The 64,279-nt window shown below is 38.6% G+C and overlaps 5 protein-coding genes, 1 long non-coding RNA gene and 1 pseudogene across 10 annotated transcripts; 4 read left to right on the forward strand and 3 right to left on the reverse strand.

Moving 5' to 3' along the window:
* The first annotated feature begins 5,979 nt into the window (after positions 1-5,979).
* Positions 5,980-9,339, forward strand: LOC106367558 (annotated as a pseudogene).
* A 2,110-nt stretch (positions 9,340-11,449) lies between these two features.
* LOC106367557 (protein ASPARTIC PROTEASE IN GUARD CELL 1) lies at positions 11,450-13,257 on the reverse strand. Its single transcript, XM_013807345.3, has one exon. It carries the CDS (start codon positions 12,981-12,983, stop codon positions 11,526-11,528), a length of 1,458 nt encoding a protein of 485 aa, XP_013662799.1. The 5' UTR covers positions 12,984-13,257; the 3' UTR covers positions 11,450-11,525.
* Positions 13,258-27,445: 14,188 nt separating this feature from the next.
* LOC111205215 lies at positions 27,446-29,829 on the reverse strand. 4 transcript variants are annotated; one of them, XR_002657662.2, is made up of 7 exons: positions 29,619-29,829; positions 29,498-29,536; positions 29,341-29,407; positions 29,032-29,195; positions 28,667-28,951; positions 27,802-28,006; positions 27,446-27,622 (listed from the first exon to the last, which is right to left on the reverse strand). It is a non-coding gene; the product is annotated as an uncharacterized LOC111205215 (long non-coding RNA). The 4 variants fall into 4 exon arrangements; XR_002657660.2 differs by lacking the exons at positions 27,446-27,622; positions 27,802-28,006 and adding an exon at positions 28,251-28,591 and having other exon boundaries at positions 28,667-28,764; positions 28,850-28,951; positions 29,619-29,828; XR_002657661.2 differs by lacking the exon at positions 27,446-27,622 and having other exon boundaries at positions 27,684-28,006; positions 29,619-29,828.
* A 6,728-nt stretch (positions 29,830-36,557) lies between these two features.
* Positions 36,558-37,855, forward strand: LOC111205671 (chaperonin 60 subunit beta 4, chloroplastic-like). The gene is made up of 2 exons (XM_048763550.1): positions 36,558-37,286; positions 37,396-37,855. The coding sequence occupies exons 1-2, from the start codon at positions 37,172-37,174 to the stop codon at positions 37,560-37,562; spliced, it is 282 nt and encodes a 93-aa protein (XP_048619507.1). The 5' UTR covers positions 36,558-37,171; the 3' UTR covers positions 37,563-37,855.
* Positions 37,856-48,793: 10,938 nt separating this feature from the next.
* LOC106443694 (GDT1-like protein 4) lies at positions 48,794-51,232 on the forward strand. Of its 2 annotated transcripts, none has more exons than XM_013885251.3 (13): positions 48,794-48,954; positions 49,046-49,114; positions 49,310-49,369; positions 49,444-49,491; positions 49,602-49,696; positions 49,766-49,802; positions 49,885-49,926; positions 50,011-50,079; positions 50,168-50,212; positions 50,288-50,349; positions 50,453-50,525; positions 50,606-50,701; positions 50,935-51,232. In XM_013885251.3, exons 1-12 carry the CDS (start codon positions 48,937-48,939, stop codon positions 50,675-50,677), a joined length of 690 nt encoding a protein of 229 aa, XP_013740705.1. In that variant the 5' UTR covers positions 48,794-48,936; the 3' UTR covers positions 50,678-50,701; positions 50,935-51,232. The 2 variants fall into 2 exon arrangements, with proteins under 2 accessions (XP_013740705.1, XP_013740696.1); XM_013885242.3 differs by having other exon boundaries at positions 50,998-51,232.
* Positions 51,233-52,964: 1,732 nt separating this feature from the next.
* LOC106360099 (uncharacterized protein At3g60930, chloroplastic-like) lies at positions 52,965-55,690 on the forward strand. The gene is made up of 5 exons (XM_048764084.1): positions 52,965-53,661; positions 53,741-53,914; positions 53,990-54,561; positions 54,638-55,277; positions 55,359-55,690. The coding sequence occupies exons 1-5, from the start codon at positions 52,965-52,967 to the stop codon at positions 55,454-55,456; spliced, it is 2,181 nt and encodes a 726-aa protein (XP_048620041.1). The 3' UTR covers positions 55,457-55,690.
* Positions 55,691-55,722: 32 nt separating this feature from the next.
* On the reverse strand, positions 55,723-60,084 carry LOC125590223. Its single transcript, XM_048763551.1, has one exon. It carries the CDS (start codon positions 60,082-60,084, stop codon positions 56,404-56,406), a length of 3,681 nt encoding a protein of 1,226 aa, XP_048619508.1. The 3' UTR covers positions 55,723-56,403.
* Between the last annotated feature and the right edge of the window lie 4,195 nt (positions 60,085-64,279).

Raw genomic sequence — 64,279 nt, forward strand, 5'->3', positions numbered from 1 at the left:
TTCTTTTTTTGCGGTTGATGTTATGTATTTGTTGTATTGGCAGAGTAGTTTACATGGTGTGATTTATTTGATGTGGTATTTTTTTCACATAATGATTATGCGGTTGATGGTGTCATCTTCTCTTAGTTTGGTATCTTCATTTATCATCATTTGTTTTGTTTCAAATGTGGTGCATTTGTGGTATTTTGTTGCGTACAATGAGTTTTGTCCTCCTTTAGTAACTGGTGTTCAGTGTTCTTGCATTCAAAGTTACTTGTATACAAGCTTTCGTAGTGCTTATTGATTGGTGCTCTCTAGCTTCATGAATAGCAAGCAACCTTTGTCCCCAAATGTAACATCTCAAATTAGCAAGAGACCATAAAATTCATCTTGTTTTGAATATTCTTCTTCTTCTTTTTTTTTTTTGTAACATCTTGTTATGAATATTCATCTTCTCAAACTCGTGAATGCAACATATTCCATTATCAGGAAGCATTAAAGCATCAGCCTGCTAAAAAGTAAGATGACATTAATTAAAAGCAAACTATAGAAACACATTATTAAAAGAGGTCAGTGTTGTTCATCACAATCTTCAAAGTCTAGGTTACTTGGAAGTTTCAATGCGAGGAATTTTTCATAATTCAAAAATTACAATGCATAACTCACCAGTGTAGAACGGCACACTTGATGTCTTGATGACCAAAACCGGTTGGTGCCATGCTCTCAACTAACTTATTGAAGTAAATAGTAGCCAGAAGTGCTCCTCATCTGCTGTTTACTCTTCCCTCCACCATGGTTTACCAAAAACCGATTTAATTACTTGCATGCAGAGTAAGCATTTGAGAATTCGAAGAAACGCTCTATCTCTCTCTCTCTCTTAAACGCTCTGAGCTAAAAAAAACCCCTAGATCTGATTTGAGCTTGGGCGACCGGTGGCCTCTTTGTCGCTTCCGGTCTCCCCTTCTCTTTCTTTGCTTCTCTTCAGTCTCGCCTCTCTTCCTTCCTCTCTCTCCGTGTTTCCTTTCTCGGTGCTCTGAGTTCACGCCTCCGCGGTTCAGATCCGGCATAGAAGAACTCGGAGTTCTGGAGAAGCATAGAGATGGGGCCGGTGAGGGGTTTCTTTGGGTCGAGCAAAGAGATGGTGGTCACGGTCTGGTGTCAGATCTGGCTGCTGGAAGAGATTTGTTTTCTTCTTTGTCTTCTGTGCTCCTCCTTCTCGGCGTGGGAGAAAAGTCCCGCATGGTCTGAGCGTTCGTCCGTGCTCTTCTAACGGTGAGGGTGCGGTGTACCTTTGTTTGTTCGGAGTCCTCGGTCGCGCATTTCTTAGTATATGTCGGACTTGTTCTCGGAAAGCCTTAAGAGATGTCTTCGTTCCAAACTTGGAAGATCTGCCGCGGGTTCTCTATTGTGGGGGCGCGTGAGACGGAGTGGTGCTGGTCTTGTTAACCGGCACTCTCTTTTTCGGTGGCAATGCGTGCTGGGCAGGCTGGTTTCAGGAGCAAGATCTAGGGCTGCTACTGACCGCTTTTCATAGGTGGTGATGCCTGTCTCTGTTTTCTTATGTGTAGGTTCGACGGCTAGTGGCGTCTCTTGGAGGTTTCTCTTACCGAATAAAGCTCGGTCTCTGTTCTTGTGGGTGTGCTTGGTCTCTGGTTTTGCTGTCTGTCCGTGTTGAATGCAGGTTACGAGGGCTTCTGCGAGCTGTTCTTGGTTGTGCCCAATCATTAAGAGCGGATCATCGGGCAAGCCAACTCTACGGGGTTCTGCCTCTCGTTTTCACTGCGGATATTCCTTTTGTGGCAAGCGCTTTGTTCCAAATAGGCTGTGTTCTCCGGTTAGCTGCTTTCTGGTAGTGTTGATCCCCTATATGCTTAGATTTGAGTTTATGTTTAGATTTGTTTATGTTCTCTGCCTCTTTGTAATCTCTCTGGTCTGTTAAAAATTTAAAAGTGGTAATATATATTTGAGAAAATTGCCAAAACGGAACAAAAAAACAACATAGTTGTCCCTATGGTATAAAATCATCTCTAAGTTATCCCTATAGTATAATATTTTTCACAATCACAAAACTAACATTTCCTTAATCAAATTAAACATAAATTAAAACCATTTTTAAAAATTTTAATGGAAATAGATAAAAAAAAAGAAGGTAATCCCATAATGTTTTAGAAAGGAAAAAAAATGTAAAAACAATTTTTTTAAAAAAAAGAACACACGACACAGATCAAAAATATCCAGTAACCTAATTGCATTTGGTTTCTAAATTTCTCCAAAACTATTCTTTTAAAATCCTTTAAGGTAGAACTTGATTCCAATAACAGTAGCCTACCCCCTTTATCATCAGCCAAAACAAAACTCATCATGTGCTTACTCTAAATTCTCAAACACATATTGTATAAATATGCATCATAGAATAAGAGTTTTTTAAAATCACAAGACAAACTATGGAGAAATCATAGATTGATGAAGAAGAAAAGCCAAAATTGTTTTTTTTTTGATATTTTGACAAAGAAAATCGATCAGGACACGTTTTAGGAAATTATAATATTTTTAGAATATTTTCTTAACTGAAACTTCCTTAATTTTTGGGAAAACTGGTTTTTTATCCGTAGAAGACACCTTCTACATTGTGTAGAACCATGACAAAAATTCTGAATACAATTTCTACTTTTTATAAACGTTCGTGTTAAGTTTAGATTTCGCATAACTGGAATTTTAGAATACTTCATAAAAGTAGAAACTACATTCAAAAGAAAAGTAGCGATCTTTACAATTAGTAGAATTCGCATTCTCCATATTTAGAATTTTAATCATTTTTAGATTGTTTCCTCTAAAAAAAGTATATGGACTTGTTTATTCTGGAATTCGTTTTCTACTAACTCATTTTCCGTATAAGATGAATTCTACTTTTAGTGTAACGTAATTTTAAAATTTTATTTATCAAGTTTTTTAACCAAAAAATATATATATGTTTGTGTATATAGGTGTTTTATTAATTGTTTATAATTTTAATATTTTTTTGGATTCATAAAACTATTATTTCATTAAATTTCAGAAATGAAAAGGGTAAAAGGGAGAATAAATGGACAAATATGGTTTTATACCATAGCGACAACTATGTTGTTTTTATGTTCCGTTTTGGCAATTTTCCCTATATATTTTAACATGTTTACCAAAAAAAAAAAAAATCACATTTGAGACACTGCGGAACAATAATCATCTTCTTTCCTAAAGGTAATTTGATCTAAGCCTCACCGTAAACTGAAGGTAATTTGTTCTAAGCCTCACCGTAAACTGATGCAGATCATGTTCATGAGAATCATTTTGGCAGTTCCTCATCTCAGAAGTTCCTGCTGCCGTCATCAATCTGAATTTTTTTTTAAAAAAAAACACTGAGATAGGGTCGAGACATAACTTTAAGTTTGGAGTTGACAATCACTATAGTTGGAAAACATGCACTGGTTTTCAACAAAGCCAGGCCGATACGAAAGATATCGAGCTTCCATGGCCTTCAGATCTTTGACACTTTCATGTTCACCATGAGCCTTCTAGATTTAACATGGAGAACCTATCAACTTTGACGATCGAACCGTCACGTAAATATGGGCGGTAGTGATTGAATCCAAGATTCACCGAATTCTGAATAGGCAGTCAGAAGAGTTAACTCAAAACTTCTTCTTAAAAAATAGAAAAGACAGAGATGGAATATATCATGCGTTATAGAGTGAAGACGGCGATACCTTTTCATCTAGGAAAAGGAGGGTGGTTCTCATAAATTCGACGATTTCTTGATGTTAAGCGAATCCCAAAAGCTGAGGAGGCAACCAACATCGAATTAAGAAGTTCTACCAAGTCGGAGAGCTTCAAAGGTTGAGTGGGGAGGGCTGACTGAGCAACAACATCAGAGGAAGACATTCAAGATATTTTCGAAGGAAGCTTCTAGGTTTTGGCGAGAAGATAAATAAGAGAGCTTGTTGGTGTAGCTTGATTCCATTTTCAATGCTCTCCTATTTATAGAGTTTGAGGTGTTTCTTCGGTTTTGATATGATGCTTCGATTGTAAAGAAAGGTAGACAGAGAGTTCGTGGGAGTGAATGGCTTTAATGAAAACTTAAGATTCCATTGTCTATGTTAAGAGAGAAACGTTGAACAGAGGGTAAGCAAGAGACGGAGAAAAAGAGATAGGGGAAAGTAGAAAGATGAGAGGAAGAATTTTTTTTAAGAACAACGGATGAGACAGTGATAATTGAATCGTCGAAGAAGAAGAAGACTTCCGACCTAATGACTTTAACTTTAAACGCAGAGTTTAAGGGCTTGACATATGGGCTTCGAGATAAATCAGCCCACAAAAAATATAACGAAATCAGAACACATTTAAATATCGAACAAAAGCCGGAACGTTGGCAGATGAAATAACTACTCCCTCTGTTAAACGGACATATACTTTTTAGTATATTTTCGCAAGTATTAAAAAAACATGTTAAACTACTATAAAAGCATCTAAAAAAAACTCTATTTTAAAGTTTTTCAAACTCTATTTTAAAGTTTAAATGTGTTTTTCTCCAAAAGCAAAACTTCAAACTCAACTTCAAAACTATTTGTATTTTATAATATGATCCTTATATTTGTCATAATAAATTTGAATTCATAAAACTTTTGTAAATAACTAGCACATATATAAACATATTACAACAATATTAATTAATAAAATATTATATTAAAATATAAAATTTTAAACAGAATAATTTAATTAATATTAAACTTCAAGCAAAATACAATATTATTCCAAAAAGTGATTCTCGAAATGCATATATGATCTACTAGTGCATTTCGAAGTAAAAATGGTCCTCTTCATTTTTAGATTAAAGATAAAAATTGTTGAAATCATGTGATATTAATATTTGTAAATACATTAGATCAGAACAAGAAAGTAAAAGAGAAACATAAAATATTGCTAAAAGACTAACTTTTACCGATGATATTAATACTCGTGAATATATTCAATATGAACAAGAAAGAATTGTATGAAAAGACATCATCATCAACAACAACAACCATCTTCAGTTACACAAAACAAATTGGACAATATTTAGAAATTTTGAATGTTCCGGATCAAACTTACATGACTATTAGCATTGTTAATATTTAAATTTGTGTAATAGTTATGTCTTCATGTAACTTTTTAAAAGTTTTTTTGTTAAGTTTCTTTTGTATATTTTTGTTATTTAAATATAGTTTTAAATATTTTAAATCTTCTTTTAAAGTTTTATTTAATTTTACGTGTACACTTAAATTTTGTAAGCAAAACTTAAAATATTTATAAGATATAATTTTTATAAGGATTAAAATAATAAATAAGAAAATATTTATGAATCATAAATGTGATGTGTAATTGTAGTGACCTAAATGCAAATAAGAATATGAAGTTTTGAAGTTCATTTTTGGAGAGCAAAAACTTCAATGCATATTTGAAGTTATAGAGTGTCTTTTGGAGATGCTCTAATAAATGTATCATTTTCTGTAATTTTTCAATTTTCAATAACTTTTAACCAATAGTAATTCAATAAAATCAATTAATTTTTTTGAAGTTTAAAATTTTTTCATAGAAAACACAAAAATATATCTTTCTGAAATAAATTTTTTTTTTCTAAAAAGTATATCATTTAAGCAAAGAGAGTAATTGTTCAAGTGGGACCCACCAAAAATAAATGTACCTGCTGGAAATCGTTCGTATGATGCTTATGGGGCGATTTGTCCGAAGCCGACCAAACAAATGAGCATAGATCACATTTTAAAGTCCACTCGGCTAGAGAAAAAAATATTAAATGTGGGACCCACAGGCTTGCACAACTTTAGGAGTCTCGAAACTGTGGCATTATAATATAGATAGATAGATTTGTTGAATGGATCATTTACAGAGATGTTTAAAGCCCAATAAGCTACCGAAGGCCCAATCATGCCTTCCCTTAGTTTTTATTATTATTTAACTAGTATTAATTTTCTTACTCTTTTGTCCTTTATTCTTCGTAAAAATCAAACGCAGGAAATAGATAATTTTCTCTCGCTCGCTCGCAACTCATCTTCTCTCTCGTGAGACTCCTGGATCGGTAAGATTCAATCCACTTCCCTCCCTATTATGCATCATAAAGATCTCATCTTTACGCCTCCATTTCCGATTGGCCGTAGCTTTCGTTCCAGGATCTGTGAAGATTATCGGATTGATTTCAAGATCCAAAAGCCTCTCCCTTTACCTGATTCCATCGCTATTGATAAATTCACACTAGTCTCGATAAAGTAGCTTACTTTATCTTTTAAGGGAATGATTTTTAATTCTTCCTTATTGCAGTGACTTTGATAAGGTGTAATCAGGAGGATGGCCATGGTGGATGAACCTTTATATCCCATCGATGTGCTCATTGACGAGCTTAAGAACGACGATATACAGCTTCGTTTGAACTTCATATGTCGCCTATCTACAATAGCTCGTGCCCTTGGAGAGGAGCGCACGAGGAAAGAGTTAATCCACTTTCTGAGTGAGAACAGTGATGATGACGACGAGGTTCTCCTTGCAATGGCTGGGGAGCTCGTAGTTTTCATTCCTTTTGTTGGAGGGGTTGAGCATGCGCATGTGCTTCTCCCTCCTCTTGAATCTCTTTGCACTGTTGAAGAGACCTGTGTGAGAGAGAAAGTTGTGGACTCGCTTTGCAAGATCGGATCTGAGATGAGGGAAAGTGATCTTGTGGACTCCTTCGTCCCTCTTGTGAAGGTTAGACAGTGATAGTGAGAGAGAATCTATATGTACTAATAAATTACATCATTTGACCAATTCATTTAAGTAGTCAAGGCTAATTTGTTTTTTCTTTATATTGTGGAGACTTGCAGCTGGTGAATGGTTTGCAGCTAGAGTTTCCGCATGTGGTTTGTTTCATGTTCCGTACCAAGGGTGTACTGATGTGCTGAAGACAGAGTTACAGTCTATTTATAACCAGTTGTGCCAAGATGATATGCCTATGGTGCGGAGAGCTGCTGCAACTAACCTGGGGAAATTTGCGACTACTGTGGAGTCTAGCTATTTGAACGCTGAGATCATGACTATGTTCGATGATCTTACTAAAGATGGTACTTAAACCTTTTTATAGCAGATACATATCTCTTTAGAAATGTTTGTTTCTTATCTGTGTTGGGTATATTGTTTAAATTGTAACCTTCATTTCAGAACAAGATTCTGTTAGACTATTGGCTGTGAAAGGCTGTGCAGCTCTTGGAAAGTTACTGGAACCGCAGGATTGTGTTGCACGCGTTTTGCCTGTTATTGTTAATTTCTCTCAGGTGAAATTGAGCTTTGGTTTCACTTTTATTGCATTGATAGCTTTCATCGGTAAAAGGTTGCAGTCCTGATATTAGTGGTTGCTGTATGAGAGCAGGATAAATCTTGGAGGGTGCGCTACATGGTTGCTAATCAGCTATATGAACTTTGTGAGGCAGTTGGTCCTGATTGCACCAAGTATGTGCCTTCTGACATTTCTTGTTTTATTGTTATGGCTTTTCTTTCTCGTAAAACAATATTTCTCTTATTATTCTGACACGAAAATTTTTGTTGTTGTTCTAGGACGGATTTGGTTCCAGCGTATGTGAGACTGCTACAAGACAATGAGGCTGAAGTGTGAATCGCAGCAGCGGGGAAAGTGACTAAGTTCTGTCAGCTTTTGAATCCAGAGCTTTCTATTCAGCACATCCTTCCTTGCGTGAAGGTACGTACATTCTCTCGGCTCTTACTTTTTCTTAATTCCATATAAAACAGGCATGAGTTGATGGCATTTCTTTGTTATTTTCTGGCATGATTTATCATCTGATTCTTCTCAACATGTCTGCTCTGCTCTAGTGTCAGTAATAATGGGAATGGCTCCTATCCTTGGAAAGGTATATGAACTGGAGATAGCCAACATCTCTGGATCTTGTGACTATTTTGGGTTTAATTTGCGCTAAAGGTTTTATCAACAATATAAGTTACACCAAATGGTAATATAACAGACTAAAATCTTTGATACAAGACTCAACCATTGAGCATCTGCTACCAATTTTTCTCTCCCTTTTGAAAGATGAATTTCCTGATGTACGCCTCAACATCATAAGCAAGCTAGACCAAGTCAACCAGGTTTGCTCCATATAAAATTTAGCTACTTACATTGCTTTTTTGTTTTAAATTGGTAACTTAATATCTGTTACGGCATGTTATTGGGATTGATCTGCTGTCACAATCCTTGTTGCCGGCGATTGTAGAGCTTGCCGAGGATCGGCACTTGAGAGTTCGTCTTGCTATAATCGAGTATGTTCCTCTGTTGGCCAGCCAGTTAGGTATAGGGTTTTTCGGACAAGCTCGGAGCCCTTTGCATGCAATGGTTACAAGACAAGGTTTATCTTAAATCCTTGATATCAGATCTTTTCTTTAATGGTAGCATAATAACTCATCTACTTGTGATTATGGATATTAATGTTGTTCTCGTCTCCTCCTTCAGGTCTACTCTATCCGTGAAGCTGGAGCAAACAACCTAAAGCGTCTTGCAGAGGAGTTTGGTTCTGAATGGGCAATGCAGCACCTAGTTCCCCAGGTTGTATTTTTTTGGCAATTCCTACTAGAACCTTTCGTATCTATGGCTCTGATCTCGATCCTTGGGTCTTTTTTTGCTTTCATATAAACAGGTATTGGAGATGGTCAACACTCCGCACTACCTACACAGGATGATGGCTCTGCGTGTAATATCTCTCATGGCTCCTGTAATGGGATCAGAAATCACATGTTCTAAGTTTCTTCCCGTCGTAGTTGAGGCATCAAAAGACAGGTGAGATAGATAGAGATGACTTTGGCAAACTCCTTCAGAGAAAAGGTTATTTTCTAACGTGTTGTTGCACATATCTAACCTCTGCAGAGTTCCAAACATCAAGTTCAATGTTGCAAAACTTCTGCAATCCCTCATCCCCATAGTCGACCAATCAGTAAGAATGAGAGATTGAAACATTACTCCAATGTTATATGCTGAACTGTAATGTTATTTGATGTGTTTGTAGGTGGTGGACAAAACAATACGTCAGTGTTTGGTGGACCTGAGCGAGGACCCTGATGTTGATGTTCGTTATTTTGCAAACCAAGCGCTTCAGACCATTAACGTTGCCACAGTGGCGTAATCCTAATTCTTTTCAAGCGTATTACTAATAGATCACCTTTAGTCTTGAATAACTTTTCGTTTATCAAGTTTCTTGTATTTGTGTTATTGCATTGGTTTGTTTTGTGTAAAACGCTATTTTGGCTGCTGGTTATGAACTGCATTTGATATATGTTAGTAAAATTGTATTTCCTTTCTTACATCTTGTGTTCAAAGCCTTGTTTCCAGTATGTTCATCTTAGTTTACTCTGCTGCAAATACCACCCTATCGAGAATCTGACTTTGGACTGTGCTGCTGCTTAATTCTTAGAAATTTGGATGATTCATATGTTACTAAAATCAATTAATCATCGCTCCCTATATCCATAACTACTGTATGTAGCCCTAGCACATCTGTGAAGTGGTTGTGTCCCTTGAACAGTCAGCTTTAACTACAGTTGTTTAGGGATAGATTGATAAGAGTCAAAGCTTGTGGTTGTTTGGTCTTCCGGCTAGTTCTGTTTCTTTCTTTCGCTTGTCCAAGCTTTTTTCCTCTTCAATTAATTTGTGTTTAACTAAAAGGCAAAATCAGTAGATTATATTTGATAAATTTTGGTCAAACTAACGTCCACAACTTCTATTCATGACGAAGGAATCATCTACTAGCATAATATTCTACATATATCTCTTCTTTTCCAAGAGACATGGCCTGATCAAGCAGTTGTCAACACTTCACGGGCTCTCGTGCTGCAATGTTGGAGACACGGTGGAGCCTCTTAGTGAAGAAATCAGCATCCCATCTCTGAATCAACAAAGGGTGCAAAACATATGTATATTGATGTCACTGCGCTCTCCACTACAACCATTCCAAGACCCACCTGAAAACCATACGGGATGCTGATTTTCTTCACAGTGGAACTAAAACTACTAAAGAGAACTTCGTTACATATGATAGATTCATAGGTGGCCTAAGCAATGACCCTGAATCTTCTTTGCAGTGCAGTGCACACACTTGACACTTGTAATGATCAAACTCATAGAAAAGATACAAGATCTGTCATTTTTGCAATTGACCCGTGATTTAAGACAAGATCTAACTTGAAAGGGCAAAGACTTTATGCAATGAAGTGCCGTAGAAAGCAAAACCCGGAAAGAGATTCTCAAATCCTAACTGATTTGCTTAATTTATGTTTATAGATTACAACTGTAAATGATTCTTTCCTTCGTACTATTATAAAAAAATTCCTTATTTGAGTTTATTTCTCATAGAATTTCTATTTTTTCTGCTCGTTTGTGTAATTTCTCATTGTATTCCATTAGACAAAAATTAGAATTAATTCTTTGGAATTGATTTTTGGTTAACTGTTAAAAGTATACTTTTTGCTTAAGTGAGGTAAATTTTATGTGTAGCATGCAACTTTGAAAGTAAAAGAGTATTTTGTTATGAACAAAGGAGAAAGTAAAAGGTGGACAATAACTAGACATGACATAACTTTATTTTGCGCACCGGTTGACATCACAGAAGTGGAAAAGGTAATGATTGACCCGAATGGCTGCTACTTCATTCCTTGTAACGAATGGCTGCTACTTCTTCGCCGCCTGTCTCTATGTGCCATGTTCCTCTCTTTTTCTAGTTATGTAAATAAAATGATTTATTTTAAAAAAGATTACACATGTACATGAGGAAATCACTAATCATATACAGTTGTAATTTTCTTGACTTTTTGAACAAATAATTTGTTTAACTTCATCTCCTAACACTTGAGCAGCTAGTGTAAATATTAGTATCCTATAGTTATATACTACTGCTAGTATCCTATAGTTATATACTACTGCTAAGATCGAGCGGATGAGAGATTGCAATTCATATATGTTATTAGATAAAAACTAGATACTGTATTCACTAGCAATTAACACTTGAGCAGCTAGTGTAAATATATATATATTTTTTTTTGGGTGTAAAAAAAGATGATATGGTCAATATAAGCCTCGAGCTAGTGTAAATATTACTCTGGAATAACTACATATCATCAAAAAAACAAAAAACAAAAACTACATATCATCATCATAATACGTAATCAAATCCATACCGATATCAATCAGGTCGTTGCTTCGTCGTGATTCGGAACTATCGTAAAATTATTCAAACGAGAGAAATAAATAATTAGAAAAGGAGGCAATGGTTGACAAAAAAGAAAAAAAAAAAAAGCTGGCAATTAGAGAATTTTCAGTACTGTAGAAGATTAATTTTTAAATTAAGCAAAAACAAAACAAGGTTCCGAGTTGGTGGCTACGGCAAGCAGAAGCATCATCTGAACTGGAATGTCAGAGTTAAAACGTCACGACCAAGAATTTAATTCATTACACACCTCTTTGCAACAAGTACAAGAAAAAACATTAAATGCTACTAACATTTATTTGTCAAGAATCCAATGAGAGAATTCGCCAAATCGAAACCGACACGTGTCCCTTGCTGCTGCACGTTTCCGATGATCGCAAGCGAACTCGCCGTCGGCGCAAACGCAAGACAGAAAGTCCCCACCGAATCAACCGGAATCATGTAATTCTTCGCCGGCAACGCCAACATGTTCCCGCCGGGAAAATGAAAAGCCACCGTGGGGACCTCAATCGTCGTCTTGGCCGCAAGATTGTAACACGTGTCGAACATCGCAACTCCAGCGGCTTTCTCCAAGTCCGTCGTCCCTTTCACGAACGAGTCTCTGAGCGAGTCGTAGATTCCCGTCTGGAGCCGAGTCACGGCGGTTCCCGAGTCGATAATGATCCCTCCGCCTCCCGACTCGTCCACCTCGAAAGAAGAGCTCGGAATCTGAAGCATCTCGCCGCCGACGCTTATCCCGGTGAGTCCAAGGTAGTAGAACGTGTCGAGCTGGTGGTTACGTAGCAGCGGAGCCACGACGGCGTCGGGAGATATATCCGACCCGAACTCGACGGTGGAAACCGAGTCCGAGTCGCGGTCGACGAGGCAGTAAGAGAACGACGTCGTGTTGAGCTGCGACGGCAGAGCGAGCAAACCGCCGCCGAGACCGAGCAAACCGGCGGCGCCAACGAACAGTCCTTGGTTGCTGTGTCCACACCCAACCGCGACGTTATCGACGGAAGCTGAGCCGATGGTGAGCGTCTCGGTGGCGAGATCGCCGACGGTGTAAGAGCCGTCTCCGTAAGAAACTTCGTAGAGACACGTGGCGTTCCTGCATTCGGAGACTTCGAGGGCCTTGCACTGTGGAGTGTCGCAAGAGAGTGGAGAGTAAGAAGAGGAAGACGACGGCTCGAAGATGGGCTCGGTCTGGTGGTAACAGTCGGCGCAAGGGGCGCATTGTAGCCAGTTAACGTCGCTTCCGGTATCGAGCACCATGTAAACCTCACGCGCCGGGTTTCCGATACCGACGCTTGTGAAATACTCGCCGCTTCCTTGAGTCGTGCCGGAGATCAAAGGAGCTTCGATCTCTTGCTGTTCCGTGGTGTACATTGTGGTAATAACGGGCTTGAGATCTGCTTTGGATATGTTGTTAGTGGCTAGATCTAAACGAGCCATGAGGAATTTGACTCGGGCTGAGTCACGGTCGAGTCTAGCTAGCGTGAGAGACTTGTAGTCTGGGTGCTCATTTCCTCGGACGGAGGCTCGTGAATGAAGTTGTAAGCTAAATGAAGAGGATGGAGAGTGTATCTGTTCGTCTTGCTGGTTCAGCTGAAACGACGACGCATCCTTGGTTTTGCGTATGCAGTCGGCCACATCAAGAATCGTTGAAGTAGTTACAGAGATCTTTGGCAAGATTCTGGAAGTAACCAAGGAATGTGAAGCGAGGAAGAAGACGAAGAGAAGAAAGCAGCGGTGAGAACAACACATTTTTAGTTCCCGACCGTTAGATGGACCAAGAGTGAGAGATCTTCTCTTACTTATCGAAGAGAGAGAGAGGACAAGACAAAAGTGAGTTTTGTGGTGGGGAAGGGAAGAAAGTGAGACAAAAGTGAGTTTTGTGGTGTTTTGCAGCTTCCAAGGAGATTTATATACGAGCAATCTTTGGAAGAAACAAGAAGATATATAAATGGTTAAAGGGGAAGAGGTTTCTTCATCGTCTTTAGGTGTAAAGATTAATTATAACTTCGTTTTATGATCTCAATGCGGTTAGTGTGGCGATTATTAGTAATATCTACTCCTTAGTTCCTAAAAAATAGATTTTTTAGTATTTTCACATATATTAAAAAAAACACACTAAACTATCATAATAAATATATCGTTTTCTGTAATTTTCAATTTTCAATAAATTTTAACCAATAGTAATTCAATAAAATCAATTAATTTTCTTGAAATTTACAATTTTTTCATAGAAAACATAAAAAATACATCTTTCGAACGAACGTTTTTTTCTAGAAAGTTTATCACTAAGAAATGGAGGGAGAGTATCTTGTTTAGAATCTCATGATTCTCACTTTTTCATCTTCGTCCTTATTTAAGTGTTTTTGACAACGAGCTTAGCTTTTTGCTAGTGACTTTCAAGTAATTGACAGCTCATCCATTTCGTATTCTATTACCCAAGCAAATACATAATAAAACTATATGGTATTAAACAATGTAACTAAGCAAAGTAAAAAGCTTTATATAATACACACTTGCGCGATAATGCATACATATTACAAAATGGAGCAACTCTTTAACAGTTGTCTCTATTCATGGCCGCGGAGGCTAACTATCTCGGTGATTGTTTTAGATTTCCATCATTCAAAATAATGATATCCTGATTATTGTGCCGGTAGCGGGAAAACTACTCCTAAGATGTTTGATATCTGATGATTATTCTCTTCGAACATTAAGTGAATGTACCAAGATAGTTGAAGTTGATCGATCATATGTTTGTTTATTTATACCGAGTTGCCTCGGTTCCTATTTGGGTTCTGTCGGGAAGGAAAGATGGTACGGATAACACAGTCGAGGCGTATTGCTGCTGCGCACTATTGCTAAAAGGGGGCCTGAGGAATGTGATGTTCAGCTATCCCATTAGGTTTGATGGTTCTACTTTTAGAGGTTAAAATAAAAATACAAGTTCAAAACTTCAACTATCCATAGAGAGATTTACAAGCAGAGTTAGAATCTAAGTGTTGGATAAGCTTGAAAGATACTTGAGATACAAGTTTCCCATTCTCTAATGAGTTGTGTTTATCTAAAGAGAATGGGAAATATATAGTTGAGTTAATCCTAATGAGTTTAGGATAAATTAAGTGTTATATAAGGAGATGCAAGAGTGTTGCATAACTTGTGAGTTTTAGAGTTTGTGATTGAGAGCTTAAGGTTTTGTGGTAGTTTTCTTAAGAGATTAATAAGAGAGAATACTTATTAAGAGTTTGTGTTTGTGTGTTCTTGAGACCTGATTTCAATATTTGGTATCAGAGTCATCCAAAACCATGGGTGATATTGTTGCTGCGACAGGAAGAGATAAAGATGGTGGAGGACTTTCAACGATCAAGTGTCCTATGCTCACCGCAACAAACTATACAGTATGGTCTATGAGGATGAAGATTACGCTACGAATACATAAAGTTTGGGAAGTTGTCGAAGCTGATTCGAAGAATGGTGAGAAGAACGACATGGCGCTAGGACCGTTGTTCCAATCAATTCCCGAGAGTCTTATCTTACAAGTTGGAGAACTTGAGACGGCGAAAAAGGTGTGGGAAGCAATCAAGACGAGACATGTAGGGGCTGAAAGAGTAAAAGAGGCTCGGCTACAAACGCTTATGACCGAGTTCGATCGGTTAAAGATGAAAGACTCCGAGAATATTGATGATTTTGGAGGCAAATTGTCCGAGCTAGCTTTGAAATCAGCTGCATTGGGTGTAACAATCGAAGAAGCTAAGTTGGTTAAAAAGTTTCTCATGAGTCTTCCACGGAAGAAGTACATACATATTGTTGCTTCTCTCGAGCAAGTCCTTGATCTTAACATAACTAGCTTTGAAGATATTCTAGGACGTTTAAAAGCATACGAGGAGCGCATCGCCGAGGAAGAAGAGGTTAATGAGGATCAAAGCAAGTTGATGTATGTGGATGGACAAGCAAATCCATATCAACAAGATCAAACAAACCAATATCAGCACGAGCAAGTTAACCGTGATTATAATGCCGACCAATACAGAGGTAGAGGCAGAGGAGGTCGTTTCAACAGAGGAAGGGGTCGCGGACGTTATAATGGAGGAAGAGGTGACTATAATGGAGGTAGAGGCGATGGAGGAAGAGATGCATCACGCATCACTTGTTTTCATTGGGATAAAATAGGTCACTTCGCGATGCATTGCCCGGACCGCTTGTTGAAACTACAAGAAGCGCAAGAGACTGATAATACATCAACACAAGAAGCTGATGAGCTCATGATGCATGAAGTGGTGTTCTTAAACGAGAAGAACATAGTGCCAGAGAAGTATGAAACAAACACATGCGAAGAAGACTTATGGTATCTCGATAATGGTGCTAGTAATCATATGACGGGAGATAAGAGGTATTTCTCTAAGTTAGACGATACAGTTACGGGAAAAGTACGTTTTGGTGATGATTCTCGGATAGATATCAGAGGCAAAGGAACGATCTCATTCGTTGATTTGAACGGTGAATCAAGAATAATGACAGATGTGTATTTCATTCCCGAATTGAGAAGCAACATCATTAGCCTGGTGCAAGCTACAGAAGCTGGATGTGACATAAGGTTGAGAGGAGAGTTATTGACTATGCATGATCAGAACAAGAAGCTACTTGTTACTGCTAAACGATCGAAAAATCGATTATACAAAGTACGTATGGGAGTTAAAACCACGACGTGCCTTCATCTATCCACGGAAAGGAAGTCAAGTAGATGGCATGCACGTCTAGGCCATGTAAACTTGGAGACCATACGCAATATGATGCAAAGAGAGCTGGTTCTAGGAATACCAAGTGTTAAACTCGAGAAAGAAGTGTGTGGTTCCTGCTTGCTTGGGAAACAAGCAAGACAAACTTTTCCCAAAGCGACTTCCTACAGAGCTTCAACGGTGCTGGAACTCCTACATGGAGATCTTTGTGGACCCATAACACCAGGAACACCTGCGGGAAAGAGATATATCTTCGTAGTCATCGACGATCACACGAGATACATGTGGTCTATGCTTCTAAGAGAGAAAAGTGAAGCTTTTGAGAGCTTCAAGAGGTTGAGGAGTGCAATAGCACAAGAAACAGGGGGGAAAATACAAGTCTTCATGTCAGACAGGGGAGGAGAATTCGTGTCTCAAGAATTCAATACGTTTTGTGATGGCGCAGGCATACAACGTCACCTCACGGCACCGTACACGCCTCAACAAAACGGTGTCGTTGAGCGGAGAAACCGCACGATGATAGAGATGGCAAGGAGTATGTTGAAGCATATGCACATGCCTAACTACCTTTGGGGGGAAGCTATACGTCATGCTACATATCTCCTTAATAGAGTAGCCACGAGGGCTTTAAAAGAGAAGACGCCATATGAAGTGTTCCGCAAGAAAAGGCCTAACGTCAGCCATCTTCGAGTATTTGGGTGTATTGGATATGCAAAAATTGATGGTGCAAAGCTGAAGAAGCTTGATGATAGGTCTCGTATGTTGGTGCATATAGGGATAAAGCCTGGATCAAAAGCTTATCGCTCGTACGATCCAAACTCTCGAAGAATTGTTGTAAGCAGAGATGTCGTTTTCGATGAAGAAAAGGGATGGAACTGGAGTATAGAGAGCTCAGAAGCACAAGGCAATGAGAGCTTTGACGTGGTAATTGATGATCATGGGAAAATCGAAAATAAAACCTTAGAGGATACAGTCAAGCAAGAGCCCATCGAAGAAGAAGTTGTCGAAGCCGAGGAAGAAGAGAATGAGATGGAGCCACCATCCTTAAGGAGATCCGAGAGACAAACGACACAGCCTAAGTATCTTGATGATTACGTTCTGTTGGCAGAAGAGCTAGGGGAAGAAGTACTAATGTATATAAATAACGAACCGAGGAACTTTGAAGAAGCTAAAGGTTCGAGAGAATGGACTAAGGCGTGTGAAGAAGAGATTGACTCGATCATCAAGAATAAAACGTGGATAATGGTCGATCTTCCTATAGGAGCAAAAGCAATTGGGCTAAAGTGGGTGTTCAAACTCAAACGCAACTCCGATGGAAGCATCAACAAATACAAAGCTCGACTTGTCGCAAAAGGATATGTACAACAATACGGAGTTGACTTTGAAGAGGTATTTTCACCTGTGGCACGAATTGAAACAATAAGATTGTTGATCAGTCTCGCGGCAACTAACGGATGGGAAGTGCATCACCTCGATGTAAAGACAGCTTTCTTGCACGGAGAACTCAAAGAGATCGTGTACGTATCCCAACCGGAAGGGTACAAGAAGAAGGGACAAGAGAATAAGGTTTACAGGCTCAATAAAGCTTTATACGGCTTGAGACAGCCGCCAAGGGCCTGTAACCATAAACTCAACACGATTCTTATGGAGCTCGGGTTCCATAAGTGCTCGAAAGAGCCGTCAGTATACATAAATATGGTGAAAGGAGAGCTTCTTGTGGTGGCAGTGTATGTTGACGATTTGTTCGTAACGGGAACATGCAAGAAGCTTATAGATGAGTTTAAAGATGGGATGTCAAAGAAGTTCGACATGAGTGACTTAGGGAGATTAACATATTACCTCGGGATGGAGGTGTGTCAAAGCGATTGGGGAATCACTTTAAATCAGAGTCGTTATGCGTTGAGGATACTCGAAGAAGCCGGTATGTCTAAGTGTAATCCAACACAATCACCTATGGAGATCGGGCTTAATTTATCTAAGGCAGAGGAAGAGAAGGAGATCGATGCAACAAGGTTTCGGAAACAGATTGGTTGCTTGAGATACTTACTTCACACTAGGCCTGATCTATCGTTTGTTGTGGGTGTGTTAAGCCGGTATATGCACAGCCCTCGGGAGTCTCATGGTGTCACGTTAAAACAATGTTTGAGGTATCTACAAGGCAGCACTGGATATGGTTTACGGTTTGAGAGATCATTGAACAGAGTACCTCGACTGATCGGGTATAGTGATTCAAGTTACAACGTTGATCCTGACGACGGACGAAGCACAACGGGTCACATCTTCTACTTTGGCAGGAGCCCAATCACATGGTGTTCGACCAAACAAGAAACTGTCGCATTGTCAAGCTGCGAGGCCGAGTTCATGGCTGGTACGGAGGCAGCTAGACAAGCTATATGGCTTCGAGATTTGCTAAGCGAAATCACTGGTCAAGTGGAGCAGAAGGTTATAATTCGGATCGATAATCAATCTGCGATTGCCCTAACCAAAAATCCGGTATTTCATGGGAGAAGCAAACACATACTAACGAGATATCACTTTATCAGAGAATGTGTAGAGAACGGGAAAGTTGAGGTAGAACACGTTCCAGGAAGTGAAAAAAAAGGCAGATATCTTGACAAAGGCTTTAGGGAAAGTCAAGTTCCGAGAAATGAGAGAGTTCATAGGAGTACAAGAGTTGGAGTATAAGAACTTCAAGTTTAGGAGGGAGAATGTTGGATAAGCTTGAAAGATACTTGAGATACAAGTTTCCCATTCTCTAATTAGTTGTGTTTATCTAAAGAGAATAGGAAATATATAGTTGAGTTAATCCTAATGAGTTTAGGATAAATTAAGTGTTATATAAGGAGATGCAAGAGTGTTGCATAACTTGTGAGTTTTAGAGTTTGTGATTGAGAGCTTAAGGTTTTGTGGTAGTTTCCTTAAGAAATTAATAAGAGAGAATACTTATTAAGAGTTTGTGTTTGTGTGTTCTTGAGACCTGATTTCAATACTAAGTCTGTCGCAATCAAGATATCTCCCATGGAACAAGACGAATTTCTACAATGAACAAAGAACAATCATAACCAAAGCGATCCTGGGAGAGATTAACAATCAGAATCGCAATCAAGCTATATCCCATGGCGCGAGACAGATATTTACAATGAACAAAGAACAATCAGAATCAAATTAAGTAAGAATCAAAACGATAGTAGGATCTAGTGATCAACATCGAGATCTAAGTCAAAATCGAACGATCCATGGAGAGATATACAAGCAAAATCAGAATCTAAGTCTGCCGCATTCAAGCTATCTCCCATGGTGCGAGAGAGATACAATGAACCATCAAAATCAAACTAAGCAAGAATCGAAACGATAGTAGGATCTAGCGATCTACCTCAAGGTTGGGATCCATTGCTGGAGAAATGAATTTGAATTTCAACTTAGCGGGGATAGTGTTCTTCGTCACACTTGCAAGAGAAGGAAAGGATTACTGGTTGTTTCCCTTATATAGAAGGGCCTCAGAGTTCAAAGCCCAACAGTCTAAACCTCATAGGGACCATGCTTTATCTCGGCCCAAAAAATTAGACACGTGAAAGACTCGGCCTAATAATAAGTTGCTAGATGATAACCCGCGTGAGTTTTTATAATAATGTTTGTTTATTAAATGGTTTTAACATTTTGCAACACTACAATCTTTATCGATTATAAAATGACGAATACAAATGTTGGTCTCTTAAATATATTATCGTTGTTGAAGAGTTAACGTTTTACATCTCATTTTAATTATTTTTAAAACTTCATATGCACACAAAAAATTAAGTTTTGCGGCTGACACAAATCACCAAAACCAAATATGCAACATCGAATGTATAACGACGAAAAGGGATTAGTTTTTCTGCTCTCGGTTTGTTTACTATTGACTCTCCATAAGTGAATTTATTTTCTACCTCTATAAAATTGTGCTTTCATTCTCGTATTTTTTTATTAATATGAGTTAAGTTTTTTTTTTTAATTTCTTCTATGAATTCAGTGAATTAAATAAGTGTCAATTTAAAAAAAATGGACATTTGTAAAAATTAGTTTCACTCCAGATACATATCTAAGAATCAAAATTTTGAAAAAAAATCACCGGAAAACTATATTAACATATTAGTCTTCAAATATAATATATCAAGCTGTTATAGAATTAATATATAAGTACAGACTTGAAATATAAATGTCTGTCTAGTATATATTCACCAGTTCGGTCTAAAAATCATCTAATTCTAGAACAACAAAACAAATTACTTATTTCACTAGTTCGGGTAATATTTGAATCTAAACGGGTAGTATCCGAATATAACTAAACATAAGTATACTTAACCCTATATTTCTAGTTTACTTCTCTCATTTTATTCAAAATATTTACATTAATGATGCTTATTGCTCAAAATTAGATAATATACATATAATTATGGACAAAATTATTTTCTACTCACTTAAATATATATATATCAAGCTCTTGTTTCTTGCATTAACAAAAGTTGCATCTAAAATTTCAAAACAACAACTAAATTCGTATCTTTCTATTTTTAAAGTTTTATCTCCAAACTTATTAATAGTTTAATTTTTAAAAAATTAGAAAACCAGTTAAAATATATTTTAAATACAAAAATCTTAAACAATGAATCATTTATTTATTTTTTATTCAAAATTTAAATATCCGAACCGGCCCAAAATATCCAAACCGAACATAAAATACCCGAACCCGGCTCGAAGTGTAGAAATAGCCGAACATAAAATACCCGAACCCGGCTCGAAGGGTAGAAATATTCGAACTGCCACTCACTTAAATATATATATATCAAGTTCTTGTTTCTTGCATTAACAAAAGTTGCATCTAAAATTTCAAAACAACAACTAAATTAGTGTCTTTCTATTTTTAAAGTTTTATCTCCAAACCTATTAATAGTTTAGTTTTTAAAAAATTATAAAACCAGTTAAAATATATTTTTTAAATACAAAAAACTTAAATAATGAATCATTCATTTATTTTTTCAAAATTTAAATATCCTAACCGGCCCAAAATATCCAAACCCGAACATAAAATACCCGAACCCGCCTCGAAGTGTAGAAATATCCGAACTGCTACTCACCTAAATATATGAAGCTCTTGTTTCTTGCATTAACAAAAGTTTCATCTAAAATTTCAAAACAACAACTAAATTAGTGTCTTTCTATTTTTAAATTTTTATCTCCAAACCAATTAATAGATTAATTTAAAAAAAAATAGAAACCCAGTTAAAATATATTTTAAATACAAAAAACTTAAAAAATGAATCATTTATTTATTTTTTCTTTAAAATTTAAATATCCGAACCCGGTCCAAAAGATCCAAACCCGAACATAAAATATCCGAACCCAGGTCGAAATGAGGAAATATCCGAACGGGTTTTATACATTTATGCTAAAATATCCGATACAAACCCGAACGTGTATCCGAACGCCCACCCCTACGATATATGATCATCATTTGTATCTTGCTTGAAGAAAAAAGAGTTAAACCATTAATCACAAAATTTTCAATGTGGAACTTTTACAATTTTTAGTAATTTATAGTGTTTTAAATAATTCAAAATATAACTTATAAGAAAAAATCTAATTTTTTTTATTCTATACCTAAAGTGATTGTTTAATTTTTTTTTAATAGTATAAAATTAAACAAAAAAGAGAGAGGTTAGAAAAATTGTTATCAAATATGTATTATTCATAATCATAAATTGTCATATATATGTCAACCATATTAGGTAATTCCGTAGCTTTTATTTAATGAAAAAAAATATTCTTTTGTACACTACTAATTAATTTAATAGTTAGTTTAATAAAATACATAGTATATGTTTATATGGACCAACATATTTTTCTAACAATTATAATAATCATTCTCGTGATGACATGTGGCAACGAAAATATTTTGTAATGCTCCAGGATTAATATATAGGGGATACGAAGAGACTAGATGATAACCCGCGCGCATGCACGGGGTGAGTTTTTTTATACTAAGGTTTGTTCATTAAATAGTTTTAACATTTTGCAACACTACAATCTTTATCGATTATAAAATGATGAATATAAATGTTGGTCTCTTAAATGTACATCATTGTTGAAGAGTTAACGTATTACAACTCATTTTAATTATTTCTAAGACTTCATATGCACAAAAATAAATTAAGTTTTACGGCTGACACAAATCACAAAAACCAGATAGGCAACATTGATTGTAAAATGACGAAAGGGGATTAGGTTTACTACTCTCGATTTTTTTACTATTGACTCTCCATAAGTGATTTCATTTTCTACATCTATAAAATTTTGTTTTCGTTCTCGTTTTTGTTTCATTGATATGAGTTTTGTTTCTTTGTTTAACTTCTTCTATGAATTCAGTGAATTACCTAAGTGTTAATTTAAGAAGATGGACATATGTAAAAATTAGTTCTACTCCCGATACATATCTAAGAATCATTTTTTTGAAGAAAATCACCAGCAAACTCTATTCATAGGTTAGTGTTCAAATCTGATATATCAAGCTGCCGTAGAAAATAAGTGCAGACTCGAAATATAAATGTCTGTCTTATATCAATTCACCAGTTCGATTTAAAAATCATTTAATTCTAGAGCAACAAAACAAATTAATTATTTTATTAACCTACACTTCTGAGGTTTAATTACTTAATAGTATACCGACAAAAAACATATAATACTTTACCGTTCTAGTATATGTAAACTATGTATAAACTAGGAACTATTTGATTTATTAAATGATAAACCAGAAAAATTACAATAAGTAGTTCAAATATCTTATTTTTACAATTATAATAGCTAGATTGGGTAATGAGGAGAAAAAAATATTAGACCAATGATCAAATCTTCCTTTCTTCGAATAAACTCAAAATAAGGTGATTGGAATCTTGTCATGATATTTCATTAAAAAAAATTTAGGAATAAAAATCAAGACTAAAATATTTAATCTAAATAAAATAATATATATATAATTTTTCCAATATCAAAAATTACTTTGATTTGAAGAAGTGTATTTCTGGGATTTTCAAGATCAAATAACATATTAGAAACCACCTATTTAAAAAGTAATTTGTATACATAAAAGTATATACATTATTAGAGTAGACACATAAATCAAAATCAATACCTTTTATTAATTTACTTACAATCATGTGTTTGGTAGATAAATCAAAACAATCATTCATGTACTTTATATGGTATATAATTAAAGTTTAGTTATATTGACATAGATATATATAGTATATTTTAATATAAATATTTATTATTGACACTTTCTACTCATATGATTTTATTAACATTTGTATATTTTGCTGTAACAAAAATTTAAACCGTTAATCACAAAACTTTTAATGTGTGATTTATCAATACAAATTTCAAAATTAAAATATTAAGATCTCAATAAATTTTCAATGCAAATTTTGAAATTAAAATATTTTTATATAGTATATAATTTAATTTAAATGATATTAATATATATAGCAAGAAGAATACAAGGAGATATATGTTGTACACGATGCGGAGATCAGGAGGAATCAATTAACCATGTTTTCTTTGAATGTCCTCCAGCACGACAAGTGTGAGCGCTATCTAAGATACCATCGAACCCAAATATCTTTCCTATGAGCTCCTTCTTCGCCAATATGGATCATCTCTTTTGGAGAGTTAATCCAAAAATGGATGACTATCAGTTCGCATGGATATTATGGTATATATGGAAAGGTCGGAATAACAAAGTATTAAGCAATATTGATATTGATCCGAGGGAAACCCTCAAAATAGCAGAATTGAAATCAACGCTTTGGGATAAGGCACATGTATTAAGGAATCAGATGGTGGTACAGGAAGTACAGAGCAACCCCATTCAAGCGAACTCAAGAAGATGGTGTTTTATAGATGGCTCGTGGAAAGATAAGGATCTTTTTTCAGCGCAAGGCTGGTTTAGTACTTTACCGGGTTTTGATAGTTTGTTAGGGGCAAAAAATGTACGGGCATTTCTATCACCTCTGCATTCGGAGATGGAGGCATTGATATGGGCAATGGAATGTATGAGGAATTTAAGACAGTTTCAGGTTACGTTTGCAACAGATTGTTCTCAATTGGTGAAGATGGTTTCGGAACCAGAAGAATGACCAGCATTTGGAACCTATATGGAAGACATCAAGCTTTTAAGAAGAATCTTTCTCAACTCAGAAATCGTTCATGTACCCAGGACGGCGAACCTAAAGGCGGATAGCTTAGCACGCAGTGCCCGACAACAATCGTCTTTCGTTGTACACATGGATGCAGAGTTACCAATTTGGTTTACAGAGTCTACATGAGTCTGTGATTGTTTGCTGTCAAAAAAAAAAAAAAAAAAAATATATATATATATATATATATATATAATATGAATATCTATTATTGAGTTGAATAAAAAAAGTTAAACCATTGATCACAATTTTTTTTTAATGTGGGACTTTTACGATTTTGTAATTTATATATAGTCGTTTTAAAAAAAGTTTAAAATATAATATATAAGAAAAAATCTATTTTTTTATTATATGCTTAATGTGATTGTTTAATTTGTTTTAATAATATAAAATTAAACAAAAAGAGAGAGGATACAAAAATTATTATCAAATATGTATTATTCATAATCAATAATTGTCATATACTCTCTCCGTTTCAAAATACTTGATGTTTTGCCTTAGTGCACAAAGATTGAGAAAGTTAGATTTCAGAAATTTTTTTTTTAAAAAAATATAGTTTTTAAATCATTTAACCAATTATAAAAAAGACGGTAAAATATAATTGGTTGAACAGTTTCCAATAAAGTTAAAGTTAACCTTAAACCTCAAAACTTCATGTAAATTGAAACAAAATACTTCTTCTAAAACATCATCTATATTGAAACGAAGGGAGTATATGTAAATCATATTAAGTAATTCCGTAACTTTTCTTTAATGAAAGAATTGAGAATATTCTTCTGTATACTATTAATCAGTTTGATAGTTAATTTAATAAAAAATATAATATACTAGGGTCGGCCCGCCCTACGGGCGGGAAGTTAGAAAAAAATAGTTATTTTATATATATTTACATTAATTTTATGAAGCATTTTTTTAAAAAAATTGTAAATTGAAAATGATATTATAAACAAAATAAATAAATAGAATTCGGAGATCATGTTGTTATTTTTAATAAATATTTTTGGACTGAATTAAAATAACATTAGCCTTCATTATTCTATGAAAAACAATCTAATATAATAGGTTAACGATGCATTTCATGTGCAATATAATTATGCAATGATCATGCCAGAGAAATATGTTAAGAAAAAACTTATATTATCTAAGCCAAAACAACCACTTGTTAGTATGATTAGTTTGGTATGTGTATGATTTAATTAAAATATGATAGTTTTCTCCTAATAAAAGTCATACTTAAACCTTCCTGCCACTCTTTAAATTGAAAACGGTCTATCCTTACTAAATAAGTTTAGAATTTATTCGATAAGTTTTAATGTTAATTTAGAAGTTATTAATACTGTGGAATCTTGCGTTATGGATTAACAATATATTTAAATTAAATGATAATATTGCATTGATGTTTTTTATAAAACCCATGCTCGTGTGTAATAAAGAGCTTATGCTGCAGATGCGTGTGATTATCTTGCAAAATATATTTTTGCATTGGTATATTAATACTTTGAAATAAAACCTTTTGCCGTACAAAGGGAATCGTTCAAAATTTTTAAATATCAGAGTGTTCGTTTATTCAAATAACTAAGTAGGAGTAATATATAATAATATATTTGCGCTATTGTATGAAAAAAAATTTAGGAGCACTATTTATCGTGAAATCTTGGACCTTAAAAAAAATTGATGTAAATGGGTAAAGCAAATAATTATTCCTATGTTTTTTTTTTGTTAAAACGTTATTCATATGTTAAATGCTCAGTATATGTATATCAAATTAGTAAATTCAATCCTGCATTCACTATATAATATTATACATTTTATATGTATGTTCACTAATATACTATAAACCTATTGGTTCATCTAGTTTTTTTACGGGCTATTTTACACATTAAAATCAATGAAAAAAATATATTGTATTTTCGATACATTTAAATCCAATTAAAATCATCGTACTCGGTTCTGGTTATTTACATTAATTTGTCATATCGGTATGATCGGAATGAATATCAATAATATCATAAGAGCTGTTTTTATGATGCATTCATAAGACGAACAATACGACATTATTTGTTTATTAAAATATAAAAGTATATTGTTAAAAATATTATTTTTAATTTATCTAAAGCCCACACGATAATATTCCCGCATGTTTATGAGTTACACCAAAAACCCATACGATCTCTAAGTTATAGAAATGCATGTGTTTTGGACACGGACATGTGTCCTCCACAAAGTCTGACTTAGTGACATAGAATCCCATGCGAAATTTTGATTTCGTTGTATATTTAGATTGGTATTTGTTTTTAACATCAAACGGGGGTTGGTTTGATCATTTGTGAAACATTATTTCTATGTGATATTTAATTAGTTATGTAGGATATTAGAATATTTGAACGTCAGAACGACAAAACCGTCATTGATTTCGTAATACATCTTGTAATATATTGACTTTAATTCATGCTTTATTTTAGTTTGGACAATAGAGTCATAATAGTTCATTCAGCAGCATTCTTGTTTGTTATTATAATTCATATAAGACCTTGAATAGTAGGGCATTAGCATTAGCATTATGTTCTACATTATCCAATCTACAATTGTTAGAAAAATATTTAGAGAAGCATTTACTAAATGCAAATGCTCTTCAAATGCTCTCTGACCAATGCTTTCACATGAAACTTTTATAAGAGCATTTGCATCTATAATTTATAAAATTAAGGAAAATATATAATTAATTCATTTATTTTATTTAATAATATCATAAAATTATTTTTATATCCAGAAAATAAAATTTTGATTTCTAAAATTAATTTATAATAATTTTTTTTAAATAGTTTTTCACTTTTAAAATATATAATTTAATTTATTTTAAATGTGAAATATTATTTTAAAATATATAAATTTTAATTATAAAATTTATTTTTAAATAATATTTTTCGATATAAACATAATTTTTAAATTTTTAAATAAAATAAATTAATTATATATCTTTTTAATTTTGTATGTTAATATATTTATATATATATATATATATTAGAAATATATTCATTAAAAATAAATATATTATATATTATATACTAATTTTTATAATAATTTTAAATAGCATATTCATACTACTCTACCAATCATCCTATTAAACAGTTAGCAAAAGCATACAGGTCCTGCAGCATACTACTTCTATAGCATACTGCTACTGCTAATGCTAATGCTCTGCCAATCAGGACCTAAATGTAGGTGTTCTTTATTTATATGAATTAGTAAATTAAATAAACTTGGATTGTGGTTTTATATAAATGGTGGTGGTGGTGCAACATTAATTAGGCGAAAACTCTAAAAAAAAAGGAGAGCTTCGAACTCAGTCATTGCATCATTCCTTCTTCTCGGTTACACACTTACACCACCGCCACTACCAGCCCTGCAAATAAACACAATACCAGCCCTGCAAAGAAACACACCATCATTGAATTAGAATATTGAACATCAGAACGACAGAACCGTCATTGATTCAGTAATACATCTTGTAATATATTGACTTTAATTCATGCTTTATTTTAGTTTGGACAACAGAGTCATAATAGTTTATTTAGCAGCATTTCTTCTTCTCAGTTACACACTTACACCACCACCAATAACAGCCCTGCAAAGAAACACAATACCAGCCCTGCAAAGAAACACACCATCATTTCTTCTTCTCAGTTACACCACAACCACCACCTCCTGAAGTAGTGAGTTACGTGCGGCGGTGCGGGATGTCTAGAAGAACGAAAGTCTTCTCTCTTTCTATTGTCTTTGGCTTCAATATGTATTCTCCCACCTTTGTTTCCTGTCCAAGTTGCATTTCAATCAGCAGCAGCGCATAGTTCAGCTTCTCTACACACCTTTATTTAACTTGCCATCTTTCTTTTCGTTATAAATATCAACTATAAATGCATTTTGAACACTTGTATGTTTACTTGACAAATTAACCATAAAACCAACCAATATGGGTAGAAAAAATAAGTATGTTAAGAGTGTTACTTGTCAGGGTTAAAGGAAAGAGATAGAAACAGAGATTTGATCCAAGGAAAAAGATAAAAACATAGTTAATCTTTTATTCTTCTAATGATGGTCATGTCTATCATCTACCCGTACAAGAAGAAAACGTTACAGTCACAGACAACTAATAAAACCAACTTAGTAGCTTGAGATTGAGATCTCCAACTTAGGCGGATATACAAATGTTTTGGATGTAACTGATAACGTTTCATGTGCCAAATGTAGCAAAAAAACATAGAATCATCATTTGACAACCTCCACCTCAACTTCTTCATATTTTAATCAGAAACTCCAATTTTCAAACCATGTTCGCCTCTAAGAGGCTAAGTCCTCTCTCTTTGAACTACAGGGCGGTGTGGCTTTGGGGCTAAAACTACAAAAAAAAAAGAACTGTGTTTAAGATGTTTCATCAAAGAACAGAGTTGGAGGTAAAGATGAGAATGGTTACTGTATGGATTCCTCTCATAGAAACATTTGAAAAGAGATACAGCTTCGTCTGCCATTATTCCTCTGCACTTGTACCCTTTTCCTCTTTGAGCTTCTTCACTATAAAAAAAAACAGAGATCACAAACTTCAATTAATAAGGCCGATTTTTTCTAATAAGTTTGTAGTGTGATCTTTAGGGTCTACAAAGGATATCTTATGTCTGAGAACTCTCTAAGTGAAGCAACAATACGGAACCACAACCCCCAAATTTATCATTTCCGCATGCATAATATACTTCCTTCATACCTTCGATTAAAGAAAAGATCATATCAGGAACAAACAAACAAACAGACAATAAATTTCAAGTTCATGTTAAGGAATCATACCGAGGAAGGATAAGGTCGATGCACACATTATGCAAGGTTCACATGTTACGTAAGGAACGCATTTCGAGAATTTCTCAGCGACTTGTGAAGGTGAAAGTCTATCTTTTTGCCATTGTCCAATAAGTTCCTCGATTGCTTCCATCTCTACATGTCTTGTGGCCTCTCTGAACAAAATTATAACAAACGACTTAGTAAGTAGCATAGACGAAGCAGCCAACATGACAATCAATAAACACTCTATGTCATCGCATTGTTTTATGTTTCAAAGTTACTCATACAGAGAAATAGGTGAAAGATTATAAAGATTACATTGCATGTCTCATTAGTTCGGTTACGCCCTGAAGCAACGATGTTACCCTCCTCAAGAATGACACATCTGATCCAGACAAACAGAAAGATAATAATTTAATTGATAATAGTATCGAGAAAGAGCAACTGGGATAAAGAAAAGTAAAAAATTAGATACCCCCACAGGAACTTCAAGAGCCTCTAGAGCAAGTTTAGCCTGCAATCCAAGGGAATCAAACACCGTTACTCTAGAAAAGCAACAAAATTTTGCAGTATTGTGGAGCCATAACTGGTGTTACCTGTCTTCAGATCGGAGAAAAAATTTCTTGTCGGACTTCAAATCGGAGAAGAAAGGATGAGTTCAAGAAGAGAAACACACATATTTATACCGAAAACACACCGTCTTGCAGATCTAAACGATACATTGAAGAAGCGCAAACGTCACGAAGTCACGAGGAAAGACGAACTCCATTTCGTTGATTCTTCCGTATTAGGGTTTGAGGCGGACCGGTCTGTCCAAATTTGAAGCCCAAACGTGATTTAAGCCCATCACGCAAAAGAATAAATGATACGGTGAGTTTCGATTAATGGACATGTGTCACGCCCAAAGCCTTGAACTTAATGACGTGGATGATGACGTGGCGCGTTCTGGAGAGAGGAAACTCTCTTTTATATATATAAATAGATAGATAAATATTTATATGCACTAACTTATTTTTTTAATGATTCTAAGAACAGGTGGCTACGAAAACATGTCTTAATGTTGCAGGAGTAATATATAAACTTATTTTGCTAAAACTATTTACATATAAAAACAGAGGGAGTATATAGATAGATATTTATATGCACAACTTATTTTTTTAATGATTCTAAGAACACGTGGCTACGAAAACCTGTCTTAATGTTGCAGGAGTAATATATAGGTTATATCTTTTTCGTCACGATAGCTTCTTCTTCTTGTAGTCATTTGCAGCAATGGCTTCCTCACTCTCTGCATTACCTCTCGCTGATCCAAATTGACGCAAAAGGTCTTTCCTTTCGCACTCTTCGTCTTCGCATTTCCTTCTGAGAACAAGAGCCGCCGCAAAAGAAGTTCACTTCAACCGTGATGGGCTCTGTCACCAAGAAGCTTCACGTTTTCTTTCCTCTTTTGTGAGTGATATATCTAGAACTTTGTTTTTTCTTATGGGGGAGGGGAATGGTGGTGAAGTTTGGTGCAGGCAGGTGCAGATATGGTAGCAAAGGGTCGAAATGTCGTGTTGCAGAACAAGTACGGACCTCCCAAGATCGTCAATGACGGTGAAACCGTTCTTAAAAAGGTTCCTTTTGTTTTCTGTCTTTTTATAGTCAGCCACACGCGCTGATGCTTGATGAAACGCCAAATCCATTATTCAGCTTTTCTTGTGTGGTGTAGATAGAGTTGGAGGATCCTTTGGAGAATGTTGGAGTGAAACTTGTGAGGTAAGCACGTGCTAAGACTAATGACCTTGCTGGTGATGGTTCCACTGTTGAGAATGTCCTGAAATCTGTTGTACTAACTCTAGTAGAAGTTGTAACGTCGAGGTTCCGACAATCTTATAATATTAGGTGGTTATAATGTTTTGTTAGAAACCGCTTATAATCTATGAATTGAGAATTCATTACTGATATTATATCATCTTATAGGATCACACACCTAAGCAAATAGAATAATACAAATGTTTGAAAACATTATATATTTATAATGTATATATATATATATTAATCTAGACGTGAAGTATCTTAATATGATTAAGATAGTTAATAATGGGCTGGCCCATTATTAATCCTAATGCAATTAGGTCATGTGAGTAGTTTATATATATATATATGTGATTTGTTCGATGGAAGAAGTTGAATCATGGCTAGCCGTATTATGTTATCTCCATAAGAGATAAAGAGAAGGTGTTCTCATAATTAATTGAAGAAATTTGTTTCTTCATGCGCAAGTAATTAAGTGATCCAACAAAGATGAAAGTGTTCATCGAATCATGAGATACGATATTAACGGCACTAGCATCCCGTATCGATTCAGTTTGTGTGTGTGTGGATACCGATAGAGGCACGACGTTTGGAGTGCTTAAAATCTAGACTTGGTTTATTTATATTTCCGCTGCGAATAACCAGATATATTCGGAACCCTAAGATCTACATTTATTTTCAGTATTTGCATGAGATTTAGGCATATGAATTCATAGGTTGATTTATAAATCGTTATATAAACCGGTATGAATTCAAAGGTATCAGAGCCTACTTGCGTAATATTGAAATTAAATTTGAATAAATATAATTTGTGTATGTATTAGATACATACGTTGATGTCAAATTAGTATTTAAAGGATTTCTAGCAATCGTGTTAACATATGAATATATGGTTTCAGTTCTTGTAACTTTGAAACGTCAATGCGTTTGTGTTCATAGTCGATTTATGATTTGATCGTAAATGTCTCGTAACTGTTATCTAAACCTATTACATATATTTAATCAGTTAAATATTCGTATAATGGAATCACATATAAAGATATGTATGACTTTTGATTTGGGCCTATTGGTCACGAAAAGAAAATTGAAACTTTCTTTTCTTGCATATCGTATGCATATCAAAATATTCCATTATTGAATGCATAATTAATTAATAAGGTAATCGTGTGTTATTGTAATACATAAAGTGATTCTATAATTAATTTGCATGTGCGACAGTGCGAGCTTCTAAACCAATTTTGGTTTGATTGGTTAATATGATTAACCAGGTTCAATAGTATTAATCTTTTGTTTAGAACTAATAAGATTAGATTCTGAAATTAAATATATATTAATTAATAATTTTAATTAGATTAAAATTAATTTAATTATTTATAATCCAAATAGAATACATATAAGATATGTATTAGTTATATTTATATTTTATATAAGATATGAAACTTAAATATAAAATTAAATTGGATTAAAATTTATTCCTCAATAAAATTTCAAGTATTTTGATGTCTACCCAATCTTATCAACTATCAAGGCTCGTTTCGTTGTAAGATGAGCTTGCCAAAGCAAGATGTCTGCAATTACATGAGTGAGGTAGATGGTAACGGTTACCATATGAATATAAGATTGGTTCACTTGACTAAGCTATCAAAACGGTTTTGGGCTTAGAGACGTAGGTTGGATAAGACATAAGATGTCATCTGACAACCAAGAATTATATTGGATATAATTAGCAAAGTTTTGCTTACCTAAATAGCTAGACGTTCGGGCGATGAGCCAAAGCTCACTCGAATTTTAGCGAAATATGGATCTTGGATTATTATATTCATTTGAGGAAAATGTTTTGAATATAATATGAGTTCTCTTAATTGTTGAGATTCCTCTAATTCATGAACATCATATTAATATTTTATATTCTTCTATTCCTGAAAAGTTAACTCCTCACAATCCACTTTCATTGCGATATGCCCTTGAGAAGGACATATTGAATGGATAAAATTTCCTCCAATGGTATCGAAACCCGAGAATTGTTCTCAAACAAGAGTGTAAAACTTTAAAGGAAAGGATAAGCCAAGCTGGATTGTGAATCCTAGCCAGCTTGATCCTTCTCCTAAGTTTAAACCCTACTTGGAAGATCTGAAAAAGAAAAAGACTTTTGAAACATCGTCTAGGGGTAAATATGTTATAGAAGTAAATGTTACTACTTCTGGTTCTACTTCTTGGGTATCGGATACCGGATGTGGTGCTCATATTTGTACGAATATAAATGGCCTAAGCAACAGTAGAATTTCGGAGAAAGGACAAGTGGACCTACACTTGGGAAATGGAGCAAGGGTTGCTGCATTAGCTGTGGGGACATTTCACTTGTCTTTACCTTCAGGCTTGGTTTTAGAACTTAAGAATTGGTACTATGTACCTGCTATAAGTAGGAATATTATTTCCATTCCTTGTTTGGATTTGGAAGGATTTCAGCTTTCGATCAAAAACAAGTGTTGTTCTTTTGATCGTAATGATATCTTTTATGGTAGCGGTCCATCAGAGAATGAACTTTATATTCTAGACCAAAGTGTGTCTGTCTATAATATCAGTACCAAAAGATTCAAGTTTAACGACACGAATCAGATTTTTCTTTGGCATTGTCGTTTGGGCCACATAAATGAGAAACGCATTCAGAAAAACTTCATAGTGATGGACTTTTGAGCTCATTTGATTATGAATCATATGAAAAATGTGAATCTTGTTTGTTGGGTAAAATGACTAAGGCTTCTTTTACTGGACACGGTGAATGAGCCAAAGACTTGTTGGAACTTATACATACTGATGTATGCAGACCAATGAGTATGAATGCTAAAGGAAACTATCAGTACTTCATTACATTTACTGAGGACTTCAGTAGATATGGTTATGTTTATCTAATGAAACATAAGTCTGAATCTTTTGAAAAGTTCAAAGAATTTCATAATGAAGTTCAAAATCAGCTTGATAAGAAAATAAAAGCTCTTCGATCTGATCGAGGTGGAGAATATTTGAGTCAAGCTTTTAATGATCATCTAAGAGAATGTGGAATTGTTTCTCAACTCACTCCTCCAGGAACATCAAAATGGAATGGTGTGTCCCAAAGGAGAAATCAAACTTTATTAGATATGGTTCGGTTTATGATGAGTCATACAAATCTTCCACCATCTTTTTGGAGATACGCTCTAGAAGCGTTTGCGTTTACGCTAAATAGATGTCCATCAAAATCAGTTGAGAAGACACCATATGAGATGTGGACTGGAAAGGTTCCAAATCTGTCTTTTCTGAAAATTTGAGGTTCTAATGCTTATGTCAAACATATGTTTACTGATAAGGTTGGACCTAAATTTGATGAATGCTACTTCATTGGTTTTCCTAAAGAAACTAAAGGTTATTTCTTTTACTACCCCACCGAGAACAAAGTGCTTGTTGCTCATAGTGGTGTTTTTCTTGAGAGAGAATTTCTTTCTAAGAAGAACAGTGGGAGTAAAGTACAACTCGAAGAAGTTCGAGAAACACAGGAGATGTTTTCATCATCTTAGGAAGATGATCAATTAGATTTTCGAAGAGTCGTAGAATCTACACTTGTGGAACCTGAAGTGTGTAGGTCCGAAAGGACATGTCACGAACCTGATAGATATGAGGTTTGGGTGACGGATCATCATGATCTATTGATAATAGAGAGTGATGAACCTACTTCCTTTGAAGAAGCTATTATGGGCCCTGACTCCAATATATTGCTTGAAGCAAGCATCTCGGAGTTGGAATCTTCGTTTTAATGAGGCAATCAAAGAGTTTGATTTCATTAGAAATAAAGAAGAACCTTGCGTTTACAAGAAGACTAGTGGGAGCGCAATTTTCCTTGGTGTTGTATGTAGATGACATACTTTGAGGTTGTTTCTTAATGAAAGACATAGAAAAGGTTACATATATCCTTGGAATAAGAATCTATAGAGATAGATTAAATAAGACTATTGGATTATGTCAAGATACTTATATCGATAAGGTCTTACATAGATTCAAGATGCATGATTCCAATAAAGGCTTTTTGCCAATGTCTCATGGCATAACTCTTAGCAAGACTCAGTGTCCTTCGACACAGGATGAGCAAGAGCGCATGAGTAAAATCTCATATGCTTCTGCTAAAGGATCTATCATGTATGCCATGATTTGTACTCGTCCAGATGTTGCATGTGCTTTGAGCATGACGAGTCGATACCAATCTGATCCAGGTGAAAGTCACTGGACAACAGTCAAGAATATCCGCAAGTATTTGAGAAATACTAAGGATACATTCTTGGTCTATGGAGGAATTTATGAGCTTGTTGTAAGTGGTTACAGCGATGCCAATTTTTCAAAAATGACAAAGGTGATTTTCGATCACGAGTTGGTTTCATCTTTTTCTTTAATGAAGAGTGGTGGGTTGGAAGAGTTCCAAGCAAAGCACCGTAGTATAGTATCAATGGATGCAAATGTTGTTGATCCATTGACCAAGCCTCTTCCATGGCCTAAGTATGAGAGTCATACTGCAGCCATGGGTACTAAGTATCTTAAGATATGATCTTGATTTTAGTGGGAGGCTTTATGTTTATGATATGATGTTCATATTGACATACATATGATTATGTCTTCAAGCTAATGAAATGGTTTCAGATTTATTTGATTATTGGATAATTAAATAAAACTCTCAAACTAATTTATATCATTCTTTTAGGTCATCAAGTACGTGACTTGATCATGAAACCCTTTAAGTGAAAGATGATATAAGTTATTGAGGTCTCTAGTCAAGGTTGTTAACATGGGACATTAATAACCAAGAATGACTAGTATGTGAGGTGATTGATGACTAAGTTTCATAGAGTCATTCAATATGTGGTATTGAAGTCAATCACATGGATATGTGTTTGAGAACACATGATCGGACTGACCCGCTAATGAAAACTCTACAACATTGTTATATGAGTGTCATAAGAGTTTCTCATTATGACTATAGAGTATAGTCCTTAGACCTGAGTTCGTCATGATTCTCTACTTGTGGATTAGTTCACTTTGACCTTGTCAAACACCAGCCGTAACTGGTGATTATAAAGGCATTAATTAGGTGTTCTATGAAGTTTGTAAGGAACAGGGATGGAAGAAGATGAGATTTGTCCCTTCCATATAACGGGAGATAAATATCTTTGGGCCTATCGAAGATTTGATACTGAGAAATGCATGGCCGTGCTCAGACGAGGTGAATGTCAATCGTTTGTTTTATCAGTAAAAATCAGAGTTCGATAAACATGATCTAGCTTAATAAGGATGACACAAGTTCTTGCCTTATGCTAAGATCGAGATATAGAGACAAAAGGATTATGGGAATAGATGATTCCAGTACAAGTGGGAGATTGTTGGGAATGTCCTGAAATCTGTTGTACTAACTCTAGTAGAAGTTGTAACGTCGAGGTTTCGACAATCGTATAATATTAAGTGGTTATAATGTTTTGCTAGAAACCGCTTATAATCTATGAATTGAGAATTCATTGTTGATATTATATGATCCTATAAGGTCACACACCTAAGTAAACTGAATAATAAATATGTTGGAAAACATTATATATTTATAATATATATATATATTAATCTAGAGTGAAGTATAATTAAAGCCCATTATTAATCCTAATGCAATTAGGTCATGTGAGTAGTTTATATATATATCCGATTTGTTCGATGGAAGAAGTTGAATCATGGCTAGCCGTATTATGTTATCTCCATAAGAGATAAAGAGAAGGTGTTCTCATAATTAATTGAAGAAATTTGTTTCTTCATGTGCAAGTAATTAAGTGATCCAACAAAGATGAAAGTGTTCATCGAATCATGAGATACGATCTCAACGGCACTAGCATCCCGTATCGATTCAGTTTGTGTGCGTGTGGATACCGATAGAGGCACGACGTTTGGATTGCTTGAAATCTAGACTTAGTTTATTCATATTTACGTTGCGAATAACCAGATATATTCGGAACCCTAAGATCTAGATAATTTTCAGTATTTGCATGAGATCTAGGCATATGAATTCATAGGTTGATTTATAAATCGTTATAAACCGGTATGAATTCCAACATCCACTACATCTATAGTGCTTGCTCATGGCCTTATCACTGAAGGTATTAAGGTACATAATCCCATTATGACCAAACTGGATAATGCCTGATTACATGTGCTAGTTCTACTTCTATCTCATCCCTTCTCTTCAGGTGGTTTATGCTGGAATGAATCCAATCCAAGTTGCTCCTGGTATTGAGAAAACCGCAAAAGCTCTTGTTTTGGAGCTCAAGTCAATGTCGAGAGGGGTGAAAGATCCATGCCTTTTATCAGGAACAAACTGAAAGGTAATTTGAAGGCGGCAGCTATTAAAGCTCCTTCCTTTGGCGAGCGTAAGAGCCATTGCTTGGATGATCTTGCTATCTTAACTGGAGGTAGTCATACAACACTTTTGCCTTTCGAGTATATTTCTTCCCCCCCCCCCAACACACTTTCTTTCTTGTTCTTAGTTACTGAATCACTGGGGTTGTTCTCTCTTTGCAGCTACTGTGATCAGAGATGAGATGGGGCTGAGCTTAGAGAAGGCTGGAAAGGAGGAGGTCTTAAGAACAGCAAAAATAGTTGTTGTAATTGTAACTAAGGACTCAACACTGATTGTTACTAATGGGGACACTCAGAAAGCAGTTGAGGAAAGGGTTTCTAAGATTTAAAAACTTGTCCAGGTCTTTCTATTATAAATAGTCTTCTCGTTTCGTTAACCAAGTGACATCATATTTGAGGCTCATGTTTTTCATTTGATCATAATGTGTAATTCAGAACACTGAGGAAAACTTTCAGAAGAAGATCCTCAATGAGAGGATAGCCAGATTATCCGGTGGAATTGCATTAATCCAGGTGACATTGTAAACTGTGGGAACCGAAATTCACACTGTCGATTTCCGTTTAAATTAGGGAACTAGGAAAATCCTAATTTCCCAGAGGTCCCAGAGATCTGTTAATACTACACGCTAAGAAATCAGAACACGAGATATCAACGACAAAGTACAAAAATTGTAAAAAGAGAGCAAAATAGATCTTATTCCGAATCCGTGTTTGAGCGTTACAACAAGGTATAAGCCTGGGTTCGAGAGCTGTCGGCGAGATTCCTAGTTCTAGCAACCCTAAGATGGCTAAACCTAATTGAGTCGCAGCTCGAAATAACAAAAACGAAAATATGCCTAAATCGCTCTAAGTGCTAAGTTTGCTCCGAAAAAAGTCTCTCCCCATGCCTCTCGTCTAGGACTCCATATATACTGGCTCCTAGGTCTGTTTGCGCTTTCCCTCTTCTGCCCTTAAGCCGTCATAGCATAAAAATAGAGATATTCCATTTTTTTCGATCTTCGTAATTATCTTCAAAATTTCGTATTTATCCGCGGAAACTTGACATTTATCTTTCCTTGCGAACCAAGCGTAAACCGTCATGCGGCTTACGGGCTGTTGGTTAAGAAATCATAAGTTGGGCCTCGAGTCATGTCTTAGGTCCCTTTGGGCCGTCTTCTGACTCAAAGCGTTTATTACGGCTTCTTTCGATAAAGAATGAACTTCCCGCGGTTTTAACCGTAAAGTTTGATCGATGACTTAGAATGACGGGAAACATGAAATGGTTTCGCTACGGTCTTCGGGAGATAGCATCGAAGGGTAGACTAGAATGCATGGACTAATGTCGTATCGACGTTTCGGAAGAGCTCGGTCGCTACGTAGCGACTGAGATTGGCTCGAGCTCGGTCGCTACGTAGCGACCGAACGGAACAGACGCTTGGTCGCTACGTAGCGACCGAGCTTGGCTCGAGCTTGGTCGCTACGTAGCGACCGGACAGCGTGCATGTGCGGTAGTTGCGTAATGACCGAGCTTGGTTTGTCCGTGTTCTGATCGTCATACTCGGACCTATCCGTAGCTGGTCTGGGTATGTTTCCGATGGCTTATGTTTGATCTAAATAGAATTCAAACGAAGCTTTATCTCGGGAACATACGCTGCGGCGTTTTCTTGACCGAACATGATTTTTTGCGGAAAGACATACTTGTATTCTGCGAGGATTTGGACGTTAAGTTCGTCGTAACCGTTTACGACCCCAACAGTTAGCCCCCCAGCTCGTTAGAATCGTGGATTTCTAGTGAGATTCTAACGCGCGGTATGGCGAGTTCGGGCGAGATTGGTGTATTTGGGCGAAGTTCGTGTCCGAAAATCCGCAAGTAAATCATGTCTATAAGAAGGGAGGTAACTTCTTCACAACATTTACACTTACTCATTCTCATAGAGAGGTCTCTTGAAAAATTTCTTTTTTTTTCTCTCTACCCTTTTCTTCTTGATTCTTAAAAGGAAAATATGAAATGTCGTGTAAGAAAAGGAGTTCGAAGAAAGGGTCCTTGCCCGCGAACGTTCCTGAAGAGCTCCTTGTGCAAAAGATAAAATTTGTTCCTCATTCGGTAGACCTGGCCGAGAACGAGGCATGGTGGGTTGCGTGTTATGGTTCGATCACACCTCCAAAAGAGAAGTCGTTCCCGGTCATGAACCGTCGCCCGGTCGAGGAAGGTGCACCAAGTAGGAGTACTAGCGAATTCCACGAGATCATGCGGTCGTTCTATCAGATTTCGGATGCAGTGGATTTCCGGGTTCCTTGTCAAGGAGAGCGCGCTAGCAGTCCCCCGGAGGGTTACTTTACTTGTTACGAAGCATTCATAGTGCACTGTCGCTTGTGGTTCCTGATTCCCGAAATTATCGTCCGTGTGTTGGATCGTTTCGAGGTGGCGATAAGCCAACTGAATCCCCTTGGCATCCAGCACCTCATTGGAGTTCTGATCCTGAGTTACGAGCATGGTCTCTCCCTTACCGTCGATCTCTTTGAAGCGCTTCTTAGGTTACAGATCGTCAGGGATATGGACAAGTATAGGCTGGTCCCTCGGAACTTCATGTCAGTGGTTAAAGGGTTTACTTCCAATTTCAACTCGTGGAAGAAATTTTTCTTCTTCGTTCGTATAGACGCTGCGTCTGTTGAAAAGAGTTGTATCCCATTGTTCCGGAGGTTGCCGAATGATCGTCCCTTCATCAATCATCTTGCTCCGTTCCTTGAGGATATTATCGCGGTGAGGGATCTTCTCAGGAATGGTCATTTTTTCTGGACTTCCTTTACGCAGAAGGGAGTTTGAAGGCGTTGAGGTTTGTGCATCCTAGTCCTGCTTTGGGCGGGGAAACAGGGAGTGACTCCGAGCCCGATGACAAAGGTCCCAACGCTGCTCCCACGGTTGCGACGGGGCTGAATTCTTCGAAGGGGAAAGATATTGACCTTGGTGACATAGAGTTTTCGGTGGACAATTCCATGCTTCCAGTATGGGATCCAGACCTTTCTTTCAGCGATGAAAGCGGTACTAGCGAGGTCCCTATTCCGGACTTTGATGATTTCTTTGCTGGTCTTCCCTCGGGCTTTGATGCTGCTCTGGCTACGAACGAGTCGGGGAGGCCGAAAGTCGTCGCGGAAGGATCTCGTATCATCAACGGGGTATAGGCTTTAAGAATTTTGACGATCGTTTCAAGTATATATATTTTTTTTTGCTTATAACGTGTTAATCGGTTTTGCAGGGCTTGAACTTGCTTGGATCGGCCATTGAGGCGAGCCATAGAGAAGCCATGATCTATCACTTTAAAGCGGAGAAAGCGGAAAAGGATCTTGCTCGCATGCGAGACGAGATGTTGGCGCGAGATGCGCAACTCGCTCATGATCATGCGAGGGCTGTTCGTAAGGCGGAACGGAATGGCAAGAGGGAGATTGTCGAGGTGATGAAGACTCGCGCCTCTCAATTCCAGGTCGAGTAAATGAACCTCAAGGATGCTTTCACCTCGCTAGGCGATTTCAGTAAGTGTCGCGGTTCAGTCGGGAGCCTTTGGAAGACGCGGGCGGACGATTACGTTTTCGAGAAGGAGATGGAGTTAATGAAGGGTGGCATGAAGGATCATGCTCGCGCTGAGGCGCTCATTCCTCCGATCAATGGGAGGATTCTGGGATTTTGGGATCCCATCCCGGTTTCTCCTGACACCTTAGAGACCACGACCGAGTTTCCCGGTGATTGCGGGGAGGTGGATCGTCCTGCGGATGCGTTTGGAGCTTCGTTGTCCGGGAACTTTTACTTTGAACCTTGAGAAGTGGAGTGAAAATCTGGAGGGAGGAGGTTGTTTATTTATCATGCGTTTGTTGCCGAGTATGGCTTTTATTTGTCTTTTTCTGCCGAGTGTGGCTTTGATTTCCCACCGCTCTATGCGGTCTTTATATATGATGGGTGTTTTATTTCGGATTGTTTCGAGTAAATTTGAAGTTAATTTGAGTTGTCGTCTCATGTTTAATTCCGTTGGGACGTTCAATCTGTCGGTTCGTTCGTGACTTTTCGTAAAAAAAATTATTCTTACAACTTTCGGGAACGTTGAGATGTGAACAGAGAGACATGGTTAAGGATCTCGTATCATTTAGATATCATGTCTTGAAATGTCTGAGACCAATGCGATGGGTTTAGGGCAAGACCTAGGTTTACTCTCGGTTTTAAGGTTTGTGCGGTGACTAGCCGGCTATAGATTTTCCTGTTGTGATTTCTACCTGATTTGTACCGATTTAAAGTCCGCAATAGGTTCTCGGCTTATATGACTTGTATGGTATGAATCGAGCATCTTTCCAGAGATAATTTTTAATCCAACTGAAAGTGCTAGACCAAAATTTCGGATTTTTTTGTAGCGCGCTTACGTCCTTGTGTTGAACGTTCGAAGATCAAAAGAGTGATCAAGTTGCGTTTGTCTAAGACGCGTTCATCGGGGCCAATCGTCTCGAATTTTAACTTGGCGACGTCTCGCGGTTGTTTCGAAGACTATACGAAATATTTTCGGTGTTGAAGAAAGATTATTCTCCGATTTTGGGCAGGATGAGGCTGCTGACAAGAGTCTTAACGTTCGTAGATTTTCTAGGCTTGTCCTGAGACTTTTGCATTTAACTGACGCGTAAGCGTTTTAATTAAAAAGAAGCAATGTATATTGTAAAGAGAGATTTTTTTTTAAAATCTCTAAAAACTCGATTACAATAACGCGTCTTTTCCTATGTGGGAGTATACGAGTATACGCACCCACTCCCCCCCCACCCTTTTTAGAGACGGGGATAGCTGAACTCGTCTTTCGACGAGCTGCGTACGTACCTCTTTCGAGGATCAAGCCATCTCGTAGTTCTGTTTTATGCCGCGAGCATTTTTACTCGGGGGTTCTCGCCGTGCTAACCGCCCTGATCGTGATGACCGTGGCCGGGTCAGCGTTCTCTTCCGGATGTTCCGGTTGAGTTGTAGCGTCGGCTTTGGACTCGTGTTGAGTATCAACATCCGAAGCGTTTGCGTCAGCAGGCGATGTTAAATCGTCTTTCCTTGAAGTGTTTTTGGCCGAAGATTGATCTATCTTCGTGCGCTTGCGATTTACCGTTGCAGAAGTCGTCATTTTCCTTAACTTTTGCTCCGCGAGGAAGCATTGTCGCGACTGTTTCTGACATCTCCAGGTAGCTGCGACTCCGTTTGGGGTCAGGAATTTGACACCTAGGTGGTATGTCGATGGAACGGCTTGCATGGCGTTGATCCATGGGGTTCCCATGATCACGTTGTAGATGGCTGGATGATCGACCACCGCGAATTCGACGATTTTCGTGATTTCCTTGGCTATGACTGGCAGCTGGATTGACCCGAGGGTCATCGATACTTCTCCTGAAAAACCCGTGAGCGGTTTCGGCGTTGGAGTTACTTCTCCTAGTTCGATGCTCATCCGATTGAGAGTGTCGCGGAAGATTACATTGACCGTGCTTCCCGTGTCAATGAGTACTCTTCCGACTTCCAAATCTCGTATGACGAGATCTATGACGAGCTGATCGCAGTGAGGTTGGTCGATCCCGCCAGCTTCCTCCTTCGTGAAGGTGATTGAACAATTTTGACCATCTCGGGTAAGAGACCATGTAGGCCAGTTTGCGCTCGACTCCGCCTTCCGCTGGTAAGCCTTGATGGCCGAAACCGTATCGTTGCAGAATTGCGATCCTCCAATGATCATGTTGACTCTGCGACGATTGTTATCGTTCCCCTTGTCGTCTGACCTTCTGTCGCGTTTATCCCCAGATTGGTTTCTTTGAGGAGATTTCTCCGCGGGCGGATTTCTGTCCGTCTTCGGGGGGCGATCGGTCTCGAGGATGAGATCTTTCACGTTGGTCACTTCCGAGAGCTCTCCAGCTAGTAGCTTCGCGGCCAGCCTTTCTCCCAAGACTTTGCAGTTAGTCGTGGAGAGTCCTCGGGACTGGTGGAACTCGCAGAAGGTGTTTTCGTCATATCCTTGATTCCGAGTCCACGTATTACCCGTGGTTCGGCCCTGGTCCGAACTGATCGCGTAATTGTGCGCTCCTTGGAGATCTTCCCCCTCGTGATGGACATACTTGTCGTTACGAGAGTTCTTCTTCTTCGTTTTTGGATCTACATCATTCAAGGATGGTCTTGCCGACTTATGTTTTTGTGATAAGACTTTCGCTTCTTCCTCGATTACGATGTAGTCCGTCGCCTTGTGGAGGGCGTCCTGGATCGTCCGCGGTTTGTCGAGGTTTGTCTATTTTCTGAATTTCGACTTGTACCAGAATGTCTTTCTGAGCGCATCAATGGCCACCTTGTCGCTTATCCCGCTGACCCAGGAAATTACCAGCTTGAATCGGCTGATGAACTCGCGGAGGGGTTCGTCTTCCCTTTGGGACAGACTTCAGAGATCAACATCGAAAGTTTCTCTATCTATGAACATAGAGTATTTCTTGAGAAATTCCGATGCGAGCTGTCGGAAACTCCCGATAGAGTTTCACTTAAGGCGTGCGAACCATTCGAAGGCTGCTCCTTCCAGATTCTCGACAAACAGGCGGCAGTATTCGGCGTCTTTTTCGCCGTCCTTCAGTCTCGCTCTTTCCATTTTGATGTGGAAAGCCTGAAGGTGCGCCTTCGGATTGGTCGTACAATCATACTTTGGTACTTTGATTTTTCCCAGGTCGGATACCCTCATATCTGATATGCGAGTGGTGAAGGGGGTCTTCCGAGCCCCTTCCAGCAGCATGTCGATCTCGGGTGTAGCGCTGGTAGCGTGATGGATTTGGGATTTCACGGCTCTTACTTCTGCTGCAGTCTTGGTGATATAGTCGCGAAGATCGCGGATATCCGACGTCTCGCCAGCATATTTCTGAGCCTGTCGGCGTTTACTGCGAGTGAGCTCGGTTTGCTTTTCAGCCAGCTCTTCTTGTTCGTTCCAACAGAGGATTTCCTCCTCTTCCGTCATCGGTTTGTCGAACGGAGAGCTTTCCCGAGCAGATCGGCTTCTGGTCCTTCTTGGATGTCTGTCGATGTCCTCATCGGTATCGTTGGAGACATCGCTAGGATCCAGGTTGACGTGCTCGACTTCGTTATCCTCCGAATCTTTCGCGGGAGGCGGAGAACTTTCAGGGTTCCCCTTTTCGATGGGAGATTTTTTGCTAGGGTTTTGATCCAAAGGTTGTTCCCGCGCGGGTCCAGGCCTATCGAGTGGGGTAGCGAAGTCGAGTCTTTTCCCGCGGACTTTAGTGGTTCCGCGGGGACGGATTGCTCTGGTCCTTGCCGTTAAGGTTTCAACCTGTTTGGTCAAGGTGCTCACGAGCCTGTCCTGTTCTTTTGACCTTTTTTCGTAGGTGGCGAACATCTTTTTAAACTCCTCGAGCGCCGCAGCGTTGGCTGGTGCGTTGGCCGCGGATACGTCTGCTGCGGGACTGTGGAGATCAGTGCCACTGCTTCCGTTAAGAGGAGTCTGCACGTTATCCGCGTCGTCAGTTGACATGTCTGGTTGAGCGTGATGTGGTTGAGAGTTAGATTGATCTGTACCCCCCTCCTTCTAGCGCCAAACTGTGGGAACCGAAATTCGCACTGTCGATTTCCGTTTAAATTAGGAAACTAGGAAAACCCTAATTTCCCAGAGGTCCCGGAGATCTGTTAATACCACACACTAAGCAATCAGAACACGAGATATCAACGACAAAGTACAAAAATCGTAAAAAGAGAGCAAAATAGATCTTATTCCGAATCCGTGTTTGAGCGTTACAACAAGGTATAAGCCTGGGCTCGAGAGCTGTCGGCGAGATTCCTTGTTCTAGCAACCCTAAGACGGTTAAACCTAATTGAGTCGCAACTCGAAATAACAAAAATAGAAATATACCTAAATCGCTTTAAGTGCTAAGTTTGCTCCGAAAAAAGTCTCTCCCCATGCCTCTCGCCTAGGACTCCTTATATACTGGCTCCTAGGTCGGTTTATACTTTTTCTCTTCTACCCTTAAGCCGTCATAGCATAAAAATGGAGATATTCCATTTTTTCCGATCTTCGTAAATATCTTCAAAATTTCGTATTTATCCGCGGAAACTTGACATTTATCTTTCCTTGCGAACCAAGCATAAACCGTCATGCGGCTTACGGGCTGTTGGTTAAAAAATCGTAAGTTGGGCCTCGAGTCATGTCTTAGGTCCCTTTGGGCCGTCTTCTGACTCGAAGCGTTTATTACGGCTTCTTTCGATGAAGAACGAACTTTTCGCGGTTTTTACCGTAAAGTTTGATCGATGACTTAGAATGGCGGGAAACATGAAATGGGTTCGCTACGGTCTTCGGGAGATAGCATCGAAGGGTGGACGAGAATGCATGGACTAATGTCGTATCGACGTTTCGGAAGAGCTTGGTCGCTACGTAGCGGGACGAACGCTCGGTCGCTAGAGCTCGATCGCTACGTAGCGACCGAGCGGGATGGACGCTCGGTCGCTAGAGCTCGATCGCTACGTAGCGACCGAGCAGGATGGCGAGCTCAGTCGCTACGTAGCGACCGAACGGAACGGACGCTTGGTCGCTACGTAGCGACCGAGCTTGGCTCGAGCTCGGTCGCTACGTAGCGACCGGACAGCGTGCATGTGCGGTAGTTGCGTAATGACCGAGCTTGGTTCGTCCGTGTTCTGATCGTCATACTCGGACCTATCTATAGCTGGTCTGAGTATGTTTCTGATGGCTTATGTTTGATCTAAATAGAATTCGAACGAAGCTTTATCTCGGGAACATACGCTGCGACGTTTTCTTGGCCGAGCATAATTTGTTGCGCAAAGACATACTTGTATTCTGCGGGGATTTGGACGTTAACTTCGTCGTAACCGTTTTCGAGCCCAACATAAACCCATTGATACTGAAAACAATATGATTGTCATCAACTAACTACCAAAGGGGTTAGGTAGGTGGACAGACGCAGAGAATAAATGATCTCTGCTCTCATCTCTTTCCTAGAGAACACACATAAACTATGGTGAAAGTTTTGATGTGGATTGTTTTTTTTTTTTTTTTCTAAAACTTTGATGTGGATTGTTGTGAGAAGAATACAAGAAACACATAAAATTTGTCATTGTGAGGCAAATCTCCGGTGAGAAGCTCCTTTTAATAGACTGACAAAAGCCCAATCTTTAACGACGAGGGTCATAACAAAGAAGATAATACAAAAAATATAAATTTTATGTTCTCTTTAAAATATTTGATCAAGATAAAAAGGAAGAGGAGCGAATTTTTTCTTTCTAGACAAAAAAAAGAAGAAGAGAATTCTCACGGTCTCCCATTGTTAGAGTATATGGAGTTTTTCAATGTGAAATTCTCAAATAAATAATAGTCATAGTTAAAAATAATTTGAATTATGTTAATATTTATCCGAACTGAACCGTTAAGTAAACAAACGTATAAATTTAGTACTACAAAAAATTTCTATAAATTAACATTCAATAAATTAATAAATTTGGTCAATTTCAAATTAGGTAGATTCAAAATAAAACACAAATCAATAATTTAACAAGATAATATTTTATAAGAAAATTCTTATATAAATATATGGTTCCACTATAACCATAAAATAATAATTAATAGATATATATAAATTTTAAGTAAACATATAAATATAGTTTAATTTTTCTGTTTACAACAAAATTTATCTCTAAGTTTCACTAACATGCTAAAATATCATGATGTTGTTTTATAAGATAATATCTAAAACTTCATTTACATTTAATGATACATATCTCAAATACACCAAGTAATCTAATGAGGACAACATATATAAAAAAAATTTATAAAATTTGGCTTTTATAGAAAATGTGAAAATAACTATTTTATATTTTCACATTAAAAAGTATTAAATTAATAATTATATAAATCAATAAAATATAAAATCTCATTATTATTAATTTATAGATTTTTTCTTGTATTGTGGATGTCTAAAATAGCTTCTTTGATAAATTATTATCTCTTTCTTTTATTTGTTTTCTTTACTAAAATATTCCATATGCATTTTCAATGAAGATGCTTTTATATATATTCAGATTCCACATTGCCAATTAATTTAACTAATTATTAAATTTAATACTGGATAAAATAAGTACAGTAGGATCAGATGAAATCAAATCAAACTACGTGCTTTGGCGAATCAAAGTCCCATCCAGTTACAAGTTCTGATGATAAGGACATATATTCTCACGTGACGTCTTTATCGTGATCCGACCATGCATCACCGCTGAAAACTCTTTATCCCACCGAACAAATTAGCATAATTTTTAAGAAGGGATAATCGCATTTTAAATCTTCAGAGCGTCACATTCAAGCACTTTAAACACTAAACATTTTTTACTAGCACTTTAAACTTTGAAAGTTATATTTTTATCATAACAAACCTCCAAATCAACTAGGTGACATGTACTCTTCATTTTGTGATGACGTGTTGGTTTTTTTTCTTTTTAATAAAAAAATAAAATACATAGAAAATTCGAAAAAATACGAAAAAATAAAAAAAAAATCGAAAAAATTCAAAAAAATGTAAAAATTCAAAAAAAAATATAAAAAAAACATTTCAAAACAATTTTTTTAAAAAATTAATCCAATTATAAACTAATAAATATATATAATATAATAACTTGAATGGTGATTCTAGATTCTGGTTTTTGGTTTTTGATTTTTTTAAATTTTTTGATTTATTAATACTTAACTTGTTAAATTTTAAAAATTAATCCTATTATTGGTATTATTTATCAAAATGATATTTATTTTAGTAATTTTAAGTTTGTTTAAAAATAAATTAACTTATACGTGAAGTTAAATAGTAAATAACTTTGAAATTAAATAAATAACTAATCAGAGAAACTAAAATATATGTTACTTATCTAAGAAGCTCCATGCATATCAAAACCTAACATATACAAATCTAGAGGCATATCTCTATATCTTTTAATTATATTTCAAACTAACTTACAATATTTTAGTTAAGGTCAAAAACATTTTAAGTGGTTTATGAGATTTTTTCTAGTTTCACAAAAATTTAATAAGTTAAGTATTAATAAATCAAAAATTAAAAAAAATTAAAAACCAAAAAAACAGAATCTAGTATCACCATTCAAGTTATTATATTAATATTTATTGGTTTATAATTGGATTAATTTTTTAAAAATATTTTATTTTATTTTTAATTTTGAAATGTTATTTTTAAATTTTTTGAATTTTTATATTTTTTTGAATTTTTCAAAAAAAAATTCTTTCAAAATTTCAATGTATTTTATTTTTTATTTAAAAAAAACCGACACGTCATCATAAAATGAACAGTACACCTCATTGAAGGTTTGTTATCATAAAAATGTCACTTTCAAGGTTTAAAATGCTAGTAAAAAACGTTCAGTATTTAAAGTGCTAGAATGTGACTTTCTCAGGGTTTAAAATGCGATTTTTCCTTTTTAAAAGTCAAGTGGAATCCTCTGGGACCCACATGAAACTAAATCGTTGGATGCTATCTATTCACGTGGCAAGATCTCAAGTGCTAAAGAATCCGAATCAACTGATTTTTACACGTAAAAGCCCCAAAAAAGCTTACATCTTTTGCACTTGATCAAACTTTTTTCTGGGAGAGCGTGTGTCGTCTCTCTTCCCTCTCAGCAGATCACTCCGTTGACTCTGTACCAGACGTAAAAAAAGATCGAAACATTCGGAGCCAGCCATGAGCTCGGTTTTGCAGGTACGGTAAAAAAATAGATTCCTTTTTTTTTTCTTCTTCTCTGAGGATCATTGAGGGAGCTAATTAATCTGGGTGTTTTTTCTTCTTATAGGGTTTTACGAAGTCACTCGCCATGACTTTCGTGTCGGAAATTGGCGACAAGACGTTTTTCGCTGCAGCTGTAAGTGTTACATCTTTCGCTTTATGTGATTTGGACGGTTTAAGGTTGAAGAAGGTCATTGGCTTTTCTGTTAAAATACCAAATCTTTGTCGGATTTAGAATCTGCTACTGTCTACTTGAGAGAGAGTATATGTACTTCTGTTCTTTGATCATGTTTTTGTAAGATTAATCTCTTTTTTTTTGTTGCTTAATCAGATTCTAGCGATGCGTTATCCGAGGAGACTTGTGTTGGCTGGTTGTGTATCGGCTCTAATTGTAAGCTTTCTTTGACTCATTTTGACTAAGCGATATTTTGGAAGCGAGGGAGGGTCTTATGCTAATTCTTTTAGGTCATGACTATCCTCTCTGCTACTGTTGGATGGGCTGCTCCTAATCTGGTATGTCTTTTTTTTTTTAAACATTTGAACTCAGATTTTAGTTTGATGGAAAGTTTCAGTTTTTTTTTTATTTAACTAAATGGTAACAGTTCAACCCTCGTTGCTTGCAGATCCCTCGCAAATGGACGCATCACATAACAACATTGTTGTTTTTTGGTTTTGGGTTATGGTCTTTATGGGATGGTTTTAAACAAGGAGGAGGAGGGTAATAATCATTCTTCATCAAGTTTTCAGGGTGAAAATTGAGGTTTGTTTGACTCTACTTTGTTGGCAGGGGCTCAGAAGAATTAGCTGAAGTTGAAGCAGAACTGGTCTGTTTTGTCTTTCTTCCCGCTCCTTGTCACGTTTTAGATTAATCTTTTTGACTTTATGATGTGTGTGTGTTTATCATAGGATTCTGATTTGAAGGCTAATGGTAAAGCTACAAAAGACAAGGTATGGAACTAAAATCACAGACTGCGTGTGGGAATTGAATGTGCAATGTTGTTTTTCACAACGCCGTTTCTTTGTTCATTGTAGGTTGAAGATGAAAACAAAAAGCAGAAAAGGCCGTTCCTCACACAGTTCTTCTCTCCAATTTTTCTCAAGGTAAACTACAAATCCTCTCAGAATCTGCTCTCATAGGCAACAGCTACCTTCCTGAAACTAGTTTCATGTTTCCCCTCTCGTCTTGCAGGCATTTTCAATTAATTTCTTTGGTGAATTTGGTGACAAGAGTCAGGTTAGCTCTCGCTTACTTGATTGATTCAGTCTAAATGTTTCACATGCTCGCCATAACTCCTTTTTTCTTCTCTAGCTTGCTACAATTGGTTTAGCCGCAGATGAAAATCCGTTTGGGGTGATCCTTGGTGGAGTTTTGTAAGTTTCACTATAAACCTGCTTTCAATTGTTTCCTGTCTCTGCATCAAAATACTATATGTTTGAAGTCAAGGTTGCTGACTGATGTGTTTCTACTACACAGGGCACAACTGTTGTGCACCACTGCTGCTGTGATTGGCGGAAAAAGCTTAGCGTCTCAGATATCGGAACGAATAGTAAACATCTCTCTCCTTGTCACATTCACATTTGAGATATAAATTTTAAAACTCGGGTTTTGTAAATGTTGTTGTTGCAGGTTGCTCTTTCTGGTGGAATGCTTTTCATTATCTTTGGCATCCAATCGTTTCTTACTTCTGTTGAGACCTAATGCTTCCCCAAACCTTTCTTTCTGGTATAAATGAGAAATCCTAATATATTTATCAGTCATTTAGACAATGATCTTCTGCCCAGTGGCGGACCCAAGAGTGAAATTGACTGGGGTCAAAAAATAATTAAACTATCTCTGCTGGGTTTCAAAGTCGGATTCTGTGGTGTCAAGAACCGTACTTAACCAACTCTGCTACCAATTCTTTAGTGCTTTTCTATGTAAAACATATTTTTAACATGTTTTTTTTGTGGTGTCAGGTGACCCCACTCCTCTTCAAGTGGGTCCGCTGCCTTACTCTACTGGTTTTTTTGAAAATGCAGGTTTTGTAGGGAGAGCTGAAGATCTTCATTGATGAAGAACGTTACCTATCCATAGTTTCTTAGATATTTAATCATGATACGAGATGTTTACAAAAGTTATTACAAATCTAATCTGAAATATTTTCTCCCGTGAAAAAAAAAATTAAACTTGGCTGAAGCAGCCCCATCTAAGTATCTAACATCAGTAATGTTTTAGTTAATCTGTGGTTTTTTAGTTATTTACGAGTGGTTCTTATATGTGAATGCGTACGAAGAGAAATCTATATGATATAATCATATAAGTAACAGTATGCGAGAGTATTTGATTCAATGCGGTGAAAATAAATATTACCAAAAAAATAAATATTAACAGTATGTGGCTAGTGACAAAAAAAAAAAAAAAAAAACAGTATGTGGCAGCTGTTGTTGTTGGTAATTTGGGATTTGCGGCTTAAACACAACCATATCATGGGAGGAAACAATCACAGTCAAACAAACGATTCTATAACTCCCAATAATCCTTCTACTATCTACACACATGCTTACTTGCAAAACTTGCTCTAGATCAATTTTAGACTCCAATTCTAAACTATTCTAACAACCCTTACCAACTCTCTTAACAACCATAACAACTGCACTTGTTCTACTACTCAACTCTTCTTTTGCTTCTTCTTGTCGTGTTGGTTCTCATTTCTTATTTTCATTTGTTTTTTTGTGGTTTACTTTTCTTCTATACGAATTTCCTCTCTTTTTTTTGCAGGTATAATCAAGGAATCAGCTACGGTAGCTCAACAATGTTATGCCCACTAAGATAACATAGATCCATGAAACTGATGCAAAGGAAGCAAGCGTATTAATCCTTTTATTTTTAATATGTTTGCTTGTAGGAGCAGTTGAGCCTAGGCCTGGGCATCAGGGTCTTCGGGTCGGGTTCGGGGCGGGTATTGTCGGGTCTGGGTCATTCGGGTCCTAGCAATTTAGACTCATATAGGTACCTATAACTTTTCGGGTCGGTTCCGGGTCGGGTCTTGTCGGGTCCGGTCGGTTCAGGTATATAATTTCAATACCCGTAAAATACCCAAAATATTCGGGTATATTTTGTGAGAGACAAGGTTTCACTTCTTAGATTTAGGTTAGGTCAAGAGAGATGAATGAGAATCGTGGGCTGAATCCCGTAAATAAACTTGAAGAATGAATATGATTTTATTGATGAGTTGAAAGATGATGAATACAAAGGAATGTATCTTGAGATGATTACTAAAGAATACGTAATGCTTTTAATCTAGTATAAAAGTTGATATATGGAAAAGAGATGGCTTGTCTTTTATCTTCTCCGTCTTTATATAGTCTAGGTTTCGTTGGCAACCCTTCAACTGTTCTCCGAGATATTCGGCTTCAATTACGGAACTCGCTTTAGGCTCCTCTTGACCGAGTCTCTTAAGGTGTTAGCTCACTTTCTGTCGTGACCTCTGCTATGATGTCTCCCAGGTCCAGTCGTCAGCTCGGCTTTCAGCTCCCTTTGTTATGATGGGCTTATCGCAACCCACATGCTAGCTCACGCTTATCGGTACCTCACCTGAGGGTCATATTCGGGTCCAACAGTTGCCCCCAGCTTCCGAATAAAATCCTTTGTCTCGGAAGCTAGAATCTAGCTATCGATCTTATCTTTTCGTTAAGATAATGATTAGTTCTTATCCTATTTAGATTCAGCTTACTCGATCTAACGGTCTTTATTACGTTTGGCAGAATCTACGGTTCAGATGGAGAGGGTTTGAAATGACTTTTCCGAATCTCGAGAGGTGATGGGATATAAAGCGGTGAACATTAACTGCTAGCCTCCCACTTTCTCCACGCCTCCGTTCGGTTTTCAAGGTAACTTCTCTCCTCTCTCTTTATTTTACTGCGATTTTTTTATCTTCCTCGTTACTTTTCTCTGCAAATTCTCTCCCAAACCTTGCAATCGATTTTCTCCTTAACCTTCCCATACTATGGATCATCCGAAAGAAGGTTCCGGGGAATCCGGGATGCCTCCCTCTGCTTCTGGAGCTAAACTACTGAAAGTTAAGCAAGAAGTCGGAGCCAAGATGAGGAAGGGGAAAAAGACAGCCAGGGAGGCAATCGCGACCAGAGTTTCTAAACGGAAGAAGAAAGACGATTCTAGTGGGAGCAGTCCTCACTCGCCTTCGTTGCTGAAAAATCAAGACGTGGTTAACCTCATGGTTCAAGCTCTCGGCCAAAAGGAGCTTGGCCGTGCCTGTAATTCCGACGAAACCCCCGAGACCGCTCCGGAGGGTTGGTTCTGTTGCCATGAGAAGTACATCTCCAAGTCTCACTTGAGATTTCCTCTTCCGACCCTACTGCTTGATCTACTAGATCATTATCAGTTAGCCCTTTCCCAACTCTGTCCCTCGGTTATCCGGGTGATAAACGGCTTTATCACTAGGTCCAAAGAGGAGGGGGTTAGCGTCGGTCTTACCGAACTTATGAGCCTCTTTTCCCTGAAGGAAAGCGCCTCTAAGGAGGGTGGTACCGGGACCTACTACCTCCCTAGTCGTCCCAATCATGTTATCTTCAGATTCTCTAGTAGTGATGATGACTGGAGGAAGAAGTATTTTTACGTTAAAGTTGATCCTTCGACGGTTCCTGTGGGTCGGAACCTTAGGGTCACTTGGACTAATCCATCTGGTTAGGAATTCTAGGGATATGCTTTTTCCGTTTTATTCATTTATGGCCGAGTAACCTTTTTGCTCTGATTTACTTGCAGAAATCGAAGATCCTCCGAAGCTCTCTACCAAGCTCACCAGGGCTCTATACCGCAAGTTGCAGCAGAGTCCCTGTACCTGGGTAGCCTACACCACTTCTCGAATAAGTGCAGCCAGATTCCCAGATACCTACAACGCCTCTTTCCAAGATCCCATTCCTGCTGAGAACCTTGAGAGTAAGTTCTTGTTCGAACCTTTTAATGATTTTATCGCTTTGAAGTTTTTAAACTTAAGGATTTCCATTGTTCCAGTTTCGGCAGGCGATTCAGTTGTATCGATCTCAACTGGTGCTAGTGCTTCGGGAACTGAAAAGTCTCAGCCAGGTGACATGACTCTGCGACCATCATTCCGTTCTAGGGGTAACCCCTCTAAAGCTGCCAGTGCTTCTCGTGGAAGCGACAGGAACCAAGGAGGATCGTTCCTTATCTCAATGAAGGAAGTTTTGGACGACGGAGGATCCAAACCTGTTGTCGAGACTACTCCAACTGAGGTTGTAGCTCAGGATGCTGCTCCTCTCCCTGAGGTCCAGGTGCCGGAGGCTGACTACCAGGCTCCGAAGGGTACCTCTGAGGTCGAGCCGTCGAGACACAAGAGGCCCAGGACCGATCAGGGCGGAGCTCCCACCCGTTCTTCTTCCTCGTCCTCTAGAGGAGGGACTGTTGGGTGGAGCTTTACCCATTCGAAGCCTGGGTCGATCCTGGACGACTCTTGGGGCCTAGCTGCGATAATGAGGCACCTGAAGAGCGTGGGATGTCCCCTTCCAGCGCTCAAGGACCTGACTAACCGAGATGAGTATCTCGATATTGCCCACTGTATGGGTCAGGTACGTGATCTCTATCTGTTCTTTGTTTACATTCTTTGGAGACGATGATATATATTTTTTTTTGGATTTATTGCAGTTGGCTGGGGCTGTTAACAGGGCCCAGCTCAGGTTTGAGAATGCTCTGTGTGCTGCCCCCAATGCTGGTGAACTTGCTGAGGTTACCGAGATGGTTAAGGCAGCCAAAGCCGATCTTGACCAAGCCCGGGTTCGAATTTCTGAACTCGAAGCCGAAGTGACGAGGCTAGGCTCGAAGGCCGATGCTCAGCAAGGAGAGATCGAGAGTCAAAAGCTCGATATCCAGGTGAAGAGCAGGAGGATCAATGATTTGGAGGCTGCTCGAAAGATAGCTGAGCATCAAGTACGTGAGCTCATTGCCTCATCCCAGGATAGCCAGAAGAACAAGGAAGCTGAAGTCAAGCTGGCTGTCAGGGAAGGGAAGAAAGAAGTCGCCGAAGCTTACGGCAAGATCCTGGTCTGTGTTAAGGAGAAGTTTGCTAGGAAGAAAGATGAGGTCAACGCCTTGGTGTACGCTCAGGAGCTCCAAGCTAATGCCGACCTCTTGAAGGATATGCTGAACAACAAGATCCAAAGCGTTGAAGAGGAGTACAACCAATTGGTGGCCTTATTACCAGAAGCGACAACTGCGTATGAGAAGGCTCAAGTCTCTGACTTCTCGGTCAGCAAGCTTCCTCTTCCCCAGATCTCGGAGAGTTCAGGTACTTTCGAGATTAACATGTTTAATCCATCCTTTTCTGGGGAGTATGGCTCTAATTTGGGTTTGATGGCTCCTGACTTAGCTCCAGTCGAGGCAGCAATAGGAGGTGATGGCAATGTGGTCGATGAGGGAGTTCCTGCCGGTGCTGGTGATCCGATTCAGGAAGAGAAGGAAGATTGAGAGCTACGGCTCTTTTAGCTTTATGTTTTGTGTTTTTAAGACTTCGGCCTAAGGGCTTTGTTTCGTTATGCATTATGACTTAGTGCCTGAGGAGGCCTTTAAACCTTAACACTTGCTGGATTTCAATAGCCTGGGGAGGCTCTTAAACCCTTTCTTATGTTTAAATCGTGGCTATTATTTCTGTTTTAAGTTTTTGAACTTAACCTCGTTTCATTTAATCATAGTGATTGCGAATCTCAGATGAGTTGTGTGCTGTCATCGTTGAGTCGGATTAGGACCTTTAGTCTTAATTTATGATAAGCATTTAGCTTAATGGATATTCGGTCGTGATAACCTTAAAGAGAAGTTCTTGATTTTAGCTCGGGGACCTGAGTCCGATTCGAAAGGTTCTGGGACCTGGTTGTTCAGGTTCGTAGGAACCTGGATTTAGATTCATAGGGACCTGAGTTAATTCGAAGGACTTCGAGGCCTTTGAAGTTTAACGGATGGAATTGAGGAATTTCGGGATTTTCCTGATTCTTTAGGATTTTAAGACCAGACCTTTCGATTTTGATAAGGGTTGATTGTTAAGGATTTTAGGACCTTGCTGATTGTTAAGGATTTTAAGACCTTAGTTTATGTTAAGGATTTTAAGACCTTTGGGTGTATTAAGGATTTTAAGACCTTAGGTTCAGGTTTTCAGGGACCTGAATTTTCTTGGAGGGTTTTAAGACCTTTGATGTTTATGAAACTGAATCAATCGTTTTATTAATATCAGATATCAGAGAATACATGGTTCAGATTATTTACACAGTAACTATTTTTAGGCTAAGTGTTCTTGGTAACACCTGCCCCTTTGGCTTAGGTGAGGAGGTTGGTGAGAAGAGGTTGGGGCTGCACTCATGACGGAGTTGCCTACGTACCCAGTCAAGGGATCAAGCCAAACGTAGTTCAGGGGTTTTAGGTACCTAATGATAGTATCTTTTGAGGTTCGTGGCCTTCCACGATCGGATTTCAGGTACCCCGGTTCGTACCTTCTGGAGTTTGTAAACTCCGGGTCGTACTATGTGGATAATTCGGTAGGGTCCTTCCCAGTTGGTTCCTAACTTTCCAGCTCCCGGTTCCTTTGTTCCTTCGAACACTTTCCTAAGCACTAGGTCCCCTACGGCGAACTGTCGGGGCCTTACTTTGGAATTGTAGTGTCGTGCCATTGCTTGCTGATAATTTTGAATGCGAAGCAAGGCTTGGTCTCGTCTTTCCTCGATCAAGTCGAGGCTATCCATCAGGAGCTGGTTATTAGCTGCGGGATTTGAGGTGCAGAGCTCCCGTCTGAGGCTACCTGCGGTGGTTTCTGCTGGGACGACAGCTTCCATCCCATAAGCTAAGGAGAAGGGAGTTTCCTCTGTAGCTTTTCGTGGGGTGGTTCGGCAGGCCCATAGTACTTCGGGTAGTTTTTCCGACCAAAGCTCCTTTTGGGCTCCTAGGCGTTTCTTGAGGTTTGCTAAAACTGATTTGTTGGCAGCCTCCGCCTGTCCGTTCCCTTGAGGTCGCCGAGGTGATGAGAAGGTGAGGCGGATGTTCCATTTATCGCAGAAACTTTTGAAGTCGTGGGATATGAACTGTCCTCCATTGTCGGTTACGATTTCGTATGGGACGCCATGCCTGCATACGATGTTTTTCCAAACAAATCCTTCGACCTCGAATCTGTTTATTTGTTGGAAAGCTTCAGCTTCAATCCATTTCGTGAAGTAGTCGGTTAGGACCAGGAGGTTTAGTAACTTCTTTCCTTTCCCTGAAGGTACTAATGGACCTATAATGTCCATAGACCACCTCATGAATGGGTAGGGAGCTGATATGTTAGACAGCTTTTCCGCTGGTTGGTGTATGATCGGTGCATGCCTTTGGCATTTGTCGCACGATGAGGAGTAGACCTCACAATCTGCGATAATGGTAGGCCAGAAGTAGCCTTGTCTTTTTATTCGGATGGCTAAGGCTCTGCCTCCGGAATGGTTTCCACAGGAACCGTCGTGCATTTCCTTCATGAGTTTCATAGCTACTAGGCCGTGAACGCATTTTAGGTAAGGTCCGGAGACACTTCGTTTGTGGAGGGCTGACTCGATTATACAGTATCTTGCTGCTAAAGCTTTGAGTTTTCGAGCCTCCCACTTGTTGGGTGGAATTTTTCCCTCTAGGATGTAATCCATGATCGGTATTCTCCAGTCTTCTCTCCCTACAACTTTGTTGTGAAGAGAGGAGGGAGATTCCTGTTCGGGACCTGGTGCCGTGGTGCCCCCGGAGATATTCGTTGGAGTAGGTTCTGGGTTCTGAGGAATATCTCCAATTTCCTCGTTATCCCCTGTGGTTTGTGTAGCGTTCCTAGATGCGTTTTTAAGAGCGGTGCGGCTTCTTGTTTGGACTTTATAGACAAGTGGCTCCGAGGTCTGGATGGTGCCCCCGGAGGTACTCGTAGAGTTAGGCTCTAGGGAGTCTGAACTTCGGTGAGTACCTTCACTTTTGTCGTTGTTTTCCGGGTTCTGGGTTGCTTTCCTGGAGGTGTGCTTTCTAAAGCTGCGTGTTCTAGTTTTCGGGAACCAGAATGTCGTGAAAACTTGGGTAGCTACCGTCGGGAGGCTGTTATCCTCTATTTTTTCCTTTGGTTTGCTATCCATCTCAGCCTTGGTAGCTATGTCGATACTTGGCTTCTCGATTCCTTCCACGGGTATAATTCGTTTTACGAGAGGGTCGGATGTGGAAGCTAATGCGGCGAGCGCGTCTGCTGAGGAGTTCTCCCCTCGTGGGATCCTCGTTAGCTCGAACTTGTCAAACTGCTTTGTGAGGTTTAGGACGACCTCGAGGTATGCCCCCATTCTTTCGTCCCTTGTTTCGTATTCCCCGTGAAACTGGCTAGCTACCAGCTGCGAGTCGCTGTAGGCGTTTAGCTCCCGAATTCCGAGGCTCAGGGCGAGCTTTAATCCAGCGATTAGTGCTTCGTACTCGGCCTCGTTGTTGGAAGCGTTAAATCCAAGTCTATAGGATTGTTCGATGGTTTCTCCGGCTGAGGAGGTTAGTCTTAAACCGACACCGGAGCCTTGCCTTGACGAGGCTCCGTCCACGTATAGGCTCCATTTCGGAACCTCTGTTTCCTGGTCTAGATGTTCGGATGCTAGCTCAATAACGAAATCGGCGAGGACCTGAGCTTTTGCTGCTGCTCGGGGTCTGTACTCGATGTCGTACTCGCTGAGCTCTATAGCCCATTTTGCTAATCGTCCGGATTGGCTAGGGCTATGCAGAATCGTCCGTAATGGTTGTGAGGTCATTACGATGATCGAGTGCGATTGGAAATAAGGTCGCAGCTTCCTGGCAGCTGTCACGACTGCTAGGGCTAGTTTTTCCATGGTGGGATATCTCGTCTCGGCGTCTATTAAGCTTTTGCTAGTATAATAGACAGGTCTCTGTTCGTTTTGTTCCTCTCGTACTAGCACTCCGCTGACTGCAGCTGCCGACACGGCGAGGTACAGGTACAGTGGTTCTCCTACTACAGGTTTGGATAGTATCGGAGGTTCCGAGAGGTAAGCCTTCAGCTGTTTGAAGGCTTCTTCGCACTTTTCATCCCATAAGAACTTCTTATTATTTTTCAGAAGTTTATAGAATGGAAGGCATTTATCGGTGGACCTGGAGATGAATCGATTTAGTGCTGCGATCCGTCCGGTCAATCTTTGTACCTCTCTGGTCGTTTTAGGTGATGGCATTTCCAGGAATGTCGCTATTTGTTTCGGGTTGGCTTCGATGCCTCTTTCGGTTACGAGGTAACCTAGGAATTCGCCGGAAGGTACTCCGAAGGTACACTTAGCTGGGTTTAGCTTCATGTCGTATTTGTTGAGGATTTCGAAACATTCTCTTAGATGGGAGATGTGGTCCTCCCCCTTTGAGGATTTGACTAACATGTCGTCGATGTAGACTTCCATGGTTTTTCCGAGTTGTCCAGCGAACATTTTATTTACTAACCTTTGATAGGTAGCTCCCGCGTTTTTCAAACCAAACGGCATGACCTTGTAACAATAGGTTCCTCGTTCAGTTATGAATGCGGTTTTCTCTTGATCCTCAGGATCCATCATAATCTGGTTATATCCTGAAAAGGCATCCATAAAGGACAAGAGCTGGTGTCCAGCCGTTGCTTCGACCAAACGATCGATATGAGGTAACGGGAAGCTGTCCTTAGGACAGGCTTTGTTTAAATCGGTGAAGTCTACACAGATTCTCCATTTCCCATTCTTCTTTTTTACTACCACTGGGTTAGCTAGCCAATCGGGGTATTGTACCTCTCGGATGGACCCGGCCTTTGTTAGTCGATCGACCTCGTCGTTGACAGCTTGGGCTTTTTCTAGACCTAGCTTACGACGTTTCTGTTTGATCGGTTTAAAAGTAGGGTCTACATTGAGCTTATGAGTGGTGACATTTGCATCTATGCCTTTCATGTCGCTGGTGGTCCATGCAAAGGTTTTGATATTCTGTTTTAGGAATTCGACGAGCTCCTTTTTGGTTTCGAGAGGTAGCTCGGATCCGATGCTCACCTGTTTCTCAGGATTTGAGTCGTCGATGCTAACTTTTTCGGTGAGGTTCTTAGGGGGACCTCGGATATTTCGTTGCATTTCGCGACTCTCCTGGATCTGTAATTGCTATTGGGGGGATTCTTTTATGATCTCGAATCCTCCCAGGTAACAGATCCTTGAAATCTTTTGGCTACCGTGTATGGTAGCTATTCCGTTGGTTGTTGGAAATTTCACGCATTGGTGATAAGTTGAAGCTACTGCTTTCATCTTATGAATCCAAGGCCTTCCGAGGATTGCGTGGAAAGGGGATGGTTTGTCGACAACTATGAAGTTGGTCATTTTCATGACTCCGCCAGCTATAATTGGGAGCTTAATTGTTCCCAATGAGGTGGCTGTTTCACCTGAGAAACCTACGAGGTTGGATTTCTGGTCGACAATTTCGTAGTCGTCTATTTCCATTCCCTTTAGTGCGTTGTAGAAAATAAGATCGACGGAGCTTCCGGTGTCGATCATGAGCTTAGGTACCTCGTACCCTGCTATATTTAATGTTATGACAAGGGCATCGTCATGAGGTCTATCGAGGTCTAATGTCTCACTCTCCCAGAAAGAGATCTTAGTGTTAGACTCAGGCTTGGTCGGTTTGGACTGAGTGTTTGACACAGCTTTCCGTACGTGACTTTTAATAGAGTTAACGGAGTCTTGACACACATCGGACCCTCCAAGGATGTAATCGATCCTTGAGCCAGGGCTCGATTGGGGAGGTGGTTTACTCAAGAGGGCCTCGATTTGTAGGCTTTTTCCTTGTGGAAACTTTCCAAGGATCATATCGACTCTCTTTTTGGGAGCTGGGGGTGGTGAGTCTGTTTCTTTTTCAGGTGACCTCTCGCGTTTTGGAGAGCTATCTCTGGGACCTCTCTTCTGATAAGGTTGTGGCTTTTTGAGGTCCACATCTTTTATTTCTCCGGCTGCGAATTTAGCAGCCAGTTGTCGTTGGAGGTCCCAACATTCTTCGGTTGAATGTCCCTTTCGATCGTGGTAAGAGCAATGTTTGCTCTCGTCATAACCTTTGGACCAGGGGGCTTTAGCTGTCGCGGCGACAGGTTTTTCTTCCTTGTCTTCCTCGACTACGTAAGAATGTTCTCCCTGGGTCTGATTATTTCGGGAGCTACCTCTTTTGTGAGGTCCCTTTCCATCGGAGGCTTCGCCTTTCGGGTGACTCTGGGGTTTTCTGTGGAGCTTATCTAATGCTGCCATTTCCTCCTCCAAGGTAATGTATCTAGAGGCCTTATGGAGGGCGTCATCGATAGTTGGAGGGGGATTTAGCGTTAGCTCCGAGAAGAAACCTGATTTATACCAGAGACCTCTCCTAAGAGCCTCAATGGCTACCTGATCGTTGGGATTCGAGAGTTTAGTTCTTACTGCTCTGAACTTTTCGATGTAGACTCGCAGTGAGTCTCCCAGTCCTTGTCTGATCTTCCAGAGGTCAGCCTCAGACGCTTGTTTCAGGATGTGAGTTGAATATTGCTTCATAAAGGCGTTAGCCAATTGATCGAAACTGTCTATAGAGTTCGGCTCGAGGCTGGAGAACCATTCGAGAGCTGTTCCGATCAGGTTTTCGGCAAATGTTCTGCAATATCCTGCATCACACTCTTCCTTTGTGAAGTGAGCTTTAACGATAGCTAATCGGAAGGCTCTTAAATAGGCCTTTGGGTCTGCGTTCCCATCGTATTCAGGAATCTTAATTTTTCGAGTATCTCTTATGTAAGAGTTGGCAATTCTATCGGTGAACGGAGTTCCACGAGTCTCCTCAATTAAGCTCTCGATTTCGGGAGCTGAGCTCGTTACCTTGTGAACTTGAGCTCCCAATTTCTGGAGAGCTGCGTGGGTTCGCTCCATGTACCTGCGAATTGCGTCAGGTCCCTCGAAGGGAAGGACATTTGGGTCATTATCAGATACTCGGCGAGCAGGTTCCTGGTGAGACCGAGCTCGGTCGTCTTCCCAGCTAGCTGGCGAAATAGGTCGCTCATTGGTCCTTAGGCTCCGAGCGAGGTTAGTGCGGAGAGCTGCAGGATCAGCATCCGTCCTTTGGTATTCGTCTGTGCTTGGGGTTGAAACCCTAGCTTGAAACACTGAAGCTGATGTTCTGGCCCCGGACGGTATGTTGGTTCCTGCTCCAGACCCGGAAGGAGGTGGCGGTGGAGGCAAACGGGTGCTCCCACCGGTGTTTCGATCAGGCATGGAGCTAGTTGTAGCTACATTGCTCCCCATGGTGCTGGTGATAGGAGGGGTAAACGCAGGAGCTGTCCTAGCGCGAGGCGTTTGGAAAGCAGGTTCCTGCCCTTCTGCACCTGGGCTATCAGGGGAGAAGTTCAGGCGCTCTCTAGGGAAGGAAGGGTCAGCTAACCGTTCATGGAAAGTGACTCCTCTTCCCTGGTGGACGGACGGTTGGGTCGTTGCGGATTGAGATCTGGTTATCTCTTCGAACTGTTGCTGCCGTTCGGCTAACTGTTGCACCGTTCGCTCGGTCTCTTGAGCTTTGTCCACTAACTGGAGCATCATCCGACGGATCTCAGAAAGCTGATCTTCCGTTTGGTTCGGAGCGGATTGATGCGATGGGTTATTGAGGGCTGAGGACCCAGAGTTGGTCCCTCCGGAGGCTCTCGGGTTATTTGCCCCCGGAGCAGTGCGATTCGGTGAGCTATTGCTCTGGTTCGATTGATCGGGGTTAGATGGATTCGTTCCGTCTAATGGATTCATCCTTTAAGCTTTAGAGAAAGGGATTCGATTATTTGTCCCCACAGACGGCGCCAATTGTGAGAGACAAGGTTTCACTTCTTAGATTTAGGTTAGGTCAAGAGAGATGAATGAGAATCGTGGGCTGAATCCCGTAAATAAACTTGAAGAATGAATATGATTTTATTGATGAGTTGAAAGATGATGAATACAAAGGAATGTATCTTGAGATGATTACTAAAGAATACGTAATGCTTTTAATCTAGTACAAAAGTTGATATATGGAAAAGAGATGGCTTGTCTTTTATCTTCTCCGTCTTTATATAGTCTAGGTTTCGTTGGCAACCCTTCAACTGTTCTCCGAGATATTCGGCTTCAATTACGGAACTCGCTTTAGGCTCCTCTTGACCGAGTCTCTTAAGGTGTTAGTTCACTTTCTGTCGTGACCTCTGCTATGATGTCTCCCAGGTCCAGTCGTCAGCTCGGCTTTCAGCTCCCTTTGTTATGATGGGCTTATCGCAACCCACATGCTAGCTCACGCTTATCGGTACCTCACCTGAGGGTCACATTCGGGTCCAACATATTTCGGATCCGGGTCGGTTCGGGTATTTAGGACCCGAAATAGACCCGAAATACCCGAACTGGACCCGAAAACTCTAAAAATACTCGAAGAACCGTAAAAATACCCAAATATTTATCCAAAATCAGATCCGAAAACCCAAAACATACCCGAATTTTACCCGAATTATATTTTCTAAAAATCTAAAATTTCACCAAAAACCTATAATTATACCCGAAAATCCAAACCCGAAACTTTAAAAAAAATCCAAAATACCAAAAATATACCCAATCACCCAAATATACCTAGTATATACAATTATTTGCGGGTACTTCGGGTACCCGAACGGGTCTCGGGTAGGATCCGGACCCGAACCGAGACCCGCGGGTCCAAAAAAAAAAGACCCAATAGGTACTTAGCATGGATCCGGACCCGAACCCGAACCTATATTTTCGGGTCGATTACGGTTCAGGTCTTCGGGTCCGGGTAAAATGCCCGGGCCTAGTTGAGCCTGGAAAATTGGGCACGGGCCGCTTGGCCCTATGTTTCTCGATTGTAAAATAAACTTTTTGTCTTTAGGAGTGAGTTAATTGGATAACTCCCAGTCTCCCAGTATGATATGGTGATTCACTGTGTTGAATGTGCACGCGCTTTGGTGTAAGGTTTGTATGCATGTGGTTCTTCGATAGCGTGAAAAGTCAGAAGAGGAAACGCGGCTTCCAAGAAGATTCTTTTTTCCATTTGGTGCGTTTCTCCTTCCCTACTCGCATAGAATATTCCTCCAACCTTATATGAAAATAAAATAAATTTAGTTTTTTTTTGCTGTTTTTCTTCGCGTTGAAAATGTAAACTATTCTTAGTAATAAATATCTTGTTAATTAATAAAAATCAGTAAAGATGCATTTAGTTTCTGTATAATTGTGCTTAATTGCTTTTTTCCGTGGTCCCCCATACAATATTTTAGTTGCTTTAAAATTTTTATGTGCTTAATTATACTCGAGA

This window comes from Brassica napus, chromosome C7 (genome assembly GCF_020379485.1).
Source record: "Brassica napus cultivar Da-Ae chromosome C7, Da-Ae, whole genome shotgun sequence".
NCBI classification, from domain to species: Eukaryota; Viridiplantae; Streptophyta; class Magnoliopsida; order Brassicales; family Brassicaceae; genus Brassica; species Brassica napus.

Coding starts and splice junctions, on each gene's coding strand:
- LOC106367557 (XM_013807345.3), bottom strand. CDS start 12,983: ATGTGTTGTTCTCACCGCTGCTTTCTTCTCTTCGTCTTCTTCCTCGCT.
- LOC106360099 (XM_048764084.1), top strand. CDS start 52,965: ATGGATCATCCGAAAGAAGGTTCCGGGGAATCCGGGATGCCTCCCTCT. Junction 53,662..53,740: donor CACTTGGACTAATCCATCTG/GTTAGGAATTCT, acceptor ATTTACTTGCAG/AAATCGAAGATCCTCCGAAG. Junction 53,915..53,989: donor TCCTGCTGAGAACCTTGAGA/GTAAGTTCTTGT, acceptor CCATTGTTCCAG/TTTCGGCAGGCGATTCAGTT.
- LOC125590223 (XM_048763551.1), bottom strand. CDS start 60,084: ATGCAACGAAATATCCGAGGTCCCCCTAAGAACCTCACCGAAAAAGTT.
- LOC106443694 (XM_013885251.3), top strand. Junction 49,370..49,443: donor GTTGTGTATCGGCTCTAATT/GTAAGCTTTCTT, acceptor TAATTCTTTTAG/GTCATGACTATCCTCTCTGC. Junction 49,927..50,010: donor GTAAAGCTACAAAAGACAAG/GTATGGAACTAA, acceptor TGTTCATTGTAG/GTTGAAGATGAAAACAAAAA.
- LOC111205671 (XM_048763550.1), top strand. CDS start 37,172: ATGCCTTTTATCAGGAACAAACTGAAAGGTAATTTGAAGGCGGCAGCT. Junction 37,287..37,395: donor TCTTGCTATCTTAACTGGAG/GTAGTCATACAA, acceptor CTCTCTTTGCAG/CTACTGTGATCAGAGATGAG.